Raw genomic sequence first — 54,173 nt, forward strand, 5'->3', positions numbered from 1 at the left:
TCATGTAGTTTAGATATTGAGGTGAGTATGGCCTCATAGAATGGGTTTGGCAATGTTCTTTCTGTTTCTTTTTTTAAAGATTTATTTATTGTGTAAACAGTTTCCTGCTTGTGTATCTGACTGCCACAAGAGGGAATTAGATCTCATTATAGATGGTTTTCAGCCACCATGAGGTTGTTGGAAATTAGACTCAGGATCTCTGGAAAAGCAGTCAGTGCTCTCCACCTCTGAGCTCACTTCAGCTCCTGTTTCTTATGTTTCTTTTTTGTCAAAGAATTTGGAGAGACCTGGTATTAGTTTTTCTTTGAGGGTTTGGTAGAATTCTGTGCTTAATTCCTCTGTGCCTGGGAATTTTTGGTGGAGAGACTACTGTTGACTGCTTCTATTTCCTTAGAAGATACAGGACTATTTAATTTGTTGACCTGAAGTTTATTTAACTTTGGCAAGTAGAATCTATGAAGAAAAGTGCCCATTACATTTAGATTTTCAAATTTTGTGGCATATAGGGTTTTGAAGTAAGACCGAATGATTCTTTGGATTTCCTTAGAGTCTATAGTTATTTCTCCCTTTTCATTTCTTATTCCATCAATTTAAATACTCTCTTCTTACCTTTATATTAATTTGGCTAAGAGTTTGTCTATCTGGTTGATCTGCTCAAAGAACCAACACTTCATTTCATTGATACGTTTAATTGCTTTCTGGATATTTACATGTAGAAAAAGTAAATACAAACATACCTATCACCCTGCACAAAACTAAAGTCTAAGTGGATTAAAGACTTCAATATAAAACTAAACACACTGAATCTGTCAGAAAAAAATGGGGAAGAACAACAAATTCATTGGCATAGGAGAAAGCCTCCTGGACAGATCACAAACATCTGAGCCTCTAAGAACAACAATTAATGAAAGGGAGCTCATGAAAATGAAAAGCTTCTGTAATGCAAAGGACACTTTCAACAGAACAAAATGATAGCCTACTGACTGGTTAAACAATCTTCACCAAATCTACAACAGACACAGGTCAAATATCCAAATTATATAAAGAACTCAACCAATGCAATGCAAATAATCCAATTAAAATGGGAGAATTCTTAACAAGGGGATATCAAATGGCCATGAAACAATTAAAGCAATGTTCAAAGTTTCTAGTCATCATGGGAAAGGAAGAAGTAAAATTATCCCTATTTGCAGATGATATGATAATGTATATAAGTAACCCCCAAAATTCCACCAGAGAACTCCTACAGCTGATAAACACCTTCAGCAAATTGGCAGGATACAAAATAAACTCAAAAAAGTCAGTAGCTTTCCTATATACTAACGACAAACAGGCAAAGGAAGAAATTAGGAAAATTATTCCCTTCACGATAGCCACAATCAATATAAAATATCTAGGAATAACCCTAACCAAGCAAGTGAAGGACTTATTTGAAAAAAACTTTAACCCTCTGAAGAAAGAGATTGAAAATGACATCAGAAGATGGTAGGATCTACCTTGTTCGTGGATCGGGAGAATCAACATAGTAAAAATGGCCATCTTGCCAAAAGCAATTTACAGATTCAATGCAAACCCTATCAGAATATCTACAAAATATTTTGAAGATATTGAAAGAACAATTCTCAACTTTATATGGAGAAACAAAAAGCCCAGAATAGCAAAAACAATACTATACAATAAAAGATCATCTGGAGGAATCTCCACACCTGATCTCAAGTTGTACTATAGAGCAACAGTAATTAAAACAGCATGGTACTGGCACAGCAATAGGCTAGTGGATCAATGGAATCGAACTGAAGACCCAGAGATGAATCCACACACATATGGTCACTTGATTTTTGACAAAGAAGCCAAATCCATTCAATGGAAAAATGACAGCATCTTCAACAAATGGTGCTGGTCTAACTGGATGTCTACATGTAGAAAAATGCAATTAGACATCTATTTGTCACCATGCACAAAACTCAAATCCACGTGGATTAAAGACCTCAACCTAAAACCAGAGACATTAACGCAGTTAGAGGAAAAAGTGGGGAAGAGCCTGGAACACATAGGCACAGGAGACAACTTCCTGAACAGAACACCAACAGCCCAGGCCTTAACATCAACAATTAGTAAATGGGACCTCATGAGGCTGAGAAGCTTCTGTAAGGCAGAAGCTGGCAAGAGAACAAAGCAACAGCATACACACTGGGAAAAGATCTTCACCAACCCTTCATCTAACAAAGGTCTAATATCCAAAATATATAAAGAACACAAGAAATTAAACACCACCAAACCAAATAACCCAATAGAGAAATGGGGCTCAGAACTAAACAGAAAATTCTCAAAAGAGGAATGTCAAATGGCTGAGAAACACTTAAAGAAATGTTCAACCTCCTTAGTCATCAGAGAAATGCAAATCAAAACGACACTGAGATTCCATCTTACACCTATCAGAATGGCTAAGATCAATAACTCAACTGACACCTCATACTGGCGAGGGTGTGGAGAAAGAGGAACACTCCTTCATTGCTGGTGGAAATGCAAACTAGTACAACCACTTTGGAAATCTATCTAGCTCTTTCTCAGAAAAATGGGAATAGGGCTTCCTCAAGACCCAGCTATTCCACTCCTTGGAATATACCCAGAATATGCACTACCACACAACAGGAACATATGCTCAACCATATTCATAGCTGCCTTATTCATAATAGCCAGAACGTGGAAACAACCTATGTGTCCCTCAGTAGAAGAATGGATAAAGAAACTGTGGTACATCTACACTATGGAATACTACTCAGCTATTTGAAAACAAGGAATTCCCAATATCTGTGGACAAATGGATTGAACTAGAAATTGTCATAATGAGTGAGTTCACACAGAAGCAAAAAGAGCTAAATGTTATATACTCACCTACATTGAGACACTAGTCCGAGGTGTATGTCCCCATGAAAAACTGTATCTACCAGGAAAGTGGGTAAGAAGGGGGGACATCCTATTGAGCCTTTAGGTGTGAAAGCCTGGGAGAATGAGGAAATAGAAGGATCCAGCGGGTCCTGGAAAACTACAGGCGAGTCTGGGCCCTGGGGTCCTCTGCAAACTATGGCAACAGCCAAGGAAAATATAGGTAGTAAACCTTGAACCCCTACCCAGACTAGCCGATGGACAGGACATTCTCCACTGTTGACTGGAGAAGGAGATTTGACTTTCACACAAACTCTGGTGCCCCATATTTGAACATGTCCCTTGGATGGAGATGCCTGGTGGCAATCAAAGGAAGGATAATAGGTCACTAAGGAGAGACTTGATACCCTATAAGCATATACAGGGAGAGGAGATCCCCCTCAGACACAGACATAAGGGAGGGGAGTAGGGGGGAAGTGGGAGGAAGGGAGGAATGGGAGGATCCAAGGGATGGGCTAACAACTGAGATGTAATATGAATAAATTAATAATAAAAAAACTGGGGAAAGGAGAAATTGGTAAATAAAATAAAATAAAATAAAATGCGAACATGTGCCATAAAAAAAAACAAAGTTTCTAGGCATCAGGAAATATAAATCAAAACAACTCTGAGAGTCTACCTTATACCAAGCAGAATGGTACAATTAAAAAAAACTGAAATGAAAATACATGCTGGTGAGGATGTGGAGAAAAGAGAACATGCCTCTACTGCTAGTGTGAGTGGAAACTTGTACAACCACTTTGGAAATCAATCTGGGCCTTTCTCAGTAAATTTGGAATAGGACTGCCTCAAGACCTATCTCTGTCACTCCTGGGTATATACCCAAAAGCTTGCTCCACCATATAACAAAGACATTTGTTCAGCTTTGTTCTTATCAGCTTTATTTATAACAGCCTAAACCTGAAAACAACCTAGATATCCCTCAACCAAAGAGTGAATAAAGAAACTGTGGACCGTTTACACAATGGAATATTACCTGGATATGAAAAACAAGGAAGTCATAAAAATGTCAAGCAAATGGATGGAAATAGAAAAGAGCATGCTGAGAGAGGTAACTGAGATTGAGAAAGCATGTAATACAGGATAACCACACTACAATATACAGATATAAAGAACTCTCTCTCTCTTTCTCTCTCTCTCTCTCTCTCTCTCTCTCTCTCTCTCTCTCTCTCTCTCTCTCTCTCTCTCTCTCACACACACACACACACACACACACACACACTTTTTCTCTCACTCTCTCCCTCCTCTCACATTTTTTCAACTGGTAAACACCAACTCTCTGTAGGAGGCAGTTCTCTATTGACAATGATCATGTTCCATCTCACAAGGCTTTTATCATCTGCAAACGAAATGGCGCAGCCCTCATGTCCCATACCTGGAATTTAAAAACAATGTTAACATATTATAAATGAGTACTTAAAGAAACTAAAACTTCCCTAACAACTACCACTTGGTAGCTGCTAGGCTCCTGTCTGTAAGCATATCACAGTATTCATAATAGTGCCAGGGGTTGACTCTCTTCCATGAGGGTGGAGACCTAAGTCAGCATAGTCTCCTGGGAGGATATGAGGATGACCCTAGCTGAATCTCCTAGTAGAAAGGACCATGGCGACTGAAGAGGGCACAATCTAAATAGACAAGCATCCTAGTGAATGGAGGAGAACATCAACCCACCCACAATAACTTCTACATAAAATGTAACCTGCCTACAAGACATGAATGAATAAAGATAGAGCAGAGATTGAGTGATTGTCCAACCAAATGTGTTGCCCAGCCCAAGGACTTTCTCTGTCTTAGGACAAGCATTTCTGTTGCTTTTCAGAATATAGAAGCCAGGCCAAGGTCAAAATCAAATTCCTCCCAATAACAGCTGTGACCAGATTTCAATACTATTGCTGTGTCACAGAGAATGCATTTTCTTCCTGTTCCTCTTATGGTGGAAAGATGCATTTTTCAACTCTTCAGAGAGAAATCACCCAGTCCTGCTTCAATAAGTCTCCCAACATGCAATGCATGGAAAGTCACTCTGCCTTGATCATTCTTCTTCGGATTCTGTCTGTGAACACATGAAACCTCTGAACAAGACCACTCCATAGTTAGAATAAAAAGGTTTATGAAAGGCAAGCTGCCAGTCTATGTCATAAGTATGGAGAACAGCATCCCATTCTTTAAAGGACAATAGACTTCACAGGATTTCTGAGGCTAAATGGTGCATATATCCCTCTGGGGAGATTTTTTTCTTTCTTGGAATGGGAAGCATGGGTTATGCCTGCAAGAAGTAGATTCTGTGTCTGATACAATTAGACAATTTTATGGGTAGCAAATATACTTTTACCTCTAGTAGAATGTGATTTAGGAGGTCTAGAGTCTGTCTCAGTGTTTTTGAGAGATGCTGAGGGTAATATCTCTTTTTTTCCAATTTTCAACTGCCCCAGTTATGTCTAGTAGCCATTATTGGCTATTATCAGCTGTGTTGCAATGTAATGGACCCAATTCCATACCTAAAATATTTACTGAAGCCTGTTTCATGCTGCTTTCTGAATGCTATGCCAATCTAGTGTTGGTAATTTTTAGTTTTTCTTTTAGTATCATGTACAATGTGTTTTGATAGCTCTAACCCCACTTTCCAATGCCTTCCAGATTTCCTCACCTTTCTCTCCTCACTAAACTCTCTGTTCTAGTTTATTCCTAAACTATAAAGTCCATTTTGAATTGTCGTCATATTCCTGGGTCTGATGACTTTACTGGGGATACAGTCTTGAAGAGAACTCTTTCTCTGTCTCTCTGTCCCTCTCTCTCTCTCTCTCTCTCTCTCTCTCTCTCTCTCTCTCTCTGTGTGTGTGTGTGTGTGTGTGTGTGTGTGTGTGTGTGTGTGTGTCCTCTTATCACCTCTTCTACTAAGAGGACTACATGCCCACCTCTCTCTTCATACCAAGAAATTATTTGTATTCAGCTTGTGAAGGATGACACAACCATTGTGACTTCACATATATTTGTCCTGCTGTGTTCTGAACATACTGGTTTATCTTATCTAGTTGTCATTATGACTCTAATACTCTTTCAAGGATATACCAATTGATGAGATGCCCACTGTGGTAATTTGAATAAGAATGGCCCTGTTAGGCTCATATAATTGAAGTCTTTGTCATCAGGGAGTGAAAATACTTAGAAATATTGGGAGTCATGGCCTTATTAGGGTAGCTGTATCCTTTCTAGGGGCAAGTATGTCAATAAGGCTGGGCTTTGAGATTTCAGAAATCTATGCTAGACAGATTTGGTCTTTCTTTTTCTACTGACTGCATGTCAATTGTAGATCCTTAAGCTACTTGTCTAGCACAATATCTGACTACTTGCTACAATGCTCCTTGGCGTGATAATGATGGACTAAGCCTCTAAAACCATAACCAAGCCACAATTAAATGCTTTACTTGGTAAGTGTTAGCATGATTATGATGTCTTTTCACAGCAATAAAACACTATTGAAGTCATTCACCATTTCTGAATGTAATAGCATGTGTCTTTGAGCCCAGAACTCAGGAGATAAAGGCAAGTAAAAAAATATGATGGGCAGAGGAATTTAGCAGCTTTGACTTCTAGCAACTACATGCTTCTTTACTTATATAAGTTTAACAAAAGAAAGATAGACTAATGATTATCAAAGTGGTACCGGATATGTTTGTGATTTTTATCACATCTATAGGGTTACAAGTTCATCTACAAGTAAAAAATATGAACAGAACACATTTATCTTTTATGAATTAGCCCTATAACTCCAATTAAAGAATCTAAAAATGTCTCCTCCAAAGCATAAGCATTAAATCTATAACAGCGTGCTTATAGGCTGGCAATATTTGTAGTTTGATAGCACTCCAGACAAACAGAAAATATCAGAACTGGACCTTTTATGTGCAGCAAGTATTAATACCTAGTGTATTTTACTATATATTTTATCATCTATGATTTAAAGTAGAATTTTTTATGTTAGTCAATCTATCTTATTTTTTAAGATTTTATTCCTTCAAGAGTGTACCATACATTACCCCTTATCTTTAAAATAAATTAGTAGAGTCCTCTAAGCCTACACTAAAAAGAGACCTTGAATCTGGAACCTATCCTACAGACCAGTCCTAACCAGTCAGATTGTGTCAATTATCTCTTTACATGGAATGAGTATACATTTTGTCAGGCAAAGTTATTCCAAGAAGATTCCTGAAGTCATGGCCTCATTTAGCTATCTATGTGCTTATCTGTGCTTAATATACTCCAGGGCATAAGAACGACTTCCAAATAGTGCCCAGATATAGTTAACTTTATAATTTTCCTAAAATCATTCAGACATAAATTTTCTCAGGAAAATATGTAACTGGAATCTTCCTTTTAAAATCTTTTATTATGTTTCTTTTTAACATATACATATATATTGTTACATGTGAGTGAAATAAACTACATACAACAGGAGTAACAAGGAGACAATCAGGAATTATATAAATGTTACATTCATAGTGACTTCGTCATTTGTATATGGCAAACTTGAAGTAAACATCTTTCCTATCTTGTTGGGTCTAAATTTCTGAATGGAGATTAATATCTATCATATCTCATCTCTCTTAATGAATAAAGTTCACAATAGTGCAACAGGCAGAGAAAAGCCCAAAAGATACAAATAGGATGAAAACAATTGTAGCAATCTGCTGAGATTTGAAAGATCTCTAACAAGCATGTGTGCTGGCTTCATGAACTTACCAAGCAACTTGACCTTGCTTTGTGCATGGAGATACAGAGGTAACAGACTGAGCCTAACCCTGGTCCCATATGACACATTCTCAAAGTGATCCTTCACAATAATTCTGCTGTGAGAAACCAGAGCCCATTTTGTGAACTGTGTTTCACTATTTTAGCTTCTTCTGTTAACACCTGGGCAAAATCAGTGTGTGTGTGTGTGTGTGTGTGTGTGTGTGTGTGTGTGTGTGTGTGTGTGTGTGTGTACATTTGTGGGTGTGTTGAATCCATGAGCAACAATGAGGACTGATTGTGGGAATAAATTCTCTCCTTATGCATTGTAACACATAGGGATGGACTTGGGTGGTTATGCTTCATGACAAGTATTATCATCATTCAAATCCGATGACCTACTTTCCTCTCCTAGGTCTCACATTAGGATAGAATACAATTCTGAATGATGTTCTTTGCACTTCATCTTGAACACAAGTTGTCATGAAGAAAGCAAAGTTGCACTGAGTGGCACAAGCACTGAGACTCATGTATACATGCCACACATTTACACAGTAATAATAAATTTAATGATGACTTTCAGAGTCCCTAACAATGCTTCAAATGAAATAGAACATAACAAATCAAGTAATTCTCTATCATATCAGACAGATCCCAAGGTGTTTCTGCCTGGACAGAGTTATAATAAAACAAAGCCAACAAGAGCCATCACACCAGTTCTCTGGTAATTCTTTGTCTGTCTAACTTGTCATGGAACTGAGATGCAAACACTAACAGTCACTCAGTACAAAGTTTATGAACCATACTCACAATATCTATTTGCTTTTCTCAACCACATGATTGCATAAAGAGTCACACCCAGTCACTGACCTTTCTGTCCTCACTACAAAATCAGGTCTTTGGACATCTGTCACCACCCACCACAGTGGCTATAGCTGAACACTAAACAGAAAATACTCTGAAACTATAATTATGTCAGACAACTCTGACTGTACAGAAGAACTCATTTTCCCTTCTGAGTGGGTCTCGCCTGAAATGGTAAGGGAACTACGTGACACATTTTTAGTCCGGGATGAAGATTTATACATGGTGGTCTATCCCAAATCAGGTAAGTGTTAATTTTTTCTATCCAATCTTGTGCTTAAAGCTAATACCTTGTACTTGCTAAGGAAGCAATTGTCAATGAGCCGTAGTTCGTGCTCCCAAAGTGGAGAGTTGGAACTGCAAATCACCTATTTTAAATGTCAGGATTTTGCTCTCTCACATTCAGTCTATTGATGCTCAGACCTTTATAACCATGCACAATGTCTGAGTAACAGGAAAGTTAAACCAACATCATTCTCATCAAGATAGTGACAATCAAATATAACAAAGATATGGTGAAGTGACAGTTCAGTTGACCATCCAAGGAAATACACACAACAAATGGAATAGATCCAGGAACAGGAGACACTCACACTGCATTCTTGGAGATGACTGAAGAAGAAGGAAAGGATCGACCTAGATTAAGAAACCATGTGTAAATGGAAATTAAATGAAGGAATTTGAAATTGTTATATTATGAGAGATATGTTTTTTTTTAGTTTTTTTCCTTTTTTTATTAATTTATTCTTGTTACATCTCAATGGTTATCCCATCCCTTGTATCCTCCCATTCTTCCCTCCTTCCCATTTTCCCCTTATTCCCCTCCACTATGACTGTTCCTGAGGGGGATTACCTCCCCCTCTATATGATCATAGGGTGTCAAGTCTCTTCCTGGTAACCTGCTGTCCTTCCTCTGAGTGTCACCAGGTCTCCCCCTCCAGGGGACATGGTCAGAGGTAAGGCACCAGAGTATGTAAGAAAGTCATATCCCACTCTCCACTCTACTGTGGAGAATGTTCTGACCATTGGCTAGATCTGGTAAGTGTCCATCAGTAGAAGAATGGATAAAGAAACTGTGGTACATATACACTATGGAATACTATTTAGGTATTAAAAACAAGGAATTCCCGAAATTGGTGGATAAATGTATTGAGCTAGAAATGATCATAATGAGTGAGTTAACCCAGAAGCAGAAAGACTCAAATGGTATATACTCACTTATATGTGCATATTAGCCCAAGGGGCATGTCCCATGAAAGCCTTCACTTACCAGGAAACTGAGACAGAGGGGAAGACATTCTAGTGGGACTCTAGATGAGAGAATCATGGGAAAATGGCAAAGTAGAAGGATCCACAGGGTCCTAGAAACCTACAAGTAGAACATTATGATAGGCAGATTTGGGCCCAGGGGTCCCGCTCAAACTAAGGCACCAGCCAAGGACAATAAAGAGAGATATGTTAAAGTAGAATGTTGCCTGCATATAACATGGGCTTTCCTATACTATCCTGAAGTGTGAACTATGGTCCTTTACATCATTGTTTATCTTCCTGAGAGGAATATTTCTGCTTAAACTAGGAATGCTGAAGCATGATGTTTGTTTCCCTAGCTTAATACATTCAAAGATCTTAAACAAACAGCTCCTATTTGACTAGAAGACTCTGCCTGCACAGTATCTGACAAAAGTGATGAATGCTAACTCCCCTGTATGTTTATCATTGCTTTTTTTGAGCAATCTGATATTTTCCAGAAAAATCAGCTCCACCATTTTTTTGTCAAGCATTTACTAAGCAAACATTTACTAAGTATTGATTACTAGGCAAGAGATGGACTCTGATCAGGACAATGCTTCCAGAATTTTGCAGCTGGAATAGCCTCAAGTCACATGTTACAGGGGTTATAAGGACAAACATATAGGTCACCATACTATCCCAGGATGATTTGTTATTTCCCAAGAACTACAATTCCCAGGATTCCAGGAAGTTACCTGGTTCCAGAGTAGGTGAGGTTTACAAATTACTTTTGTTATTACATCACCCCTGCCCAGAATTGCATACTGGGTTAAGTATTTGTTGTTGGCTTTTAAAATCTAATAACCATTCGAGTTATTGTGTAGAAGGCACCTGGAAATGAATGGGGCACGTCATTTATTTTACCTACGGTCCCTCTTTGTAATGTTTGATTATAAGCAGAAGTTGTATAGAAACTATGTTTTAAAACCATGTAATACTTAATTGTTTTATATAGAGCAGGTTAAGTGTTCTATCATGTTGTAGAACTATTTAAGATAATTGACAATACTGGGTCCATTTTTTGTTTGTTAGTTGCCATTATAGGTAACCATTTGTCCCTTATGCCAGGAAGACACCTTTTGACTTAGCATTTCAGCTTGTTAGGTGGGAAAATACACAATGTAGTCTCTTCTGTCACTGTTTCCTGTTGATATTGGGATGTTGTTATTGGGCACTAGGAAGGTACAAATCTGGGCAGTGGGGTATTAGAAGCATCTGATTAGCTGATCCAGCTGAAGAGATATAGCACAATCACATTGACAGGGCTGGTTTATATCAGCTCTCAGCAATTCTAGAGCTGAGCAGTTGGCAGTATATACGTTATCTCTGGGTGTATTCCGTCAGAAAAGTGAAAATCTGTTGAAACAAATATAAAAGGCATGGAAGTCACAGAGTCATGAACTTTCTGGAGTCGGAGCTTTGTATTTGTCTAAGGCTCAACTTCATTGATGCTAGGGCACAGATGGGGACAAGAAAGAACAACGTCACCTGCCTTGAGTATCTGGGGGTGCACACAATATAATCACAAGTCAGAATCTATTTTTAGAATACATTCTAAAACCAAAGTGACATAAAACCAAAGTGACAACAGCAAAATAAAACAACATTTAACAATTCTTTCTTGTACAACCCAGAGGCTAGAGATCCATTAAGGGAGGGCCATTTTCAGTATTTCTTGGCTCCCCAGTTCCATGTTGGGCCTCCCCAAAGCCTCAACTTTGGCTTGCAAGTTCATGGATAACTGAAGATGGTTTCTGAACTTTGTAATTCTGTTGAAATAATTTGTGGACTGCAGGACACCTTCTCATACTCCAGACAAATGGTTTTTGGAGGACTTACATTGGGCCTCTTCATTTAAGATAGGGTACCTCACAACCAGAATCCAGAAACAATGAAAACTAGCTTTAAAAAACTGCTTGCTGTTTTCCTCCAAGTGTGGTCATTCTCCTGAGATTCCACAGTATCTCAACTCTCAAGCACATTTTAAAGTGAAACAAATTTAAAGACTTTGGGGTGATTTTATGTTGAGATCTTTAATCCACTCGGACTTGAGTGTTGTGCACGGTGACAAATATGGGTCTAATCTTATTTTTCTCCATGTTGACATCCAATGAGACCAGCACCATTTATTGAAGATACTATTCCTTTTCCATTGAATAGATTTGGCTTTCTTGTCAAAAGTCAGGTGAGCATATGTGTGAGGATTTATTTCTGTGTCTTCTATTCGATTCTATTGATCAACCATCTTATTGCTGTGCTAGTACCCATGCTGTTTTAATTATTATTGCTCTACTATAGAACAGCTTGAGATCGGATATGGAGATTCCTCCTGAGGATTTTTTATTGTACAGGATTGTTTTAACTATTCCGGGTTTTTTGTTTTTCCATATGAAGTTGAGAATTTACTTTTCAATGTCTTTAAAATATTGTATAGGTATTTTGATAGGGATTGCATTGAAACTGTAAATTGTTTTTGGTAAGATGGCAATTTTTACTATGTTTATTGTCCCAGTGCATAAACAAGGTAGATCTTTCCATCTTTTGGTCATCTTCAATCTCTTTCTTCAGGGATTTAAAGTTTTTTCAAACAAACCTTCACTTGCTTGGTCAGAGTTAATCCTAGATATTTCATATTGCCTGTGGCTATTGTGAAAGGTAGTTTTCCAAATTTCTTCCTCTGCATGATTGTTATTTGTTTATAGGACGGCTATTGATTTTTTGAGTTAATTTTGTATCCAGCCAAACTGCTGAAGGTGTTTATATCAACTGTCAGAGTTCTCTAGTGAAATTTTAGGCATCACTTATGTACACTATCATATCATCTGCAAATAGGGATAATTTGACTTCATCCTTTCCCATTTGGATCCCTTTGATCTCCTCTTGTTGCCTTATTGCTCTGGCTAGAACTTCAAGAACTATATTGAAGAGATATAGATAAAATGGGCAGCCTTGCCTTGTTCTTGATTTTAGAGAAATTTCCTTGAGTATCTCTCCATTTAATTTGATGTTGGCTATTTGCTTGCTGTATATACCTCTTATAAAGTTTAGGTATGTGCCTTGTAACCCTGATCTCTCCAAAATTTTAAATGTGAATGAGTGTTGGATTTTGTCAAATGCTTTTTCTGTATCTAAGGAGAAGATCATGTAATTTTTTCTTTCAGTTTGTCTATACGGTGGATTACATTGATGGATTTTTGTACATTAAACCATCCCTGCATGCCTGGAATGAAGCCTACCTGGTTATGGTGAATGATATCTTTGATACGATTTTGTATTAGTTTTCTGAGTATTTTACTGAGGATTTTTGCATCAATGTTCATAAGAGAATGTGGTCTGAAACTCTTTCTTTGTTGGGTCTTTGTGAGGTTTAGGTATCAAAGTGACTGTTGCCCCATAGAATGGGTTTGGTAATGTTCCATCTATTTATATCTTTTGGAATAGCTTGAAGAGTATTGCTATTAGCTCTTCTTTGAAGGTCTGGTAGAATTCTGCACTGAAACCAGGGCTCTGAGTTGACCTCACCCCAACATCTACCCATGTATGAACTGCTGGAACACATGAAAGAGCCAGACCTGCAGATTCAAATAATAAGAATCTCCTTGACACACAGCAACTACAGGATATCTGACAGCAGTCCCAGTGAGGATCCAATAATGATAGTGTAGGCCTCAAACCAGACCCATGACTCATAGCAATGTACATTTGCAAGTAAACATATGTGGACAAAAGGCTATACTGCATGATACACTACAGCTTCCATAACAAGATTTTTTGTGTTTCTATTTGTTTTCTTTTACTGAGTGTTGGGGCAAGGAGAGAGGGAATTTGGTGCATGACATGTAAATCATAGACATGTAAAAAAAAAAAACAAAGAAACCATCTGGCACTGAGCTTTTTTTGGTTGGGAGACTTTTAATACTGCCTCGAATTCTATAGGAGAAATAGGTCTATTTAATTTGTTTATCTGATCTTGACTCAATTTTGGCAAGTGGAGTCAATCAAGAAAATTGTCCATTTCCCTTAGATTCTCAGATTTTTTGGCATATAAGCCTTTGATGTAATACCTTATGATTCTTTGAATTTCTTCAGTGTCTGTTGTTATGTCTCTCTTTTAACTTCTGATCTTCCTAATTTAGACAGTGTCTCTCTGCTCTTTTACTTAGTTTGGATAAAGGTTTGTCTATCTTGTTGATTTTCTCAAAGAACCAGTTCCTGGTTTTGTTGACTCTTTGAATTGTTCTCGTTGTTTCTAATTTATTGATTTCAGCCTTGAGTTTGATTACTTCCAGACATCTACTCCTCTTGGATATTTCTGCTTCTTTTTTATAGGACTTCCAGCTGTGTCTTTAAGTTGCTTATATGTGATATTTCCAGTTTCTTTATAAAGGCACTTGGTGCTATGAATTTTCCTCTTACCACTGCCTTCAATATGTCCCACAAATTTGAGTGTGTTTTTCCTTCATTTTCATTGAATTTCAGGAAGTCTTTAATTTCTTCTTTTATTTCTTCTTTGACCCAGGCGTCATTAAGTACAGAGATGTTTAGCTTCCATGTGTGTAGTCTTTTTGCTATTTCTGTTGTTGTTGAAGTCAAGCCTTAGAGCATGGTGATCTGATAGGATACATGGTATTATTTCAAATTTCTTGAATCTGTTGAAGCTTGCTTTGTGACCTACTATGTGATCAGTTTTGGAGAAGGTTCCATGGGGTGCTGAGAAGAAGGTATAATCCTTTGTGTTTGAGAGAAATGTTGTGTAGATATCTGTTCAATCCATTTGATTCATGACATTGGTTAGTGTCCTTATTTCTTGGCTTAGTTTCTGTTTAAATGACCTATCCTTCAGTGAAAGTGTGGTGTTGAAGTCTCCCACTATTAATGTGTGGGGATCGATATGTGGTTAATATTAGTTAATAGGTCTTTTACAAATGTGAGTGCCCTTGTATTGTGAGTGTAGATGTTCAGAATTGTGATGTCATCTTTCTTGAGGTTACCTTTGATGACTATAAAGTGTACTTTTTCATCTCTTTTGATAGGTTTTGGTGTAAAGTCTATTTTATTAGATATTAAAATGGCCACAACTGCTTTCTTCCTTTGTCCATTTGCTTGGAAACCTTTCTTCCAGCCTTTTACCCTGAGGTAATGTCTGTCCTTTTGGCTGAGATGTGTTTCTTGGAGGCAGAAGAATGTTGGGTCTTGTTATGCATCCATTCAGTTAGTCTGTCTCTTTTTATTGTAGAATTGAGACCATTTATGTTGAGAGATATTAGTGACCAGTGACTGTTAAGTGCTTTGATTTTGATGTTGGTTGCAGTAGAGTGCTTGTGTGATTACATTTTTGAGATGGTGTAGTTATCTATTTCCCATGTAGTTTTGGTTGTACTTTGTCCCTTTGGGTTGTTGTTTTCCTTCTAGTAACTTCTGTAAGGCCAGATTTGAGGTTAGGTACTGTTTAAATTTGTTTTTATCATGGAATATCTTGTTTTCTCGATCAATAGTTATTGAAAGTTTTGCTGGATAGAGTAGTCTTGCCTGGCATCTGTGGTCTCTTAGGGCTTACAGGACCTCTGTCTGGGCCCTTCTGGCTTTCATGGTTTCTGATGAGAAGTTGGGTATAATTCTGATAGGTTTGCCATTAAATGTTAATTGGCCCTTTTCCCTTGCCTCTTTTAATACTTTTTCGTTATTCTGTATATTTTGTGTTTTTATTATTATGTGACAGGAGGATTTTTCTCTCTGGTCAATTCTATTTGCTGTTCTGTAGGCCTCTTGTATGTTTTTATGCACCTCCTAGCTAAAATTAGGGAAATTTTCTTCAAGATATTATTGAAGATATTTTCAGGGCCTTTGAGCTTGTTGTCTTCTCTTTCCTCAGTTCCTATTATCCTCAGATTTTGTCTTTTCCTGTTGTCCTTGATTTCTTGTACTCTACACTTTTGTATAGGCTATAAACGTTTTAATTTATAGGTAATTCATTCATACAATACACAAGACATTCTCTCTACAATGGGTATAGTTCTGAGTCTATTAAAGGGGTGGTCCTCTAGTCCTTCAGCTGGGAGGGAGGTGTTTTAAGTTTATTAGCTACAATGGAACTTGGAATTAATGCATATCCCAAAGTGATATTAAAAAATAATCACTAGGGTTCTGCAAACAGATTATTTGCTTACAGAGTAAAACTAAAATTTGAACCAGAAGATAGGATAAAGGATAAAAGCAGGAAATTCAGAATGAGCCACTGACAGGAAGTGTGTATACAGCTAAATCAATGTGATGCTAAATATCCCCACTGCCAGAAGTGTGGCAAAGCAAGTGTCAGAAGAATCACAAGGTACTCAGAAGTTTATAAGAATCTACTCCTGGAGACCACAATGACTGTGGATAATATTATAAACAAAGGAGAATACTATCACATGTTAGACTTCTGAGGTAGTATAAAAAGACAAAAGATAGAACATGACAGGAATCAGACCTTCAACAGACTGGAAGACCTGGTAACCTCCGTCCTTATCTTTTTTGACTAAATTCAGAATGACATGGCAGAATTTGCAAGTTTTTCTATTTGTTTGAGATGGAATCTGCCCCCTTCTTTTTTTATTACTTTTTCATAAACTTTCTGTTGTTGTTTAAGCCTAGTAATTTCTCCCTCACCTTTCTTTTTTTTTAATCTGTTGCAGAGTTACCTGTCTTTAACCATTTTTTTTATCTTCGTAAGCTCAAGATTTGTCTTCAACATTACATTTTGTGTGTTACTTTTCTCCTCAACCTGTACTTTTTGTGTTTGTCTTTGTCTACTTTTTCCTTTTCACTGGAGACCTGCATAAATGTGAACACTGAAAAATCATATTACAGAGTCGGTGGTAGACTATGTTGAAATCTCTGCTGAGAAAATTAGTCCAAATTAGGCATATATTTAGAGCAATGGCAAAAAGCAGCCTTATTTTTTGCCAAAATATCTCTAAGAAGACTGACAATATTCTTCCTCTCTGGGACCTCTTGAAACAGACCACCTAATGCTCATTGCTCTTACTATCATCCATAATCCCACTACTCCATAATATCTTTCACTTAAGTAGTATTCATAGAAGTTTAATTAAAAGTCTCAAAGTTTTTTTTTAAGTATTTCCTCTATAATAGTATTGTAAGGCTTTTCACAATATTTCAGTCCCTGAAAGCTTCTGTCATAGTTACTGTTCTAGGGAGTTACTCTTTCTCTGTGAAGAAACAGAATGGCAAAGGCACATCATATAAAAAATGTTTACTAGTTTTGTTTGGTGTATGTTTACAACTTCAGAGGGTTATTCCATCATTGTCATGGAAAGGAGCATGTTAGCAGACAGGCAGACATGGTGACAGGGATGTAGATGATAGCTAGTTCATAATATACATGCAGCATGTAGTAAAGATAGACACAGAGAAATATAGACACAGACACACAGAGAAAGAGAGGGGAGGGAGACCAGCATACTGAGAGGAATGTGTCCTGTCAGGTCTGATACTATGTCAGTGTCTGATTCTTTTGTTCTGAAAGCATATAATTTGTTACAAGAATAATACCATCCTAAAATTATAAGTGTATAAAGTGTGCATGGTGTACAGAAAAATTAAGGATGATTTTTCTGCTCTTTGTATGAGCAGAATAAAAGGCATCTGTAAATCTTCATTCATGCCATATGAAGAATGGTATCTAATAGTAATTCATAGGGGCTCTCTAGCCAATAAGCATTGTCTATGCCTAGACATTCATGTCCCAGCCAGTCTCAGAGCTATTCCGATTGGCTACAAAAGTTACCTGCTTATTCTTCAGTTTAAATACTTCACATCCCAATTGTAACCCCCTCATTCACCCTCAACTGGTCCCCTCTCCCTCTCCTATCTCCTCTCCATCCCTCACTTAGTCCTTAGAAAGTGGAGCCCTATTCTCCTAAAATCTGATCTCAGCCTATCAAGTCTTTTCTGTACTACTTATAACCTCTTCCTCGGTAGACTGCAAAGGCTGTTCTGGAAGGGGGTAGTGATCTAAGTTTTGTGGGCAGATGGTATGTTGGAAGTAGTCCCTACTCAGCACATATGGGACACACAAGGAAACTGTGCTGCTACATCTGAGAAGAGGGTGTAGATCTACATTGTACATGGTACTTGATTGATATTTCAACTGTATTATAGTGCAATTATCCTGTATTATGCAGACAACATCCACTTATGAGTAAGTGTATACCATGTGTGTCTTTCTGGGTCTGGGTTACCTAACTCAGGAAGATCTTCTCTACTTTCATTCATATGCCTGAAAATTTCAAAAATTTCCTTGCTTTTAATGCCTGAATAATATTCCATTGTGTAAATGTGCCACAGTTTCTTAATCCCTTCTTTGGTTGAGGGACAGTTAGGTTGCTGCCATATTCTGGCTGTGGACATAGTTAAGCAAATGTCCTCATTGTATGATGAAGCATCTTTCAGGTATAATCCCAGGAGTATTATGACTGGGTCCTGAGATAGAATTATTCCAGTTTCATGAAAAAGCACCAGATTGATTCCAAAAGTGGTTGTACAAGTTCACACTTCCACAAGCAATGGATAAGTGTTCCCCTTTCTCTACATCCTTGCCATCATGTCACTTGAGTTTTTGATCTTAGCCACTCAGATAGGTGTAAGATGGAATCTCAGTGTAGTTTTAAGTTGCATTTCCCTGATAAGCAGGGATGTTGAGCATTTATTTAAGTGTTTCTCATGCATTTGATATTTTTCTGTTGAAAATTCTCTGTTTAATTCTGTAACCCATTTTAATTTGATTATTTGGCTTGGTGGTGTTTAATTTATTGAGTTATTTATATACTTAGGATATTAGCTCTTTGTCAGATATAGGGTTGGTGAAGATCTTTTCCCAGTCTATAGGTTGTTATATTATTCTGTTGAAAGCTTTTCAGTATCATAAGGTCTCATTTATTAATGGTTGATATTAGGTGCTGAGCTGTTGGTGTTCTGTTCAGGAAGTTGTCTCCTGTGCCAATGAGCTCAAGGCTCTTCCCTACTTTTTCTTCTCACAGATTTAGTGTATCTGGTTTTATTTTGAGGTATTTAACCCATTTGGACTTCAGTTTTGTTCAAGGTGTTAGATATGGGTCTACTTGCATTTCTCTGCATGTAACCATATGGTTAGACCAGCACCATTTGTTGAAGATGGTATCAGTTTTCCATTGTATGGATTTGTCAAAAATCAAGAGTCCATATGAATGTGAGTTTATTTCTGAGTCATGGATTTGATTCCGTTGTTCAACCAGTTTATTTCTATGCCAGTACCATGTTGTTTCTTTTTCTTTTTTTGTTGTTGTTGTTTTTTTTACTGTTGCTCTATAGTACAGCTTGAGATGCAGGATGGAGATTCCTCCAGAAGCTCTATTATTGTATAGGGTCATTTTAGGTATTCTGTGTTTGTTTTTTTCCATATGAAGATGAGAATTAACCTTTCAAGGCCAGTAAAGAATTGTGTGGGTATTTTTAAATAGGAATTGCATTGAATCTATAGTCTGCTTTTGGTAAGATGGCCATTTGACTATGTTGATTCTCCCAATCAGCAAGCATGAGATATATTTTCATCTTCTGAAATCTTCAAATTCTGCCTTCAGAGTTTTGAAGGGTTTTTTCATGCAAATCTTTCACTTTCTTGGTTAGGGTTACACCAAAATACTTTATATTATTTGTGGCTATTGTGAAGGGTGCAGTTCCCTAACTTTTTCCTCAGCCTATATGACCTTTGTATAGAGGGCTACTGATTTTTTTACTTGATTTTGTATCCAGCCATTTTCCTGAACGTGTTTATCAGCTGTAGGAGTTCCTTCATAGAATTTTTGGGGTCACTTATGTGTACTATCATATCATCTGCAAATAGTGAGAGTTCGACATCTTCTTTTCAAATTTGTATCCCCTTTATCTCCTTTATTTGTCTTATAGATCTACTTAGGATTTCGAGTATTATAGTGGAGAGATACAGAGAGAGTGGACAGCCTTGTCTTGTCCACGATTTTAGTGGAATTGATTTAAGTTTCTCTCCATTTAGTTTGATGTTGGCTATTTGTTTGCTGAATATTGACTTTATTATGTTTAGGTATGTGCCTTGTGTCCCTGCTCTCTCCAGGACTTTTACTATTAATTGGTGTTGGATTTGTCAAATGGTTTTTGGCGTCTAAGGAGATGATCATGTGGGTTTTTTCCATTCTGTTTGTTTACATGATGAATTACATCGATGGATTTCTGCATATTAAACAATACCTGCATGCAGGAATGAAGCTTACTTGGTCATTGTGTATGATAGTTTGATGTGTTCTTGAATTCAGTTTGTGAGTATTTTATTGAATATTTTTGCTTTCCATGTTACTTAGGCCTGTACTATATGCCTAATATCCCTTTATAAGTAAGTACATACCTGTGTGTTTTGGGGACAATGTTATCTCATTCAAGATATACTTTTCTAGTTCCAACCATTTGTATAAATTTTTATGAATTCCTTTTTTCTCTATCCATTCTTTGCTTGAGGGACATCTGGGTTGTTTTCAGCTTTTGGATATTGCAAATAAATCTGGTATGAGAATAATTATGCAAATGGCCAACCATCTGTGAGTATATGCCCAGCAGTGGTAAAGATAGGTATTGAGTTGGAGCTATCCCCAATTTTCTGAGTAATCTTAAGTATAATTTCCAAGGTGGTTGTACAAGTTTGCACTAACACCAGCAATAAAGGAGTGTTCCACTTTCTCCACATCCTCGCCAGCATGTGCTGTCACTTGAGTTTTTAGTCTTAGCCATTTTGACTTGTGTGACATGGAATCTAAGAGTTGTTTTGATTTGCATTTCCCTTATTGCTAAAAAGATTGAGCAATTCTTTAAGTGCTTCTCAGTCATTCTACATTCCTCTGTTGAGCAGCCTACGTTCAGCTCTGTACTCCAGTTTTTAATTGGATTATTTGGATTGTTGGTGTTTAATTTCATATATATATGAAATTAAATACTTATATATTTAAGTATCAACATTTTGTCACATGAAGGGTTGGGGAAGATCTTTTCCCAATCTCTATGCTACTGGTTTGTTTTTTGACAGTGCCTTTTGCCTTACAGAAGATTTTCAGGTTCATAAGAACCCACTTATTAATTGTTGATCTTAAAGCCTGAGGTGCTGGGGTTCTGCTCAGGAAGATGTCTCCTGTGTCAACGAGTTCAAGTCTTCTCCCCATTTTCTCTTCTACTATACTTAGTGGATCTGGTTTTATGCTGAGGTTTTTTTTTTAATCTACACGGGCTTGAGTTTTGTGCAGGGTGATAAGTACTGATCTTTTTGCAATTTTCTACTTGTAGACATTCAGGTAGACCAGCACCATTAGTTGAAGATTTTTTTTTTACCATTGTATAATTTTGGTTTCTTTTTCAAAAATAAAGTGTCTTTAGGTATGCGGATTTCTTTCTGGATCTTCAGTTCAATCCCATAAACCCACCAGTCTGTTTCTATGCCAGTACCATGCTGTTTTTATTATGTTGGCTCAGTAGTACAGCTTGCAAAAAGGGATGGAGATACTTTAAGAAGTTATTTTATTGTATGGGACTCTTTTAGTTATACTAGGTTTCCTGTTTTTCTCTATGAAGCTTAGAATTGTTCTTTCAAGGTCTGTAAAAATTCTGTTGGACATTTGTTAGGACTTGCATTGAATCTGCAGATTGTTCTTCTAAGATGATCATTTTCACTATGGTGATCAGTAGACCCATAAGCATGGGAGATCTTTTTCTCTTCTGATATCTTCTTCAATTTCTTTTTCTCAGAGATTTGAAGTTTTGTTTTGGATTTTCCCCTTACTTAGAGTTACATCAAGATATTTTATATTATTTCTGACTATTCTGAATGGCACTCTTCCCATACTTTCTTTATCAGCCCATTCATCACTTCTATACAGAACGTCTACTGATTTTTTGAATAAATGCTGTATCCAGCTACTTTGCTAAAGCTGTTTATCAGCTGTTCTCTTCTAGAATATTTGGGGTCATATAAATACTATTGTATCATTTTTGAACAGTGGTGTCTTGAATTCTTCATTTCCAATTTGCATCTCCTTGATCTCCTTATTTTTCCAAATAGGACTTCAAGTACAATATAAAAGAAATATGGAGATAGTGAATAGCCTTGTCTTTTCTATGATTTCAGTGGAATTTCTTTATTTTTTTTTCTCAATTTAACTTACTGTTGTCTATTGGTTTATTGTATATTTCTTTTATTCTGTTTAGTTATGTATGTTGTATACCTGCTTTCTCCAAGACTCTTTTTTAAAATTTGTTTATTTATTATGTATTCAGTGCTCTGCCTGCATGTACATCTGCACACCAGATGATGGCATCAGATCACATTATAGATGGTTGTGTGCCACCACGTGGTTTTGAGAATTGAACTCAAGACCTTAGGGAAAGCAGCCAGTGCACTTATCTTCTTTGGGTCTGTGCCTTATAGTGTATTTATGCTTCAGGATTTGTCTCAAATCCACTTGTAAGTAAAGACATACCACATGCTACTTTCTGGGCCTGGATTACCTCATTCAGAATGGTCTTTTATAGTTCCATCCATTTGCCTGAATTTTTCATGATTTATTTGTTTTTTATAGTTGAATAGTAGCCAGTTGTGTAAGTGTACCAGTTTCCTAATCCATTCGTCAGTTGAGGGACATCTAAGTTGTTTCAAGATTCTGGCTGTTATGAATAAAGTTGTTATGAACATAGTTGAGCACCTTATTGTAAGGTGAAGCATCTTTGGATATGTTCCCAGGAATGGAATTACTGGGTATTGTGGTAGCACTATTTTCAAATTTCTGAGAAAGTGGCTGATTTGTTTCCAATGTGGTTGTACATGTTTTCACTCTAACTAGCAATAGAGGACTATTCCCCTTTTCTCCACCTCCTCACCAGCATATGCTGTCACTTGATTTTTTGATATTAGCAATTCTGACAGAAATAGGATGGAGATTCAGAGTCATTCTGGTTTTCATATAGCTTGTGACTAAGGATATTGATAATTTATTTTAGAATCTGTTTCTAATAAAAGGGAAACAATAAGAATAAAAATGAAAACCTTCCAATGTCTGTTTTTAAAATCTAATCTCTCTCAATTATAGGATCATATAAAATAAAAATTAAATCAAAATTTTTATTTCAAGAGGGAAAAACTAGCCTGGCAGTGGTGGCACATGCTTTTAATCCCAGCACTTGGGAGGCAGGGGAAGGTGGATTGCTGTGAGTTTGAGGCCAGCCTGGTCTACAAAGCAAGTCTAGGACAGATATGGGTATGAAGCACAGTTGGTAGCAGGCTTGGATAGCATGCATTAATCCATGGTTTTTATCACTAGAGCAGAGCAAACTGATGAGGATGGCCCACACCTGTGATCAATCCATTCCAGCGGGAGAGTCAAGGCAACCAGAAGTTCAACGTTATCATTGACTATATAGACAATTCTAGGGAAGCCTTGATTGTATGAGATTATACAGTTGGGGAGACAGAGAGACACAGACAGAAACACACACACATTCAGAAAGAGAGAGAACAAAAAGATCTGATTCTTCATGGGAACTGTCTACAGTGTCAACTTTATGTGGAATTTTTTTTGGTAAGTCTAGTTAAAATGAGTGACTTCTACGCTTCCTTCTCATACAGGAACGAACTGGTTGATGGAGATTGTCTGTCTGATTCACTCCAGGGGGGATCCTACATGGGTAAAATCTCTGCCTGTTGAGGAGCGTGCTCCATGGATAGAAGTTGGTGAATATAGTAGAACACTAAAAAATAAGGAGAACCCACGTCTCATCACCTCTCATCTCCCTGTCCAACTCTTCCCCAAGTCTTTCTTCTCTTCCAAAGCCAAGGTCAGTGTTAGTGTCCAGAGCTATGTGATCTATGCTTAATTAACTCTTTCTATTTGTTTATTTATTTTTAATTTGTGTGTGTGTGTCTTTGTGTACATTGGTCTGCTTGTCACCACTTTTAACACACACATATGAGTGCCTGCAAATATCAGAAGAGGGTGATAGATCACCCAGAACTGGAGACATTTGTGACACTTAATGTGTTGTGAAACTTAATGTGGATGCTGTGAACTAAACCCAGTTCCTGGCAAACAACCCTGGTAATGAACCAAGCGTATCTCCAGCTCCTAGACCCCCTCTTTGAAAATCTCAGTGTTTTCATGTGTCTATGTATGCATGGGTCTGTGTGCATCTCTATGTGTGTGCTCATGCTGTGGAAGTTATGGGGAAGCCAGAGGACAATTTGCAAGAGCTGGACAGGAAATTGAACCCAGATCCCTAGTTGTCGTGATCAGTAACTTTACCCACTGACCCACATCTCCCATGGAGGGCATTGTAACTCTGTCATGCTTAACCATGCTTTGGGGATGTTGCCGAATTCCTATCTCTCGGTGAATTTGGGGGTATTGCCTAAGGATTTCAGGCCTTGGATGAAAGTGAGTTTTTGCCCTGAGGCCACACTGTTGACCAACCCCATGTAGCTCATACACCTCACACTCAGTTAAGTGGCAGTGGTAGATGTGTTGTATATTAGAGTAGTCAGTTAGCAGAGGGCATTTCATCAATGTCATCATAAAAGGATATGTTAACTTATCCAAAATTTAATTTCTACATCATACAGCATTTCTTTTTACTTAATTTGCCAATATTAGACTGAAATAGAGTGGGAATGCTTTTTTCTGTCTTTATTTTCCATCGGATTTAAATGTGATTTTAGCTAGACTGAGCTATTCAAACAATGCATGGGAAAGTATTGAATTAGAAGAGGAAGACTGAAAATGTTCTCCATAAGAAAGGAAAGAATTTAAGAAGTCTAAGGAAAGGATAAATGAATGATACAGTGGGATACTATTAAACATGGAAAGTATAGACATAGGTAGTAACAGTGTGACCAGTAGAAAGGGGAACCCTCAGAAAGGGTGGACAGCTAAGAATAATAACTGATTCGAAGAATCTGAAATTTATTTGTTACATATAATGAATAATATTAAAATATTTCTCAAAAATATATAGTGATAGAACTTAGAAAAGTAAGCATTAACCAAAAATAAATGTATTGTACGTTTCATATATATGTATGTATGTTTATGGTGTGGTATGTGCACATCTCTATACATGATTGCGTATGAATTGGTGTTTTTACATATATATGTGTGTGTGTGTGTGTGTGTGTGTGTGTGAATGTAACATACAGAAGATATTTTGCATGTGCATGTGTTTGTGGGTAGTGAATATAAGCATGTTTGACTATGTTGTGGTACAGGTGTATTGGGTAGGTGTTGACAATTCTATGACTGTGTGTTATGTGTATGAGCATATATTTTTGTGCATCTCTGTCTTAAGAATGTATTACCATCCAGTTTAATTTGTTGATATTTTTCAGACAGGGTCTTCAAGCCCACACTGGCCTTGACCTCACTGTGTAGCTAACAATAACAAAGAGTTTATGATCCCTCTATTCCAACTCATGAGTGCTAGAACTAGAGGGTTATGCTACTGTGCCCAACATGCAAGAGCTTATATGTATATAGTATACTATATATTCCTTTTATATTGATTCAAAGAATTACTCTACCTTTAAATATTTTATTTTACATATAGTGGTGTACATATGTGTGAACTTTTTAGTGTGTATATATGAGTATGCATGTTTTTGTGTGTATGCATGTTTATTTGTGAGTCTGCATGTGTGTCTCTATGAATGTGTATAGTTGTGTGTGTGCATATCTCTACACATGTGAGTAGGTTCGTGTGTATTTGTGTGTGATTTTAGTGCATGCTTAGATGTTATGTGTCTATGTATCTGTGTATTGAGTGTGTCTGTGTCTGTGTGTGTGTGTGTGTGTGTGTGTGTGTGTGTGTGTGTGTAGTGTCAATGGACACTGTCCTGATGTCAGTTCTCTTTTCTTTTTTTTTTTTACCAGAGATGAAAAAGTAGGCATTTAATCTGCTGACAGACAAAGGGACAGTACACATAAAAAACATAAAGCTTCCATACCATTGGCTTAGTAAAAAAATGCTTTTAGATACTTAATTTGGAGTGAGCACACATATGAAGAAACGGGAGCAAGACCATTTTCCTTAAGATATAGACTCTTACAGGCATATATTTTTGAGTAGTAAGTTCCCAGGCCATGACATTGTTTTATTTTTTTTCTCCTTTATTAGTTTATTCTTGTTACATCTCAATGGTTATCCCATCCTTTGTATCCTCCCATTCTTCCCTCCCTCCCAATTTCCCCTTATTCCCCTCCCCTATGACTGTTCCTGAGGGGGATTACCTCCCCCTCTATATGATCATAGGGTATCAAGTCTCTTCTTGGTAACCTGCTGTCCTTCCTCTGATTGCCACCAGGTCTCCCTGTCCAGGGGACATGGTCAAAGGTGAGGCACCAGAGTATGTGAGAAAGTAATATCCCACTCTCCACTCTACTGTGGAGAGTGTTCTGTCCATTGTCTAGATCTGGGTAGGGGCTTAAGGTTTACCGCCTGTATTGTCCTTGGCTGGTGCCTTAGTTTGAGCAGGACCCCTGGGCGCAAATCTTCCTATCATAATGTTCTACTTGTAGGCTTCTAGGACCATCTGGGTCCTTCTACTTTGCCTTTCTCCCATGATTCTCTCATCTAGAGTCCCACTAGAATGTCCTCTCCTCTGTCTCAGTTTCCTGGTAAGTGAAGGCTTTCATGGGACATGCCTGTTGGGCTAATATGCAGATATAAGTGAGTATATACCATTTGAGTCTTTCTCCTTCTGAGTTAACTCACTCATTATGATCATTTCTAGCTCAATCCATTTATCCACAAATTTCAGGAATTCCTTGTTTTTAATAGCTGAATAGTATTCCATAGTGTATATGTACCACAGTTTCTTTATCCATTCTTCTATTGAGGGACACTTAGGCTGTTTCCATGTTCTGGCTATTATGAATAAGGCTGCTATGAACATGGTTGAGCAAATTTTCTTGCTGTGTGCTGGAGCCTCTTCTGGGTATATTCCAGGGAGTGGAATAGCTGGGTCTTGAGGAAGCCCTATTCCCATTTTTCTGAGATAGCACCAGATAGATTTCCCAAAGTGGTTGTACTAGTTTGCATTCCCACCAGCAATGAAGGAGTGTTCCTCTCTCCCCACATCCTCGCCAGCATGTGGTGTCACTTGAATTTTTGATCTTAGCCATCCTGATGGGTGTAAGATGGAATCTCAGCATTGTTTTGATTTGCATTTCCCTGATGATTAAGGAGGTTGAGCATTTCTTTAAGTGTTTCTCAGCCATTTGATATTCCTCTGTTGAGAATTCTCTGTTTAGTTCCATGCCCCATTTCTCGATTGGGTTATTTGGTTTGGTGGTATTTAATTTCTTGAGTTCTTTATATATTTTGGATATTAGACCTTTGTCAGATGTGGGGTTGGTGAAGATCTTTTCCCAGTCTGTAGGCTGTCGCTTTGTTCTCTTTACCATGTCACCTGCCTTACAGAAGCTTCTCAGCCTCATGAGGTCCCATTTATTAATTGTTGACATTAATGCCTGGGCTGTTGGTGTTCTGTTCAGGAAGTTGTCTCCTGTGCCAATATGTTCCAGGCTCTTCCCCACTTTTTCTTCTAAGTGATTTAGTGTCTCTGGTTTTATGTTGAGGTCTTTAATCCACTTGGATTTGAGTTTTGTACAAGGTGACAAATATGGGTCCAGTTGCATTTTTTTACACATAGACATCCAGTTAGACCAGCACCATTTGTTGAAGATGCTATCCCTTTTCCATCGAATGGATTTGGCTTCTTTGTCGAAAATCAAATGACCATATGTGTGTGGATTCATATCTGGGTCTTCGATTCGATTCCACTGATCAACCGGCCTGTTGCTGTGCCAGTACCATGCTGTTTTAATTACTATTGCTTTATAGTACAGTTTGAGATCAGGTATGGAGACTCCTCCAGAGCACCTTTTATTGTACAAGATTGTTTTAGCTATTCTAGGTTTTTTGTTTTTCCATATGAAGTTCAGAATTGAACTTTCAATGTATTTAAAAAATTGTGTAGGTATTTTGATAGGGATTGCATTGAATCTGTAGATTGCTTTTGGTAGGATGGCCATTTTTATTATGTTAATTCTCCCTATCCATGAGTAAGGCAGATCATTCCATCTTCTCATGTCATCTTCAATCTCTTTCTTTAGGGTTTTGAAAATTTATTCAAACAGGTCCTTCACTTGATTAGTAAGAGTAACTCCTAAGTACTTTATATTGCTTGTGGCTAATGTGAAGGGTGTAGTTTTCCTAATTTCTTCCTCTGCAAGCTTATCATTTGTGTATAGGAAGGCTACAGACTTTTTTGAGTTAATTTTGTATCCAGCCAATTTGCTGAAGGTGTTTATCAGCTGTAGGAGTTCTCTGGTGGAATTTTGAGGGTCACTTATGTAGACTATCATATCATCTGCAAATAGGGATAATTTGACTTCCTCCTTTCCCATTTGAATACCCTTGATCTCCTTATGTTGTCTTATTGCTCTGGCTAGAACTTCGAGTACTATATTGAAGAGATATGGAGAGAGTGGGCAGCCTTGCCTTGTTCCTGATTTTAGAGGAATTTCCTTAAGTATCTCACCATTTACTTTGATTTTGGCTATTGGCTTCCTATATATAGGCTTTATTATGTTGAGGAAAGTGCCTTGTATTCCCGATCTCTCTAAAACTTTAAACATGAATGGGTGTTGGATTTTATCAAATGCTTTCTCTGCATCCAAAGAGATGATCATGTGGTTTTTATTTTCATTTTGTTTATGTGGTGGATTACATTGATGGATTTCCGTATATTAAACCATCCCTGCATGCCTGGAATGAAGCCTACTTGGTCATGATGAATGATATCTCTGATGTGCTCTTGTATTCGTTTTGCAAGTATTTTATTTAGTATTTTTGCATCGATGTTCATCAGAGAAATTGGTCTGAAATTCTCTTTCTTTGTTGAGTCTTTGTTAGGTTTAGGTATCAATGAGACTATGGCCTCATAGAATGATTTTGGTAATGTTTCATCCCTTTCTATCTTTTGGAGTAGCTTGAAGAGTATCGGTATTAGCTCGCCCTTGAAGGTCTGGTAGAATTCTGCACTGAAGCCATCTGGCCCTGGGCTTTTTTGGTTGGGAGACTATCAATGATTACTTCAATTTCTGTAGGGGAAATGGGACTATTTAGCTTGTTTATCTGCTCTTCACTCAACTTTGGCAAGTGAAATTGATCAAGAAAATCGTCCATTTCCCTTAGATTTTCAAATTTTGTGGCATATATGCCTTCAAAGTAGGATCTTATGATTCTTTGTATTTCTTCAGTGTCTGTTGTTATGTCTCCCTTTTCATTTCTGATTTTTTGATTTCAATACTGTCTCTCTGCCTTTTAGTTAGTTTGGCTAATGGTCTGTCTATCTTGTTGACTTTCTCAAAGAACCAGCTCTTGGTTTTGTTGGTTCTTTGGACTGTTTTCTTAGTTTCTAATTTGTTAATTTCACCCCTGAGTTTGATTATTTCCAGACGTCTACTCCTTTTGGGTGTTTCTGCTTCTTTTTTTCCTAGGGCTTCCAGTTGTGTTGTTAAGGTGTTTATGTGTGATGCTTCCAATTTCTTTTTAAAGGCACTTAGTGCTATGAATTTTCCTCGTAGCACTGCTTTCAATGTATCCCACAAATTTGGGTATGTTGTTCCTTCATTTTCATTGAATTTCAGAAACTCCTTGATTTCTTTCTTTATTTCTTCCCTGACCCAGGTGTCATTTAGCAGAGAGTTGTTTAGTTTCCACATACGTGTAGACTTTTTGTTGTTTCTGTTGTTGTTGAATTGCAGCCTAAGCCCATGATGATCTGATAGAATACAAGGTATTATTTCAATCCTCTTGTATCTGTTGAGGCTTTCTTTGTGAACTACAATGTGATCAATTTTGGAGAAGGTTCCATGGGGTGCAGAGAAGAAGGTATATTCTTTCTTGTTTGGGTGAAAGGTTCTATAGATATCTGTTAGATCCATTTGACCCATGGCATTGGTTAATGATGTTATTTCTCGGCTTAGTTTCTGTTTCAATGACTTGTCCTTCAGTGAGAGTGGGGTGTTGAAGTCTCCCACTATTATTGTGTGGGGATCGATGTGTGGTTTAAGCCTTTTTAGCAGATCTTTTACAAATGTGGGTGCCCTTGTATTGGGAGCATAGATGTTCAGAATTGTGATGTCATCTTGGTTGACTTTACCTTTGATGAGTAAGAAGTGTCCATCCTCATCCCTTTTGATTAATCTTGGTTGAAAATCTATTTTGTTTGATATTAAAATGGCCACGCCTGCTTGCTTCTTGTGACCATTTGCTTGGAATATTTTTTCCAACCTTTTATCCTGAGGTAATGCCTATCATTATGGGTGAGATGTGTTTCTTGAATGCAGAAGAATGTTGGATCCTGTTTATGCACCCATTCAGTTAGTCTGTGTCTTTTTATTGGAGAATTGAGACCATTGATGTTGAGAGATATTAACGACCAGTTACTATTAAGAGTCTTAATTTTGATGTTGGTTCCAGTTGAGCGTTTGTGTAGTTGTGTTTTTGCCATGGTATAGTTATCTATTTCCTGAGTAGTTTTCATTGTAGCTTGACCCTTTGGGATGGAGTTTTCCTTCTAGTACCTTCTGTAAAGCTGGATTTGTGGATAGGTACTGCTTGAATTTGTTTTTGTCATGGAATATTTTGTTTTCTCCATCAATGTTTATTGATAGTTTTGCTGGGTAAAGTAGTCTGGCCTGGCATCTGTGGTCTCTTAGGTTTTGCAGGATCTCTGTCCAGGCCCTTCTGGCTTTGATGGTCTCTGCTGAGAAGTCGGGTGTAATTCTGATAGGTTTGCCATTAAATGTTATTTGGCCCTTTTCCCTTGCAGCTTTTAATATTTTTTCTTTGTTCTGTATGTTTTGTGTTTTGATTATTATGTGGCGGGCAGTTTTTCTTTTCTGGTCAATTCTATTTGGTGTTCTGTATGCCTCTTGTATGTTTATAGGCATCTCTTTCTTTAGATTGGGGAAATTTTCTTCTATGATTTAGCTGAGAAGAGTTTCTGGGCCTTGGAGTCTGATATCTTCTCTTTCTTCAATGCCTATTATCCTCAGATTTCTTCTTTTCATGGTGTTCTTAATTTCTTGGATGTTTTGTGTCAGGAATTTTCCAGATTTGGCATTTTCTTTATTGGTTGCTTCAAGATCTGTTATTGTATCTTCTAGACTTGAGATTCGTTCTTCCATCTCTTGGATTCTGTTAGAAAAGCTCAGCACTGTGTCATTCGCCTTCTTCTCTGAGGCCTCACATTCTCGTTTTTCACTTCTCTTTTCTATCACGGGATTCCAGGGGGCACAAACTAAGATTGTCAGGCTTGGTAGAATGCATTTTATGTGCTATGCCAATTCACTGGCTCCTAATTAATCAAGTTTAATTAAATACGTTACTCCTGTACCATGTGCTGACTTACTCCTGTTAGTTGATGGCTGGGTATGCAGCATGTTTTTCAGGTACCAGTATTTTAAATCTCTGGATTGCTTGTGGTTTCATGGCAGATTTTACACCAAGTCTAGATGTCCAATGAGATCAGCTCTCCTCAATCCTTTGCTGTGGCTGACAAAGGAAAAGAAGAAGTGACCAGGAGAACTGGATATCTGACCAGAAGAGCCAGGACAGATCATTATTATTAAACTTATTATTAAACTGCAGTCTAAGTATGTGACTGCACAGTGCTGTGTCCCTGTGTACAGACTTCCATGCAAACAGTGCACACATTATTAACCAGGACTCTACTAGTGATCTTCCATCACATAACAGAAATGTAAAACCATCTACATTTGCATTACATGGAGGGATGTGTCAGAGGTCAAGAGGATATGCTTAAGTTGCAGAGGATCTGGCTTCCATCCTCAGCATCCACATTCATTGGTTCACAATCTGTTGCAGTTATTTTGCCAGTATGGCCTAATAATGTTTATTATTAGGCTTATAATTATTATCATGGCAGTGTCCTCTAACCCCCTAGCAATGAATCAAGACACAGACACCTGTTATATTTTGTAAATAGCCTTAGTTAACCTGGGGCAAAGCAGATTTTAATTCCCTTTACTACTTCCCATAGTGGGTAATGCATTCCATACCTGTTCCAACCCCCATGCCATCTGTTTATAATAATGTCTATCAAGCTACCTCCTAACTATAATCCCAAATACTTGCTAGTTATTATCATCTGGGACAAGTCTCCTTCCATGCCAGACATGTGCTTCTCCTCCTCTTAACCCATAGCCCAGCCTTCTTTACCTCCCCAATCCTCAGGTCTCTCTCCCTCCCAAGATTCTCTATGTCTCCCCAAGCCCTGGACCCATAGCCACACCTAACTATATTCTTTGCCTGGGTGTGAAGCTTTTTACTGGTGAAACAAGTTAGGCTCTTAGGCAAGGTACCAGTAAGGCACAGACACAGAGACAGCAAGCAGTAATTAGCATCAAAGTACACTAGACCAACCTCCAACGCAACTTCTTATAATTCCAGCTCAGGAAGATCTGACTCCCTCTTACTGCCTCTTAGACACTGCATACATATGAAAATACAAACACAGGAGCAGACACTTATACATTAAAGTAATATTAAAACCCAATTGTCTTTTGAACCATCCCTGGAGTTTTACTCTGTGGCCCAGTGGAATACCCATCATGTTTTTACATTGCTCCACTTTTATCAGACAGGTTCAAAAAATTCTTACCATATGTAATTGTTTAAAGCACACTGTAACCCATTTATAGCCGAATCCATCGAAGGTGAGGGGTTCTGGGACATGCCTGTAATCAAGGCATTTCGGAGGTAAAAAGAACAAAATCAGTTCATGATAATTATTAGTTATACCACTAATTTGAGGCCTGCCATGACTACATCTGATCTATCACCCCCCAAAAGAGGGAGAGACAGCATAAGAAGTTAAGTTTCTTGTTGGGCATGGGAAGCTAGAAGAGATCCATGGTCTTCACGTAATGATAAAAGGGCAGTCTTCAGATTAGAAGGTTCTTTGACATCTATATACATAGTCAAAGCACTATACACATAAAAACAAGTGCGTGCGCACACACACACACAGACACAAACACACACACACTCAAATAAAGTGGCACAAAATCAAAAGGAATAATCCACTGGTATTTGCAAGGAATTTTATTTATTTTTTTTGGAAACCATTTGAAGATGTTGGAAGCTAAATGCTGTAATTTTCATTCTCCAATTTTTCTATTGAAGATGATTTATCTAATAAGAAATCCCAGAGATGCTCTTGTGTCTGGTTACCACTTCTGGCGTTCCACAAATTACACTAAGAAACCAGAGTCACTGGAAGGATTCTTTAAGGACTTCATTCATGGAAATGGTGAGTGTGCTGTGTAGAATGTGATGAGTGTGAGTGTTGGCCTGGGAAGCCCAAAGTTTCTATAATCATTCTGGTTGTCTCTGAAGCCTGTGGGCTTCATAAACACTGAAAAGTAGATCAAGTGAGTGACAAAACAGTAGTCCACCCTCTGCCTGCCCTATGGTTAAATATCCCAGGTGCTTCAAATCTCCAGAAAATTCAGTACCAAAAGAGCCCACACATTTCAACCAAGTGCTCTATCACCACTTCTAGCCTCACCTCTCCTTTTTCTTCTCTTTTAAATTGCCCAGGCTGTCTTTAAGGGACTATAAATCCAATCAAACCAATACCTACTTTGTCACTCTGTAGAATGTTCACTCATTTGGATGCTGAAGAGTCATAACATGTAAGGTGAAATCATATGTGAGATACAGTTCAGTGGGTAGAGGTACTATATGAACAACTATGAGGACGAGAGTTAAGATCCCATCACCCACATAACATGGAAGTGATTTTTCATAGACTTGTGGCCCTGGTGCTAGAGTATTAGGATGCAGAGGCAGGACAAGATCTGGCAGTATTAAATAATTTTTATTTTGATGTGATGCAACACCATGACCATGAAAAAATTATAGCAGGAAGCTTATTTCTGCTAATAGCTCCAAAGAGATAAGTGACCATGGTGATATAGTACACAATTGGAAGCTAGAACAAGAAAATGATACCATATTTCCTTAAGCATAAACATGAAACAGAGAGAAGAACCTGGGAGTTTCTAGAGCTTTTGAATCCTCAAAATGCATCTCCATTGTCACTTTTCCTCCATGAAGGTCACATGACCTAAGCCTACTCAAACAGCAGCAGCAAACATCTGACGTTCAAACCACCAAATGTGGGTTGTGGTTGCCAGTATAGCTAAAAATTCTAAACCCTGAAACTAAGGAAAAACAATCTTCAAAGGAGTAAGGAAGACAGCAATAGAGGAAGACACATAACTTCTTCCTCTGGCATTTGCCTCAGTGTACACAGGAAAATACACCAATGCACACATGCACACAGATGTGATAATATACCATAGACACATACATCAATAATTAGCTAACAATATCTTCTACACAAAGGCACACACAAAATTAAGTGTTCTGCACAAACAGTAAGCAGAGTAGAACCTGATACAACTGAGAATAGTGCATATTCTAAAGAGATGTATTAGGAGGAAACAAATGATGGGCTGGAGAAACTGCTCAGCAGTGAAGAGTGTAGACTGATCATTTTAGAGGCCCCAAATAAAGAGGTAAAAACTAATTTGGGTGCTTCACAATTGACTGTAACTTTAGTGGCAAGGTCCATATAAAAGCCAGCCAGGCCCCATAGTCCCTATAACACAGAAATTGACAGATGGGTACTGGACCCCAGGAAAAGTTGGCTGGCCAGACATAGAGTAAATTGTCAAATGCTGGGTTCAAATAAAGTGCACATTGGAGTAAATAGAGGAGAAAACTGGGAAAAGACATTTGATGTTAGCTTTCAGGCTCCATATGTATGAATACAGTGCATGTGCTCCTGTACCCCCACACATACTGCACTATACACAAAGGCATACAACTACATACATGTACACAGTAAACACGCAATAGGAATTATTTAAAAAGTGCTGAGACTGAGTAGGCAAGACAAAAAGTTTTTTGTTTACATGTGGCTAAGAGTATTGTATTAAATCACAGGGTCCCTTTTTGTTTCCGTATGGAGATCCCTGTTTTCTCCACACGCATTTGTGCTGATTGAATCTTCCAGGAGATTCCCTTTTACACCACTTCTGCTTATGTCTTTTACATCATTAATACAATAGTTATTTAGGCATCATGAATCTCACTATAGACATTTGCAAATATAATTTCAAAATACAAACATATGACTGTAAAAATGCACAATATTTGCTTTTAGTTACAGATTAGAAATGTGTGCAGTGGTTATGCCTAGTGAAGAATAGAAAGATGGTCCCTGACTTCTTTTTAAATGCTCACTTTATTCATTTATTGTTCATGTATGTGCATGTGTGTGATACAGCATGTCTGTGGAGGTTAACTTGAGGGATTTTTTTTGTTTTATACTTAGTGGGTCAGAGGTATCAAACTCAGGAAATGAGGCTTATCATTAACCAAATGTAATCACTAAGTCATCTATCTGACCAGATCTCATGACTTTTCTCTTTATTTTTCACATTCTGCTCTCCCTGGAACAGTACCATTTGGATCGTGGTTTGAGCACACACGTGGCTGGTTGTCCTTGAGAGACAGAGACAACATCCTGCTTCTTAGTTACGAGGAGCTGAAAAAGGTAAGAATCATTCTCACCCTCAACACACAGTCTTTCACCCCCTCGATCCACACACCATTCTCCATCCTTGGGGTCCCTATTCCACATGTTCTGTCAGGGCTAGGCTTAGGGAGAATCGTAAAAGTGGTCCTTGCTCTCTCCATTAGTGTGTTTCTTGTTTGTCTTCTTTCAAGTCCTGGATTCTTCCTTCAGGTCTTTCCAGGTACACCCTGCAACACTACAAAGGCAATATACAGCAAGCCTGCAGCCAACATCAAACTGAATGCAGAGAAACTTAAATCAATCCCACTGAAATCAGGGACATGACAAGGCTGTCCATTCTGTCCATTTCTCTTCAATATAGTATTTGAAGTCCTAGCTAGAGCAGTAAGAGACCTAAAGGAGATCAAGGGGATACAATACAGAAAAGAAGAAGTTAAAGTCTCCCTATTCACAGATGATATGACAGTATACATCAGAGACACTCAAAATTCTACCAAAGAACTCTTAGAGATGATTTTAAAAAATTTCATCCAAGTGGCATGATCTAAAATTACCACAAAAAATTCAGTAGCCCTCTTATACACATATGACAAAAGGGCTGAGAAAAAAATTAGGGACACCACACCCTTCACAATAGCTAAAGTTTTTTGTATAAATCTAATCAAGCAAGTAAAACATTTATATTATAAAAAAAGGTCAAGCCTTTACAGAAGGAAATGGAAATATCTCTCATACTCATAAATTTGGAGAATCAACGTAGTAAAATGGACATGCTACCAAAAGCAATCTACAGATTCAATGCAATCCCTATGAAAATACCAACACACTATTTTTCAGAACTGGAAAGATAAATTCTCAAATTCATATAGAAAAAAATAAACCCAGGATAGCTAAAATAATCTTGGACAATAAAAGATCTTCAGAAGGAATCTCCATCCCTGATTTCAAGTTGTACTAGAGAGAATCAGTAATAAAAACAGCATGATAATGGCATAGAAATAGGCCAGATGACCAATGGAATCTAATTGAAGACCAGAAATATATCCACACATCTGTGGTCATTTGGTTTTTGACAAAGAATCCAAAACCATAAAATGAGAAAAAAGGCAGCATTTTCAAAAAATGGTGCTGGTCTAACTGGATATCTATTTGTAAAAAATGCAAATAAATCCATATTTATCACCCTGTAGGAAACTAAAGTCCAAATGGATTGAAGACCTCAACATAAAACAAGACACACCAAATCTGTTAGAGGAAAAAGTGGGCAAGAGTCTAGAACTCATTGACACAGGAGACAATTTCCTGAACAGAACACCAACAGCTCAGGATCTAAGATGAACAATTAATAAATGGGGCATCATAAAACTTAAAACCTTCTCTAGGATAAAAGACACTGACAACAGAACAATGTGACAACCAACAAGCTGAAAAGGGCTAATATCCAAAATATATAAAAAAACTCAAGAAATTAAACACCATCAAACCAAATAACCCAATTAAAAATGGGGTACAGAACTAAACAGAGAATTAGAGCAATATCAAGTGGCTATGAAACACTTAAAGAAATGCTCAACATCCCTAGTTATCAGGGAAATGAAAGTAAAAAAGACTTTGAGATTCTATCTTACACCTATCTAAATGGCAAAGGTCATAACTCAAATGACAATACATGCTGGTGAGAATGTGGAGAAAGGGGAACACTCCTCCACTGTTGGTGGGAGTGCAAACTTGTACAATTGTTTTGGAAATCAATATGAAACTTTCTCAGAAAATTTGCAATAGTTCTACCCCAAGATGCAGCTATACAACTTCTGTGCATATATCTAAAGGATGCTCCACCATACAACAAAGACATTTGCTCAACCATGTTCATAACAGCCTTACTCATAATAGCCAGAACATGGAAACAGCCTAAGTGTCCCTCAACTGAAGAATGGATGAAGAAACAGTGGTACATCTACACAATAGAATACTACTCAGCTACTGAAAAGAAGGAAATCTTGAAATTTGCAGGCAAATGGATGGCACTAGAAATGATCACCCGAAGTAGATAACCCAGACCAAAAAGACACCCATGGTATATAATAACTTATAGGTGGGGTTTACTCTGACAAATATGTCCTCTGAGAGACTCCACACAATGGGGGATAGGGACATTTACTGAGACTGGAAGTTGGACACTGGGCAGAGTGCTGAGAGTTGTATGGTGGCCTTGCAAGGCCAAAGAGGAAGAGGTTACATGTAGTACAGAGGACACTGGATAAGCTGAGGTCAGATAGATATTAAGGGTGGATGACTCCCCTTTCTAAGGACTAAGGGATAGAGGGAAAGGGGGCGAGGGAGCCATGGGATCAGAAGATGAGGAGGGAGGAGGTTGCAAACGGAATGTATAGAATTCAAACTACAGAACAAGCAGGTAATTATATTGCTCAGCCCACTACATGAGAATAGCTCTGAAACTGGCTGAAATACAAATGCCTATGCAAAGACAAGGCCTCACGTTGGCCACAGATGCTCTATGACATATCATTAGAGGCAATTCTTAGTATGGCATGAAGGAAGATTTGCAGATGTCTTACTTCGGATTATACAATGAGCAGAGAACCAGCCTTAATTTCTCTGTATATCCTGTATACCTCATACAATTATAATGTTAGAACTGTATAATGCTTGTGGGAAATTATGTTTTCAGAAAAAAAACGAGGCACTGATGCTGGATCAGACCTGACAGGATTAATTGCTCTCAGCATGCTGCACACTGACATTCTGCATCCTCCAGTTTCCAGCCCAGGTGCCTCAGTCACTGTCACCCATCATAATTGGACAGCGTCCAGAACAGCATTGAGGAAAGCATCTGATCCCAATTGGTCCAGCATTTCATACTGTCCCACACTGGAGCACAAATGCTATCCCTGGTTTATTAACCATTTTTCCCAATTTGGGGGGAATGGGCTTCAAAAGTACTATTTGTCCTAAGTCAGCCTAAAGAAACCTTGAGATAGTGATGCTCCAGCTCCTTTAAGGGGTGTGGGTAGGTTTCTGTTTGCTCTTTTGTGAAGAAGATGCTTATTTTCATCAGGAGGTGGTTATGAGTTAATATTGGTTTTAGACAGAGAGAAACCCAAGTTGGACTCAGGGACATCTCTCTTTTCCTTTATCTTTCTTTCGTAGGTAAAGTGATAGGAGCTGAAAAGAAAGAAAGGGGGGTATAGAAATATTGAGGGATGATAGAACAAAATGTAGATTATTGAATCTACTCCTCAACTCAAGGCCTTAACTGTTACTCACAAATAAGGTTATTTTCAATTCATTGGTATAGAATTTTGAATATTGATGCATATCATTGTCATGTCAAAAACTAGTCTAATTTTATCACAAGAAAATATATCCAAATCTAACAGATAGATATGATTCTATAGACATATCAGGTAAAATAGTTAAATAAAGTCTTCAAAAGCCTCAGAGACCTACAGAACATGGCATTTAAAGATGTTTTAATTATTCTAAAGTTTCTTTGACAAGTTAATGCCTGGCAACACCCAGCCTACCTCAAAGAAAATGATCAACATCAAAGAACCTCCTTACAGAGTTGGTTTCAAATATGGCAAAGAAGCCACTGGGAAAAATGTCCTTGTTTCTACCACACATAGAATTCTGCCTAAAAGTGGGTAATTGCAGATGCAGACAGAACCAGTGGCCAAACTATATCAAGACAGGGTACACAAGTCCTCAATAGTCCCTGCCTTGCAAATATGCATGTCAGAGATATTGGGATAAAAAGCATAAGAAGATGCTCCAACATCATTGAGAGTTGGGTGACCATTCAGGCAGTAAACTATGTCAGTCTTTTTTTTAATTTTAGAAACTGCTAACCTGCACTTCCAGTTCATTCAGGTATTTAAATTTTATCCCTACTCATGTCTCTGATGGGGTTGAAGACCAGATAGTTTAGTCATATAATTTAGCTTAGTTGGTTAGGGATTAAGATGTTTTTAGATCAAGATAGATGTTTTCAGTTAATAGAAATGAGATATGATAGGTACTGATTTTCATTCAGAAATTTAGACCTGATAAGATAGGAAAGATGCTTTCTTCAAGTTTGACAAATACAAAGAACCAAATCATTATGAATGTAACATTTATATAACTCCTGATTGTCCCATGGTTCTTCCTGCTGTATATAGTTTATTTTATTCAAGTATAAGAATATAAATGTGTATGTTAAAATTAACTAAAAATGATAGTATGTAGGTGTTTGGTACCTTTGCTATGATAATGTACATAATTAAAGCAAATTATTCTCATACTTAACATGGTTCCATAATCTATTGTCTTTATGTGTTTTCAGAACATGTACTAACATAGGACCTCTTACTTATGGGGAATAATTTACTTATTGTATTTACTTATGTACATATGTATTTGGCAGTACAATTTTTCCCCTTTTCAGAAAGCTAAACTGAGGCACAGATATGTACATGCAGTTACAACTCAGTTCTACCACTGGACAATTGCAATTAAATTTTGGTATGTGAAAGATCTTTCAAAAACTTTTGTGAAGTAGGAAAATTATATGCCAAAAAGTTGGTAAATATAAACCCAACATACAACCAGGTACTATTTTTTTGACATTATTACTGTGATAGTGAAACAATTACTCATTTTATCTCTAGTGTTTCACACAATTCTTAGCATATAGTATTTGCCAAATATGCCTATCATGAATGCCTCATTATATTGGCTTTTGAACCTCTTGTCATATACCTATATATGTAGTTGTTTACTAAGATACCATCTCAGTTAATTTTAAGTAACATTTGTTTTCAATTTCTACTTATTTTGACATAATTCTATACACAAACCTACAACTCAATAGAAAACCATCATGATAGACATCACTGGAGTAAAATATGCCACAATGTGATTGGTATAGGAAGGTATTGAAGCCATGAGGATACTTTGTGGACTCCTGATTGCTGCCTTCTATTTATCTCATTCACAAATTGCACCCCAACACCATTCTCTCCATATCTAGACATTGATTTAAAGAACTGGGTAGAACTGACAGAATTCTGCATAAAAATAGGCAAGCTTGGATTCAGGCAGAGTCAATATCCAACTTCTGCCAAGACAGGGTAAGCAAGTCCACAATAGTTCCTGCCTCACAAATATGTAAGTCAGATATATGGGGCCATAAGGCTGAAGATGATTCTCCAAAGTTATAGAGAGTTTTGGGTGACTGTTTAGGCAGCAAACTGTCTCTGCCATATTTTTTAACTTTCGAAGCTGCTAACCTGCACATCCTGTTTTCTCAGCTAATAGATTTTATTCTTTCTCCAGTCTCAGATGTGTGTGAAGGCCAAATAGTTTAGTGTCACAAGTAAGCTTAGTTGTTTAGAGGTTAAGATGTTTTTAGGTCTAGATAGATGTTTTAAGTACGTTCAGATAAGATATGACAGATATTGGGATATATTCAGAATTTTATCTCCATCAAGATAGGAAAATGTTTTTTTCAAGGTTGCCAAATACAAAAAGCCAACACATTATGAGTGTATTAATAAAATTTCTGATTTTTGTGGTTCTTCTTGATGTATGTAGTTTATTTTACATATATGTAATTATATAAATATATATGTAAAAATAAAAAATGTTTGGTGGTAGTGCAGGGCAGATTCCACTTGCACTTTGGGTTGTAAATGTTTCTGTGCTAGGTCTGTAAAAATTACCTAGTGAGTAAGAAACATTCCTGGGCCAGTATAAACACTTGAGTGCCTATTCCCAGCACCTACATAAAAGTTTAGGAATGGCTATACATACGGCAGAAAACATAAGTTGATCTCAGGAATTCAATGACCAGGCAGCCTAACTAAAGCAGAAAGAGCTTCAGGTTCAGGAAGAATCTGTCTAAAGATAGTAAGGCAAAGACTAGTATAGGAAAACACTCAGTGATGGTATTAGGCATTTTTGCCTATGGGCACATTCACATGCACACTAATGTGCATGCTACACACACACATGTACACACACAAGGACACATATACATTCACACACACACACACACACACACACACACATGCATCTCAAGAAACAGGATAATTCCCAAGACCTAGCATAAGTAGGTAGCTGTCCTCACTCATGGTCATACTTCAGCCTCAGCCTCACTCAAGCAGAGATCACAGGCCTTACTGAAGGCTACTCTCTTGTGCTACTATTGGCTCAGCTCAGTGTTTTGGAGACAAAGTGTCATGGATCCATGCTAGTCTCAAACTTACTATGCACCTGAGGATGCTCTTGAACTACGCATTCTTCTGGTTTCACCTATATCACATTATTAACAAATATTTTTTTACCTTTGATTTTTACTTATTTATTTTGAAAGTGTGTGTTTGTATTCATTTGAAAATGTTGGCTCTTGTGATTAGGTATTTATTTTTGAGAGAGTGAGAGAGAAAGAGACAGAGAGAAAGAAAGAAAGAGAAGGAGAGAGAGATAGAGTTCATAAGTTTTTTCCTTGAGTGTCAATACTTCCAGAAAAAAAGAGTATTGATTCTTCAGAATTGATATTATACGCAGATGTGAGCTATCTGATATGTGCTATGGGAACAAAGCCAATCATCCCTAGGGACTGTATGTACTAATGATCTCTTAGCCCATTTATTCTTTAAAAAGCTATTAGTATTTTGTGTGTGTTTGTGCATGTGTGTGTCAAGTGTATATGTGTGTGTCTCTGAGTGTGCATATGTGTGGATGTGGATATAATGTGTGTACATTCGTGTGTGTTAGTGTGTGTTCGGGCGCACATGCGGAATTTAAAAAAGAACTAAAGGAGTCTCTTCTCTCTTTGGTTCTCCCTCCTCCTTGAACCTTTTCATCCTTTCCTTGTTTAGTTCCCTTTGTTGCTCCTCTTTCTCTTTATCCTTTCATTTCCTTCCTCCTGACTTCCTGTCTCTGCTGTCATTCAGGTTCACATCCTCACTGGTATTTTTTTCCTTTAGGACCCTAGGAGTGTCATCAAGAGGATCTGTGAGTTTCTAGGAAAGACATTGGAACCAAGGGAACTGGATCTGGTGGTAAAGAACAGCTCCTTCCAAGTCATGAAAGAAAACAGGCGGCCTGAGATCAGCGCTCAAACTCATAAGGAAACTCATTTTTTACTAGTGAGAAAAGGTATAGAAACGCTGTAGTTCTGATATGCCTCTGAATGCATGAGGCCTTTCTTGCAATTGGAAAAAGATGCTAAGACAAGGTGTGTGTATGTGCCAGCTTATTTTATATATTTTTCTATTCATGTTTATGCAGCTGGTGTTTGTATTGATGCATGTGTATGTGTGGAGGAATGACTTTGGTGTTTGGTACATGTTATCTCTCATATGGGAATCTGTGCTTTTGCTGCTTATGTATTTTATATGTAGTAGTATGGGTGGGTATATGTCATAAAACTAGAAATAAAACTACAAGAAAATGAAGGGGAGCTAAAATGCTTACCATTTTATCTGTTGATGCAACATCTTTAGCTGAACCCAAAGCATGGGTGATTCCAGTCCCTCTGTCTAGCCATCTTACATAGGGAATTCCCAGTCTCTTTCCCAAAAAGCTGAGATTACAGGTTATTACCATGTCCGATCTGCTTTTAAGTGAGATATGTGGGTTTTTACTCCAGTTCTTTTTGCTTGATTGAAAGATGATTCATGCACTGAGACATCACTTCCCCAAATTTAAAGTTTTATCACTTGAAATTTTAAAATACAAAGTGCAACATTCCACTGTGGTGTGGTAAAACATAATTTATTTCCATTGCGACTCCTCCTCTCTTCTTTCCCAACTTGTATTCTTCCAAAGACAATGCACTCATTTCATCTTTCATGTATTTTGTGTCCAACTTTCTCCTCAGATACCCTTTCTTCTTTTTTTTTTTTTTTAGTTTCTTTTCTAGTTTTATAATTTATACCCACTCTCATTACTATATGAATAGATAAATAACCAGCAAAAGCCCAGCTCCCCATATAAGAAGGAAATGCAGATTTTGTTTTTCTGAATGTTATTACCATACATAATTGTTTCTATATATGTTTAGTTTTCTTTAAATTTCATTTCCTTTGTGGCTCAATACATCACCACCATATGTTACTACATTTTTTTACTCTCTGCTCATCTGCTGATGACATCTATGGTTGTTCCATTTCCTTGATACTTTGAATACTATAACTATAAACACTGATGTAAAGTATTTCTTTTTCTGCATAAAGAATTCTTTGCATATATCCCCAAGAAGTGTGCATCTAAGTCATATTGTAGCTCTATTTTGGATTTTGTTGGAAATATCCATACTGACATTCATATTAACCACAGGTTTGCACACTCACATTTTACATTGCACATTACATCACAGGGAGAATAAGGGTCCCCTTACTGCATAATTTTACCAGCTGTTGCTGCCCTTCATCATGAACATTCTGCCTGGGACATGAGAGTCTCTCCAAGTAAATTTAATTTGCATCTTCATGATGGCTAAAGATGTTAAGCACTTCAAAAAAAAAACTTGTCAGTCATTTGTATTTTGAGAATTGAGAGTTCATTTCAACTGCTAACCATATATTGACAAGTCCTGTGGGTTTGTAGGTATATATCAACACTAATTATTGTCACCCAGACATATCCTTGCATGCCTTTATCTGGGAATATTTTAAAAGGACTGATGTATGTTTCAGGCACTTCAAGGATGTTTATTGAGTGTGGGGGCAAAATAAAAATCAGGCTGGAAATAGAGATGTTAGTGTCAACATATGTATGAAGTAGCCTAGTGCATGCTTCAGAGCATAAACACATAAAAATAGAAAAGCAATAGAAATAATTGACAATTGGATTCTTTAAGACATCTTCAATGGCTATATGGAGGAAGAAGAGTCAGGAATTAAAGTTATCCTTTGGAACACAACTAATTTGAAGCCTTTTTCAGTATCTGAGACACTATCCTAAAACATAAAGAGAAAAACAGTAAAATAGCAATCAACAAGAGAAAAGTAAAAAGACACACAGAAACACATACACGAGAGAGAGGGGGGGAGGGAGAGACAGAGAGAGGGGGGGGAAGAGACAGAGACAGACAGACAGACACACACACACACAGAGAGAGAGAGAGAGAGAGAGAGAGAGAGAGAGAGAGAGACAGAGAGACAGAGAGACAGAGAGACAGAGAGAGACAGAGACAGAGAGAGAGAGAGAGAGAGAGAGAGAGAGAGAGAGAGAGAGAGAGGGTGAGGCAAAACAAAAAGGACCAGACAAATCATTGTATAAATAAACATCATGCAATGAGAGCTCACACTTCCTCTTCTCAGTGAACTCATTTTGGGGTTGGGATGTAGTACAGTTGTCAAAGTGCTTCCCTAGAATGGATGTATCCCTGGTTTTTATCCTAAACACTACATAAATGTAGCAAGGTACAGTCTGCCCCTAATCTCAGCACTAAGCAGGTGAAGAATTTAGGATAAGGAGTTTAAGGATATCTTTAGTTACATAGCAACTTTTAAATCACCGTGAACCACACGAGATCCTGTCCTCAAAAAAAAAACTTTACAAAAAGGCTAAGGAGATTGCTCCGTAGTTAAAAATGTTGTCTACCAAGCTTGATGGACTGAAACCCAATTCATAGAAGTAGAACCGAGTCCTCAAGGTTTTATTCTGTTCTCTCCATGCAGGTGCCATGGCACCTGCCCACTTACATACATACAGATGCACACACAAGCAAATAAAAATGAATTGTAATAATTATCACAACAAAAAGCTACCCCCTTCTCCCAATAAATCTGCTTTTGCATTTAATTTATTCTTAATGTATGGATGTTTTGCTTTCAGATATATTTGTATACTACCTATGTGCAGTATCCACATAGGCTGAGAAAGGCACTGGATTCTCTTTAATTAGAGTTACACTAATTTGTAAGCCTTCATGGCAGTTCTTGAGTGTGAAGACAGGACCTCTGAAGGCAAATAGGTTTAATTTCTTAAATCTTGATATATCTCACTGGAACTAGAATCCACATTTGAAGTAACTATTCCTAGATACAATTCAAGTATCTGAGAAGATAAGCCACTGCAGAAACACAATAGATCCTTACAAATGACAGACCGGATGCCACTCAGTTGACCAGACAAACAAAATATTAAATATTACTGCCCAACCTTCAAGGCCCAGTTAGGCCCTTTATGTCTCAGGACCATGATGTTTCATCATCTGTATGGGATCATTTATCCTGGCCTGTAACCTCATCCTCCTAGGTAGAAGCTGCTCCTATCATTTCACACCCAGTTAATATGTAGGACTGAGAGCTGAGGCTGTAAAGGGTTAAGAATTCAGGACATCTGAGATGGAATTCACAGGGACTTTCTGAGAAGCCATTCATTCACACAGCACAGCATGTTATAGTGAAATGGGTTAGAGGATGGAGACAGAGAACACAGAGCAGTTTACTAGGGGAAAGAACAACATGCCTTGGCATGTGCTCTACAAGGTAGATCTATGGGAACCAGCTTAAACCACTGACAGGTGACTTTGCCATCCTTCTGTAAGGCTATGTGGCTCTTTTGTAGTCACTTTTGATATCTCTTACCTCACCTGCAACCACTTTGTAGTATCTTCTCTTGTGTTTCTGACATTTCTGTGTATCTGAGTATAGGAGTTCTCAGGTAACACTGAGAGGAAGTATGAAAGTGGCCTTAGCTCTAATGAGCTTTATTTAAAACTTGGTGCCATCATCACACTAGAGTTTTCATATAAAAAAAACTACAGGAAAGCTACCCATAGGAGGAGGAATTATTTTACTTTTTAAGACCAGGTATATGCATGATTATCATGCTTTTTGCTTTTTAATTTATATGTAGGGGTGTTTTCTCTTCTTGTAAATCGGTGTACCATGTGCATATGCGGCCATGAAGGCAAGTAGAGGACAGCAAATACTTCGGAACTGGAAATAGAGATAATTGTGACTGCCATTTGTGTGCTGGAAATAGAACACTAATAACATGGAAGAATATTTAGTGCTATTAACTCTTCGATAATCCTTCAAACTCTTAATTTTTAAATTGATTATTTTTATTCATGTATATCTATGTGTAAAAACGTGCATGCTACTTGCATTCAGGAACCTAAAATGCCAGGAGAGAAATTCGATTTCCTGAAGCTATCAGTATAGGAACTTGCAAGGTGCCCAGCTTGGGTGCTTCAAACTAAATTCAATTCCTTTGCCAGATATATGAGTGCCTTATCTCTTGAATCACCTCCCCAGTCCATGCTTTTATTGTTTTCACATAGCTCTTGGGAAATGGTTTTTCTCTCAGGATATATCTAAATCAAATTTTTCACAGCTTCATAAGCATAAATAGTAGTTTCAAATAACCTCGATTTTTGACTCTTTTTGGAGACAATGTCTATGCGCATTTGGGTAGTTTATTAAATTATTTTGATATTTAATACAATGTTTATGCATACTCAGAAGATAAGCGACCCCTGACCTATGCTCCATGCTTCTCACTGGGGAATTATAGGAAGGGGTCTACACTAATCCTCCCTGAATGAAATACTGCATCCTGAATTCATGGACAGTGCTGCATTGCTGAGCTATGACCCCACTTCTTAGAGACAGTGCCTTTCCAAAGACAATTAAGTTAAATGAGAAGATGTGGGGACTAGGAGACTATGCACATTGAACAAGTGTTTTTTAAATATATTTTATTAATTTATCCATGTTACATCTAAATTGTTATCCCATCCCTTGTATCCTCCCATTCCTCCCTCCCTCCCATTTTCCCCTTACTCCCCTCTCCTATGACTGTGACTGAGGGCGATTTCCTCCCCCTGTATATGCTTATAGGGTATCAAGTCTCTTCTTGGTAGCCTGCTATCCTTCTTCTGAGTGCCAACAGGCCTTCTCATCCAGGGGACATGGTCAAATGTGGGGCACCAGAGTTCGTGTGAAAGTCAGACCCCACTCTCCACTCAACTGTGGAGAATGTTCTGCCCATTGGCTAGATCTGGGTAGGGGTTCGAATTTAATGCAAGTATTGTCCTTGGCTGGTGCCATAGTTTAAGCAGGATCCCTGGGCTCAGATCTGCCCATCATAATGTTCTTCTTGTAGCTTTCTATGAACCTCTGGACCCTTCTATTTCCCCATTCTCCCATGCTTCTCTCACCTAGAGTCCCAATAGAATTTCCTCTCCTCTGTCTCACTTTCCTGGTAAGTGAAGACTTTTCTGGGACATATGCCTGGGGCTAGACTCCAGATATAAGTGAGTATATACCATTTGAGTCTTCCTGCTTCTGGGTTAACTCACTCATTATGATCATTTCTAGCTCCATCCATTTGTCCACAAATTTTGAGAATTCCTTGTTTTTAATAGCTGAGTAGTATTCCATAGTGTAAATGTACCACTGTTTCTTTATCCATTCTTCTACTGAGGGACAATTAGGCTGTTTCCATGATCTGGCAATTATGAATAAGGTTGCTATGAACATGGTTGAGCAATTTTTCTTGTTGTGTGCTGAAGCATCTTCTGGATATATTCCAAGGAGTGGAATAACTGAATCTTAAGGAAGCCTTATTCCCAGTTTTCTGATATAGTGCCAGATAGATTTCCAAAGTGGCTGTACTAGTTTGCATTCCCACCAACAATGAAGGAGTTGAACAAGTGTTTTTAAAAGAGGAAGTATTCATAAGGAAACAAATAAAATGAAGTGACGGCACAGGAAAAAGACAGCCATATACAGGCCAAGTGGAAAAGCCTGAAACAGATTTGTCGCTGGTGCTCTAAACAGGAATAAACCCCAGGAAACTACAGATCTCAGATTTCTACTTGCTTTAATTTTCTACAACAAACACGTACTTTTTATTTCACAAAGACTATTGCATATTTTTGTGGGAAAGAACATTTGAACTCTGGAAGGAGTTTTAAAGACAAGAAAATATGAATGTTTATGTCTGTGGGAATTATACAATTTTCAGTTAGATTGGAAACATTATGTATCCATGTAGAAATATTTACATATATAAATTAGGGGATAGACTGGACCTCAAACCTATCACAAAATCCACTTCAATATTCTTCTCTATGTTTTCCAGGCATCGTTGGGGACTGGAAGAGTCACTTCACAGTAGCCCAGGCTGAAGAATTCGATAAAATATTTGAGAAGAAAATGGCAGACTTTCCTAAAGAGCTGTTTCCATGGGAATAGTATAAAGTATATGAATCTTTCAGGGATACTTCATATGTTCTGTTGTCCTTCAACATATATATGGCTTAGCATTATGGCATGAAATCTACTTTTTTAACTCAAAACTTTAATCACCAAATATTGGGGTGGTGAAATGACTCACAGAGTTAAAACACTTGTCTCCGAACATGAGAACGTGAGTTTAATTCTGACACCAAGATGATAGTAGGCAACCAAAATGCAAAAGTTGTCCTCTGACTTACACATATACAACATGATGGCACCAACCAACAAATAAATAAATTAATGTAATTTTAAAATCTTATTAATTTTCAAAAACAGAATAATGATGCTCATACAATTATTGTTCCTAATTTGTCAAAAATTTTAGTCAAGAAATAAAATATAGAAACAATGAATATTGTTTTTCATTTTCTTCCATATGTCTCTGCAATTTTTATTACATTTTTTCTTGCATATGTAAGTCTACAGTTACTTTTATTCTCTTGCTCTGTGATATTGGATGTCATTGTTCATGATGACATAGGAAATGTAGTGAAATTAGTACTCTTCTTTTGGCAGAGGACTGGAATGACCATTTGGTATGATCCTGTATTCCTACAAAACAATATCTTGTATTCCACATTGTGAAAAGTATTGGCAAATACAGTTGAATTTATTCATATGTGCACACTACTAGTAAGATACTTAATATAACATATCTGAATATAGTCCACAATTAATCTTATTTGTATATGGATTTAGATGTTTTTAGGTCTAGGTAAATGTTTTAAGTTGATAGAGATGAGACATGATAGATATTGATTTACATTCAGAATTATAGACTCACCAAGACCGGAAAGATGTTTTCTTCAAGGTTACCAAATCAAGAAGCCAAAACATTCTGAATGTAACATTTTTATAATTGCTGATAGTTTCATGGTTCTTCTTGGTGTATGTAGTTTATTATACTTATGTGTAATAATATAAATGTACATATAAAAGTGAAAAATAATAGGAAAAAATAGAAAAGAATAAGAACATAAAGAGCTACTTTTTGCTACAGTGAACAGATTGAAGTAAAAGAAGAAAAAGTTATGTCAAACAGAGCTAAATACACAGAATTGATATTGAGTCCCATTTAGGCAGCCTGGGAATTAGTCATTGCTTACTCACTAAATAAAAAACATGTACACATATCAAGTTAGATCAGCACCATTTGTTGCAGATGCTATCTCTTTTCCATTGTATGGCTTTTGCTTCTTCCTCAAAATTGAAGTGTCCACAGGTGTTTGGATTTATTTCTGGTTCTTCTATTCAATTCCCTTGATAAATCTGTCTTTTTCTATGCCAGTACCATGAAGTTTTCTTACTGTTGCTCTATAGCAGAGCTTCAGATTAGTGATGGAGACAACTCCAGATCATTTATTGTATAGGATTTTCTTAGCTATGTGAGGATTTTTTGCTCTCCATATGAAGTTGATAATTGTTTTTCAAGATCTGTAAAGTTCTTGTAAGATCTGTAAAGATCTGTAAAGTACATTGGCATTTTGATGGGAAATGCATTTAATCTGTATATTGATTTTGGTATGATGGCCACTTTTACTATGTTAATATTACAGATCCATTAGCATTGGAGATCTTTCTGTTTTCTGATATCTTCTGCAATTTTCTTTCTTTCTTTCTCTCTCTCTCTCTCTCTCTCTCTCTCTCTCTCTCTCTCTCTCTCTCGGTTTTTCAAGACAGAGTCTCTCTGTGTAGCCATGGCTGTCCTGGACTTGCTTTGTAGACCAGGCTGGCCTTGAACTCACAGCAATTCGCCTGCCTCTGCCTCCCAAGTGCTGGGATTAAAGGCATGCGCCACCACACCCAGCTTGCAATTTTTTTCTTTAAACATTTGAAGTTTTTTTTTTCATACAACACTTTCAATTGCTTGGCTAGAGTTACATCAACAGACTTTATGTTATTTGTGATTATTGTGAAGGGTGTGGTTTCCCTAATTTGTTTCTCAGGCTGTTTGTTCTTTGTATAATGGAGGGCTCCTTATTTTCTTGAGTTTTTGTTTTAATCCAGCCAGTTTGCTGAAGGTGTTTTTCAGCTGTAGGGGTTCCTTGTTAGATTTTTTTAGGTCACCTATATATACTATCATATTATCTGAAAATAGTGATTCTTTGACTCCTTTCCAAAGTGCATCCTTTTGATGTTCTTTAGTTGTCTTGTTGTTCTAGCTAAGACTTAAGTAATATATTGAAGATTTACAGAGACAGTTTACAGCCTTGTCCTGATTTTAGTGAAATTGATTTAAGTTTCTCTCCATTTAATTTGATGTTGTAAATAGGCTTGCTGTATATTGCCTTTGTCTTTACTATACTTAGGTACTTGCCTTGTATCCCTGATTTCTCGAAGACTTTTAATGTGAATGTGTGTTGCACTTGGCCAATTGGTTTGGCAGTATCTAAGGTGATGATCATGTGTTTTTTTTCTTTCAGTCTCTTTATATGATTGATTACATTGATAGATTTCTGTATATTTAACTATGCAAGCATGCCTAAGATGAAGCTTACTTGGTCACAGTGAGTGATATTTTAATGTGTTCCTGAAATGGGTTTTCTAGTATTTAATTGAGGAGTTTTGAATCAATGGTCATAAAGGAAATTGGTCTGAAATTATTTTCCTTTGTTAGGTCTTCATGTAGTTTAGATATTGAGGTGAGTGTGGCCTCATACAATGGGTTTGGCAATGTTCTTTCTGTTTCTTTTTTAAAGGTTTATTTATTGTGTATACAGTTTCCTGTTTGTGTATCTGACTGCCACAAGAGGGAATTAGATCTCATTATAGATGGTTTTCAGCCACCATGAGGTTGTTGGAAATTAGACTCAGGGTCTCTGGAAAAGCATTCAGTGCTCTCCACCTCTGAGCCATCTCTTCAGCTCCTGTTTCTTATGTTTCTTTTTTGTCAAAGACTTTGGAGAGACCTGGTATTAGTTTTCTTTGAGGGTTTGGTAGAATTCTGTGCTTAATTCCTCTGTGCCTGGGAATTTTGGGGGGAGAGACTACTGTTGACTGCTTCTATTTCCTTAGAAGATACAGGACTATTTAATTTGTTGACCTGAAGTTTATTTAACTTTGGCAAGTAGAATCCATGAAGAAAAGTGCCCATTACATTTAGATTTTCAAATTTTGTGGCATATAGGGTTTTGAAGTAAGACCGAATGATTCTTTGGATTTCCTTAGAGTCTATAGTTATTTCTCCCTTTTCATTTCTTATTCCATCAATTTAAATACTCTCTTCTTACTTTTAGATTAATTTGGCTAAGAGTTTGTCTATCTGGTTGATCTGCTCAAAGAACCAACACTTCATTTCATTGATACGTTTAATTGCTTTCTGGATATTTACATGTAGAAAAAGTAAATACAAACATATCTATCACCCTGCACAAAACTAAAGTCGAAGTGGATTAAAGACTTCAATATAAAACTAAACACACTGAATCTGTCAGAAAAAAATGGGGAAGAGCGACAAATTCATAGGCACAGGAGAAAGCCTGCTGGAGAGATCACAAACATCTTAGCCTCTAAGAACAACAATTAATGAAAGGGAGCTCATGAAAATGAAAAGCTTCTGTAATGCAAAGGACACTTTCAACAGAACAAAATGATAGCCTGCTGACTGGTAAACAATCTTCACCAAACCTATAACGGACACAGGGCAAATATCCAAATTATATAAAGAACTCAAAAGGTTAAACACAACCAATGCAAATAATCCAATTACAATGGGAGAATTCTTAACAAGGGGATATCAAATGGCCTTGAAACAATTAAAGCAATGTTCAAAGTTTCTAGTCATCATGGAAAAGAAAGAAGTAAAATTATCCCTATTTGCAGATGATATGATAGTGTATACAAGTGACCCCCAAAATTCCACAAGAGAACTCCTATAGCTGATAAACACCTTCAGCAAATTGGCAGGATACAAAATAAACTCAAAAAAGTCAGTAGCTTTCCTATATACAAACGACAAACAGGCAGAGGAAGAAATTAGGAAAATTACTCCTTTCACGATAGCCACAAGCAATATAAAATATCTAGGAATAACCCTAACCAAGCAAATGAAGGACTTATTTGAGAAAAAACTTTAAACCTCTGAAGAAAGAGATTGAAAATGGCATCAGAAGATGGTAGGATCTACCTTGTTCGTGGATCAGGAGAATCAACATAGTAAAAATGGCCATCTTACCAAAAGCAATTTACAGATTCAATGCAGTCCCTATCAGAATATCTACAAAATATTTTGAAGATATTGAAAGAACAATTCTCAACTTCATATGGAGAAACAAAAAGCCCAGAATAGCAAAAACAATCCTATACAATAAAAGATCCGCTGGAGGAATCTCCATACCTGATCTCAAGTTGTACTATAGAGCAACAGTAATTAAAACAGCATGGTACTGGCACAGCAATGGGCTAGTGTATCAATGAAATCGAACTGAAGACCCAGAGATGAATCCGCACACATTTGCTCACTTGATTTTTGACAAAGAAGCCAAATCCATTCAATGGAAAAACGACAGCATCTTCAACAAATGGTGCTGGTCTAACTGGATGTCTACATGTAGAAAAATGTAATTAGATCCCTATTTGTCACCATGCACAAAACTCAAATCCACGTGGATTAAAGACCTCAACCTAAAACCAGAGACATTAACGCAGTTAGAGGAAAAAGTGGGGAAGAGCCTGGAACACATAGGCACAGTAGAAAACTTCCTGAACAGAACACCAACAGCCCAGGCCTTAACATCAACAATTAATAAATGGGACCTCATGAGGCTGAGAAGCTTCTGTAAGGCAGGTGACACTGTCAAGAGAACAAAGCGACAGCCTACAAACTTGGAAAAGATCTTCACCAACCCTTCATTTGACAAAGGTCTAATATCCAAAATATATAATGAACTCAAGAAATTAAACACCACCAAACCAAATAACCCAATACAGAAATGGGGCTCAGAATTAAACAGAGAATTCTCAAAAGAGGAATGTCAAATGGCTGAGAAACACTTAAAGAAATGCTCAACCTCTGCAAATCAAAACAACACTGAGATTCCATCTTACACCCATCAGAATGGCTAAGATCAATAACTCAACTGACACCACATGCTGGCGAGGGTGTGGAGAAAGAGGAACACTCCTTTATTGCTGGTGGGAATGCAAACTACTAAAACCATTTTGGAAAGCTATCTGGCACTTTCTTAGAAAAATAGGAATAGAACTTCCTCAAGACCCAGCTATTCCACTCCTTGGAATATACTCAGAAGATGCACTACCACACAACAGGGACATATGCTCAACCATGTTCATAGCAGCCTTATTCATAATAGCCAGAATGTGGAAACAAC

The 54,173-nt window shown here is 37.4% G+C and overlaps 1 protein-coding gene across 2 annotated transcripts; it reads left to right on the top strand.

The window, feature by feature from the left end:
• Window positions 1–8,571: 8,571 nt before the first annotated feature.
• LOC311591158 (3-beta-hydroxysteroid sulfotransferase-like) lies at window positions 8,572–49,196 on the top strand. 2 transcript variants are annotated; one of them, XM_084770526.1, is made up of 6 exons: window positions 8,572–8,785; window positions 23,507–23,715; window positions 33,148–33,274; window positions 35,496–35,590; window positions 42,568–42,739; window positions 48,686–49,196. In XM_084770526.1, exons 1-6 carry the CDS (start codon window positions 8,650–8,652, stop codon window positions 48,796–48,798), a joined length of 852 nt encoding a protein of 283 aa, XP_084626652.1. In that variant the 5' UTR covers window positions 8,572–8,649; the 3' UTR covers window positions 48,799–49,196. The 2 variants fall into 2 exon arrangements, with proteins under 2 accessions (XP_084626652.1, XP_084626653.1); XM_084770527.1 differs by lacking the exon at window positions 8,572–8,785 and adding an exon at window positions 23,346–23,459 and having other exon boundaries at window positions 23,550–23,715.
• Window positions 49,197–54,173: the final 4,977 nt, after the last annotated feature.

Source organism: Acomys minous (genome assembly GCF_964271855.1).
Source record: "Acomys minous genome assembly, chromosome: 20".
Taxonomy (NCBI): domain Eukaryota; kingdom Metazoa; phylum Chordata; class Mammalia; order Rodentia; family Muridae; genus Acomys; species Acomys minous.

Coding starts and splice junctions, on each gene's coding strand:
- LOC311591158 (XM_084770526.1), top strand. CDS start 8,650: ATGTCAGACAACTCTGACTGTACAGAAGAACTCATTTTCCCTTCTGAG. Junction 33,275..35,495: donor GGACTTCATTCATGGAAATG/GTGAGTGTGCTG, acceptor TCCCTGGAACAG/TACCATTTGGATCGTGGTTT. Junction 42,740..48,685: donor TTTTTTACTAGTGAGAAAAG/GTATAGAAACGC, acceptor TATGTTTTCCAG/GCATCGTTGGGGACTGGAAG.